The 65,244-nt window shown below is 57.0% G+C and overlaps 6 protein-coding genes across 16 annotated transcripts; all 6 read left to right on the plus strand.

The window, feature by feature from the left end:
* Window positions 1-273: 273 nt before the first annotated feature.
* Window positions 274-12,907, plus strand: MMP25 (matrix metallopeptidase 25). 3 transcript variants are annotated; one of them, XM_070779511.1, is made up of 10 exons: window positions 274-872; window positions 1,317-1,449; window positions 3,097-3,232; window positions 3,340-3,632; window positions 8,205-8,381; window positions 8,466-8,550; window positions 8,716-8,798; window positions 9,177-9,329; window positions 9,415-9,672; window positions 11,334-12,905. In XM_070779511.1, exons 1-10 carry the CDS (start codon window positions 783-785, stop codon window positions 11,426-11,428), a joined length of 1,503 nt encoding a protein of 500 aa, XP_070635612.1. In that variant the 5' UTR covers window positions 274-782; the 3' UTR covers window positions 11,429-12,905. The 3 variants fall into 3 exon arrangements, with proteins under 3 accessions (XP_070635612.1, XP_070635611.1, XP_019843645.2); XM_070779510.1 differs by having other exon boundaries at window positions 279-872; window positions 11,360-12,907; XM_019988086.2 differs by having other exon boundaries at window positions 296-872; window positions 9,836-11,504.
* Window positions 12,908-14,123: 1,216 nt separating this feature from the next.
* On the plus strand, window positions 14,124-18,514 carry LOC109578670 (uncharacterized). The gene is made up of 8 exons (XM_070779512.1): window positions 14,124-14,305; window positions 14,425-14,466; window positions 15,719-15,839; window positions 15,918-15,956; window positions 16,098-16,154; window positions 16,507-16,533; window positions 16,709-16,768; window positions 17,247-18,514. The coding sequence occupies exons 5-8, from the start codon at window positions 16,128-16,130 to the stop codon at window positions 17,562-17,564; spliced, it is 432 nt and encodes a 143-aa protein (XP_070635613.1). The 5' UTR covers window positions 14,124-14,305; window positions 14,425-14,466; window positions 15,719-15,839; window positions 15,918-15,956; window positions 16,098-16,127; the 3' UTR covers window positions 17,565-18,514.
* A 7,617-nt stretch (window positions 18,515-26,131) lies between these two features.
* Window positions 26,132-30,423, plus strand: LOC109578672 (interleukin-32-like). Of its 3 annotated transcripts, none has more exons than XM_070779522.1 (7): window positions 26,132-26,204; window positions 26,328-26,369; window positions 27,846-27,884; window positions 28,025-28,081; window positions 28,434-28,460; window positions 28,634-28,693; window positions 29,156-30,423. In XM_070779522.1, the coding sequence occupies exons 2-7, from the start codon at window positions 26,355-26,357 to the stop codon at window positions 29,495-29,497; spliced, it is 540 nt and encodes a 179-aa protein (XP_070635623.1). In that variant the 5' UTR covers window positions 26,132-26,204; window positions 26,328-26,354; the 3' UTR covers window positions 29,498-30,423. The 3 variants fall into 3 exon arrangements, with proteins under 3 accessions (XP_070635623.1, XP_070635625.1, XP_070635624.1); XM_070779524.1 differs by having other exon boundaries at window positions 26,133-26,204; window positions 29,195-30,423; XM_070779523.1 differs by having other exon boundaries at window positions 26,135-26,204; window positions 29,183-30,423.
* A 6,167-nt stretch (window positions 30,424-36,590) lies between these two features.
* On the plus strand, window positions 36,591-40,933 carry LOC139179688 (interleukin-32-like). 4 transcript variants are annotated; one of them, XM_070779513.1, is made up of 8 exons: window positions 36,591-36,684; window positions 36,809-36,850; window positions 38,330-38,368; window positions 38,509-38,565; window positions 38,919-38,945; window positions 39,121-39,180; window positions 39,665-39,973; window positions 40,124-40,933. In XM_070779513.1, the coding sequence occupies exons 2-8, from the start codon at window positions 36,836-36,838 to the stop codon at window positions 40,199-40,201; spliced, it is 585 nt and encodes a 194-aa protein (XP_070635614.1). In that variant the 5' UTR covers window positions 36,591-36,684; window positions 36,809-36,835; the 3' UTR covers window positions 40,202-40,933. The 4 variants fall into 4 exon arrangements, with proteins under 4 accessions (XP_070635614.1, XP_070635618.1, XP_070635616.1 ...); XM_070779515.1 differs by having other exon boundaries at window positions 36,609-36,684; window positions 36,806-36,850; XM_070779517.1 differs by having other exon boundaries at window positions 36,592-36,684; window positions 39,665-40,933.
* A 6,060-nt stretch (window positions 40,934-46,993) lies between these two features.
* On the plus strand, window positions 46,994-51,339 carry LOC139179689 (interleukin-32-like). 4 transcript variants are annotated; one of them, XM_070779518.1, is made up of 8 exons: window positions 46,994-47,088; window positions 47,213-47,254; window positions 48,736-48,774; window positions 48,915-48,971; window positions 49,325-49,351; window positions 49,527-49,586; window positions 50,071-50,379; window positions 50,530-51,339. In XM_070779518.1, exons 2-8 carry the CDS (start codon window positions 47,240-47,242, stop codon window positions 50,605-50,607), a joined length of 585 nt encoding a protein of 194 aa, XP_070635619.1. In that variant the 5' UTR covers window positions 46,994-47,088; window positions 47,213-47,239; the 3' UTR covers window positions 50,608-51,339. The 4 variants fall into 4 exon arrangements, with proteins under 4 accessions (XP_070635619.1, XP_070635622.1, XP_070635620.1 ...); XM_070779519.1 differs by having other exon boundaries at window positions 47,013-47,088; window positions 47,210-47,254; XM_070779521.1 differs by having other exon boundaries at window positions 47,001-47,088; window positions 50,071-51,339.
* An 828-nt stretch (window positions 51,340-52,167) lies between these two features.
* Window positions 52,168-59,882, plus strand: LOC109578671 (uncharacterized). The gene is made up of 11 exons (XM_070779173.1): window positions 52,168-52,200; window positions 53,227-53,327; window positions 54,113-54,314; window positions 55,599-55,699; window positions 55,819-55,860; window positions 57,084-57,204; window positions 57,283-57,321; window positions 57,463-57,519; window positions 57,872-57,898; window positions 58,074-58,133; window positions 58,612-59,882. The coding sequence occupies exons 1-11, from the start codon at window positions 52,168-52,170 to the stop codon at window positions 58,927-58,929; spliced, it is 1,101 nt and encodes a 366-aa protein (XP_070635274.1). The 3' UTR covers window positions 58,930-59,882.
* The last annotated feature ends 5,362 nt before the right edge of the window (window positions 59,883-65,244 follow it).

Below are 65,244 nucleotides of genomic sequence, written 5' to 3' on the forward strand. Positions count from 1 at the left end.
CCACGTAGTTAGGGGAATTAATTCGGGGACCATAGGCAGCCCCAGGCGCGCACACCCGGGCGGCGGGGGGCGGGGTGGGAGGAGTGCGGGGCTGGCAGGGATGGGCGGGGGGCGTGCCGCGGCCCCTTGGAGGGGGAAGTAGCCCAGCCGCCCGCCGCCCGGAAATCCCCCAGCCGAAGCGCCGGCCGCGCGCCCGGGGGTCTCCGGGAAGGGCGGTGGGGGGAGGGGAGGGCCCCGAGCCGCCCCTCCCCCGGGCCGGGCGGCGCGGATCTGAGAAAGCAGAAGCGAGCGGCCCTCCGGAGAGTCCCATTAGAGCAGGGATCTGGGAAGAGAAACTTGCGGCCCGGCTCTCTGAAGCAGTCGGGGAGGCCTTGGATCCGGTAGGGTCTTTAGCCATCACTGCCGACGTAAGGTCGGCCCCAGCAGTCTTCGCCTTCCCCGCCCCGCCCCCGCCCCGCCCCGCCGGGCTAGCCCTCCTGTCCGGACGACAGGCCGTCGGCGCGGACCGGACCTGTGCTCACCCCCCGGAGGCCGTGCCGCAGACCCGGAGCCCGCTTCCTCTCAACCTTCCCGGCCCTCGGCTGGACGCCCCAGTACCCCCCGCATCGTACCTCCCAAGGTCCCGGATCCCCGCGCGCCACCCTTTCACCCCCTGGCCCACTCCTCGTACGCGGTGCCAGGTCCCTTGAGCCTCTCCGGGCCCCCGACCTCCTCCCCAGATCTCCAGGGCGGTGCGGGGCAGGTCCCCGGGAGCCCAGCCGGCCGCCGGGGAGGAGAGCGCCATGCTCCGGCTCCTGGCCTTGCTGCTCCCGCTGCTGCAGCCGCCCGCGCGCGCCCGGGAGCCCTCCGCGCAGGACGTGAGCCTGGGCGTGGTGAGTGCAGGGGTCCGCCGGCTCAGATCTGCAACAGAGCTGAGAGAGGGGAGCCCGGGGCCTGGACTTCTGGGTTCAGAGAAGGCTGGGGACGCTTTCCAAATGTCCAAAGAGTGACCGAGGATGGAGACTGGGGACCGGAATCCTTGGATTCGTGACCGAGGGTGGAGACTGGGGACCCGAATTCTTGGATTCGTCAGGAGGTTGAGGGCCGGAATTTGGAAATCTGAAAAAGGGTTGGGTTGGGGTGGGGAAGTGGGCACTCTTGGGAACAGATGAACACTAGCAAAGCCGGGGCTGGAGGGCCTGGATCTTGAGGTGGGGAGCAGACGGTTCCCCGGGGCTGGCCATGCCTGGTGAGTGGTGAGGCTTCCAGGATGGTGGTTGGATGGGAGAGTCCCTCCACAAGCCTTTCTGCTTCCCCTGTTCCCACCTCTGGTCTAGGACTGGCTGACCCGCTATGGCTACTTGCCGCCCCCTCACCCCGCCCAGGCCCAGCTGCAGAGCCCTGCAAAACTGCGGGATGCGATCAAGGTCATGCAGAGGTTTGCCGGCCTGCCGGAGACAGGCGTCCTGGGTACGTGGCCTCCACCCCCTCCCCAGCCCTGTCTTGGCCCTGCACCCAGCCTGACCATTGTTGCCCACACCACCAACTGCAGGGTCTAAACATCTGCATGTAGCTGAATCACCAGGGTCTATGAACATGCTGACCTCAGGTCCCAACCCTGGAGGTGCTAAGACATTCCTGTTTCAGTAAATATTTATCAGGAATCTTTTCCCGATGAACTGACATGTGAGGTCATTCCAGGCTCCACTGGTATAGTGGCGAACGAGGTAGATGAGGTCCCCGCTCACGTGGAGCTAACGTTCTAGAGGGAGAGAGGCTCAGACCAATAACAGTGATGAGTGTTCTGAAGAAAATAAAATGTTAATGATCCTCAGGGGCTGGTCCGGGCAGGGCAGGCCCCTCTGAAATAGGTCACGTGAGCTGGGAGGAGCTCATGTGACATGAAGAATTCCTAGGACACAAAGAGGGGGAATGTGGGAGGCGATCTCGCAGGCTGGTGCAAAGGCCCTGTGGCAGACACAAGCTTGTATGCCTGTGATGAAAGGCGGACTGCAGAGCCAAACAAGAGCCAGGAAGGGTGTTTTGGTTTGACTTCAAAAGTGATAAGAATCGCTGAGAGGGTTTGAAGGAGGGAGGCAAGGAGACCTGATTTACAGTTTAGTTTCCTCTGCTTACTGGACTTCCCTGGTAGCTCAGATGATAAAGTGTCTGCCTACAACGCGGGAGACCTGGGTTCGACCCCTGGGTTGGGAAGATCTCCTGGAGAAGGAAATGGCAACCCACTCCAGTATTCTTGCCTGGAAAATCCCATGGACAGAGGAACCTGGTAGGCTACAGTCCATGGGGTCACAAAGAGTCGGACACGACTGAGTGACATTTACTTTACTATTTACTGCTTACTGGTGGAGAATGGAGAGTGGGGAGCACAGAGACCAGTGTTCAGGCAAGGATGTGATGAGAAGCAGTGAATCCAGAATGTGTATTTCAGAGGCAGAGCTGAGAGGCTCCTCCATTGGGTTAAATGAGAGGAAGAGGGAAGCAGAGGGGTCCCGTCCAGATGCGAGGGAGGTAGAACCTTCTGGCCCCAGGATGTGCTCAGTTGCTCCTTGTCACTTCAAACGACAAGATGAGGTTGGACCTTCATGTGGAGCTGAGGGGACTGCTGGGAATGGAGCTGAGCCGGGCGGTGGGATTCCGGGTGACCTGACCTGGGAGGGGCTTGCCACCAGAGACCAGATACCTGGCTGGCCCGGGGACTTTGAACTTGACCTGGATGTGATGGGGACTCGGGAGCTAGCCTGTGAGGTGTGAGTAGCCTCCTAGGGGCTTCCAACCTTTAAGAGAGGCATTCTCCTGGCACCCCCAGGGTTCTTTCTCTGGAGTCCAGCTGCCAGGACTCAGGTAAGCGGGCCACTCAGATCCTGGCCTGAGACTCTTGTGTCCATCCAGGACCAGGTGTGAAGGGTGATCATACCCAGAGGGCAGTGCCATAGTTTGGTACGAGCTGGTGTTCAGAATCAGATAGCCCGGCTCCCAGTGCAAGCTGTGGGGCCTTTGTGAGCAAGTGTCTGTAGCTCTTGGAAACTCAGTTTGCCCATGGAAAATGGTAGCTCGCGCCTGCTGCTGATTCCCCGTCTGCCGCAACCTCTCCTGCAGACCCGCTGACGGTGGCCACGATGCATAAACCCCGCTGCTCGCTGCCCGACGTGCTGGGGGCAGCAGGGCTGGTGAGGCGGCGGCGCCGGTACGCTCTGAGCGGCAGCGTGTGGAAGAAGCGGACACTGACGTGGAGGTCAGTCCTGGTGCCCTGTTGACCACCCTGGGGCTGCCCGCTGGGCCCCAGCTTCTTTTGTCTGCCCTCTCTCCTCAGAGCCCCTCACTCGGCCCCCCTCTTTCCAGGGTCAACTCCTTCCCCCAGGGCTCTGGGCTGAGCCAGGAGACTGTGCGGACCCTCATGCACCACGCCCTGACCACCTGGGGCGCCGAGTCAGACCTCAGGTTCCAGGAGGTGGGTTCGCAGGGGCCCACGGAGCCTGACATCCTCATCGACTTTGCCCGGGCCTATCACCAGGACAGCTACCCCTTCGATGGGCAGGGGGGCACCCTGGCCCATGCCTTCTTCCCGGGGGAGCACCCTATCTCTGGGGACACGCACTTCGACGATGAGGAGACCTGGACTTTTGGGTCAAAAGGTACCATCTCCCCTCTTCTGAGAGGTCCCCTGTCCAGATCTGCCTGTCCTTAAGAATGAAGTTTACATTACGTTTACTGATGGACGCTGTATCAGTTGGGCTTCTCTAGAGAAACAGAACCAGTAGGATGGGTGTGTGCACGTGTGTGTGGAGAAAGTGATTTACTTTAAGGAACTGGCTCACAGAATTGCAGAGGCTGGTGAGCTCCAAAATCTGTAGGGCAGGCCTGCAAATTGGAAATTCAGGAGACTTGATGGTGCAATTTTGAGTCCAGTATTTGCAGAGCAAGGCAGCTGGCAGGCTTTCCATGTTGCCGTCTTTGGGCAGAATTCTTTCTTCTCCAGGAAACCTCAGTTTTGGTTTTTAATGCCTTCAACTGATTAGACGGGCCCCGCCCACACTATGGAGGATAATCTGCTCTACTTACCGTGGCTTATAGATGTTATTCATGCTGATAAAATAACCTCCACAACAACATCTTGACTGGTACTTAATCAGGCATTGGGGCACCCTAGTCTGGCCAAGTTGACACAGAAAATTGCCCATCACAGAGGGGAAGTCCAAGTTGGGGCCAAGGACTCAGAAGGGCAAGAACTCAGGTCTGCCAGTAGCTGAGTCAGAAGAGTAACTGGCAGTTGCTACACAGGGTGTCACAATTACGTGGAATCACAACAGAGGAAGTCCTTAAGCCTGGGGGTGCTCACACAAAGGCTGGCTGAAGGGATGGGGACTTCCTGGAAGCGGTGACTTTGCTTGTTTCACATATGTAGACAGTGCGTGCCAACTAGCGCCCAGGGTCCCACTCTCCTGGAGTACCAGGGTGGGGGTGGGAGGGGACGTATAAAGCACAAGCCAGTGAGCTCGCTGAGGCCAGGGGAGTCAGAGGTGGGGGTACAGGGGTGAGGATCGGTCTGGGATATTCAGGGCTGGAAGGCACACACGTGCTGTTAGGAGCGGACCGCAGAGGATGGAGGGCCAGTCTCATATGATGAGGGGCCTGGGAGGGCATGTGGCAGGGCCTGGACAATGGGATTCCAAAGGCAGTGGGAGCTGTGGGAAGTTCTGCATTCCAGAGATACCACTGGCTGCCCTGGGGGGCAAGATGGAGACAGGGAGGCAGGGAGGTAGCTGGGGGTCCAGGTAAGAGATGGTGGGGGCGATGGGAGTGGGGCTGGAGGGCAGTGGGCAGCTCAGTGGGGAGTCCATCAGGATGGACAGAGATTGGGATCTGATTGGATTCGGCAGCAAAGGGAGTGAGGATGGCCGGATACCAGCCAGGTTTCTGGCTCAAAGGCCCTGGAGGATGGTGTCCCATTAATGCAGGTGAGAAGAGGGCGGGGAGGAGGAGCAGGCTGGGGAGGGCAGGTGAGTTCAGGTCGGGGCCTGTGTCTGCAGCGCCGAGTCGGTGCAGGTGGTGCGTTGATGATCCAGTATCTTGTGCTAGAATTTGGATTCCTCCAACTCAAGTCAGGTTTCCCAGGACTGGCGCGTGAGAGGAAAATTCTTGTGCAAGCAGTTTTGGGGGGCACGTTCCCAGGGGAAAGGGAAGCAGGAGAGACGTCGGGGGAGGGAGGGGGGAGAAGCTAAGCTAGGATGTGGTCTCAGCTGGAGAAGAGCCTGACCCCGCAGGGAACTCTCTGGAGCTCTCTGGAGCGTAAATAGCACCCCAGGGTTGGTTCTGCCTGGAGGCAGGGGGCCCAGCTCTCCCACTTCCCATCCCTGGAACTGCTGGGGGAGGCTGGGCCAGGAGGGAGAGCCATTTGCTGGGGATGGGTCCTCAGGCTCTGCAGACGGACTCAGGTGAGGTGGGGATAGCAGACACAGATCCACCGCAGGGAGGCTGTATAACAGCATTTAAGAACTTGGGGTTGGAGCTGAACTCAATTCAGGGTTCCCCCGCCTGCTGCTGCGTGTGCCAGTTACTTGGCCTCAGAGGGCTCAGTTTCCTCACCTGAGGAATGGCGATCATAGTATGTACTGGTCTCATGGGCTTGCAGATGAAACCAGTAATTCATCTACAGCTCTCAGCACACTGTTCACTGTCGGCCACTATGAGCTGGGTCTCCCAGCACATTTGAGAGTTGGTGGTACCTGGGGGGTCAGGTTCCAGGAGAAGGTAGAATGTGAAGACCAAGTTCAGAGGTGGGGAAGTCTCACAGTTAAGGGGAGGGCAGTAGGTGGAGGGGTTGGGGAAGGATGAAAACAAATGGAGAAAAACTAGGTTGAAAGGTGAGGAGGAAGACAAGTGAAGGAGGAAGTGGGCAGCAGTGAGCGGGGCTTCAAGTCATCCAGTAACTTACTTACGGTTGGATCTCGCCATGTGGGGACAAAGTGACTTTAGTGCCCAATGGCTTGGTGGGTGGAGGGAGAATCCAGACCACAGAGGCATGAGAGGAGCTGAGCAACAGAAGGCTGAGTTCAGACTGCTGAGCAGAGAGCTTGCTGGCGGGGTGCGGGGTGTGGATGGTGGGCAGACAGGTCCAGGGGGTGCCCTAGGATGAGGGAGTCTTGAAGACTCGGGGACAGTGGATGAGACAATAGAGGTGGGGGATGAGTGTATGAATCGCGGATTAACAGATGGATCAATGAACCGATGAACGGACACACGGATGGATGGAGGGACAGATGCATGCATGCATGAAGGCAGAGATGAACGGATGGGTGGGGCTTTGTCCTTGTCCTGGAGGAGGTGAGTGAGGCAAAGATCTCTCCCAGGGCAGGGCAAGAAGCAGGAGATGAGCTGGTGGGGGATGAAGCTCTGTGCCCCATGCACAGAAGCTTACCGATGACACAAGCGGCCCGTCTTGATGAAACAGGAAATTTGTCATCTAAGAGTTGCGGGCTGGGGCTGGGACTGGGTAGCACCTGGAGGGGCTTTGAGTCTGGATTTGAGGCTGAATGGGGGGAGCAAAGGAGCTGCCTGCTGAGGCTGTGGGTGAGGGTGAGGGGAGGTGCAGAGGACCCTCCAGAGATGAGCACCGGGAGTCTCTGCGGCTGGATCTGCATGGTTGTGTAATTTCCCTAGCTAAATAGCGTGACAAGGGTGCAAGGAAGGGGTGTGGCCAGAGGAGAGGCAAGGACACCGGGTGGGGCACGTGGTAAAATACAAAAAAGATCTACCTGATTAAGACACCAAATGTCCTCCGTCCAGTTTCTTAGAAAAAGCTCTCAGCACATATTGAGAAAAGCCACAGTCAACATGGGAATTCATCAGTACTTATGAGTTTGACAGACATCTGAAACCACTGCTGAGAAGCAGGACAGCCCAGCCAGGGTTCCGTCTCTGTCATTTAACTTGACCTCTCTGTGCCTCAGTTTCCTCACCTGTAAAATGAGGATAGGAGGTAGAAGTAACAGGAAAAGCCTTTGCTGCTCTGCTTACGACTCACTCATCTTGTCCTTAGATTCTCACTTAGTGGCCTTGACGGGTGGAGAGAAATTTGCTTTTCAGTTCACCAGGTTACTTCCAATAATTGCACTTTCACCACTGCTCACTCTAGTTAGACATTTCCATGACGGTAGATCAACCTGGGGGTGGCGGGGGGCGCTGCTTGTCTCTTGCTGTCTCTGTGCCTTCTTAGCCTCTCACTGGCTCGGGAATCAATGAGGAGCTGGGATTCAGCCAGCAGCTGGGAGCGTGGAGACAGCTTGGTCCTGGCGCCTGGGCTGGGTCCCCAGGGAAAAGCCTTCTGTGGTCAGAGAGGTTGGGCGCCAGGGCCAGCGGGCTGTGGTTAGAGAGTGCTTGCTAGAGCTTCGAGTTCCGAATTCCGAGAGATGCAGGCTGCAGGGGTGGGGGATGGAGGCTGTGGGAGGGAGAGATGGAGCAGAAATAGAGGACTGGGGGTCCTGGGCACTAGCCGGGTGGGGATGGAAGGAGGAGGAGGGGGGCCATGGAGTCTGACCTACCTTCCCTGTGGGTGGGAGTGAGAATGGTGCAGAGGGGCGGGGCCTCTGGAGCTGCCAGAAGGGAGTTTCCCCAGAGCTGGGGCTCCCTCCAGAGAACCACACACCCAGAGGATCCTGCTTCCTCTAGAATGTTTCCTTTTTTTTTTTTTTTTTTAAAGAATATTCATTTATGCATTTGGCTGTGCCGGGTCTTCCTTGCGGCCCTTGGGATCTTGCAGCCTGCAGGCTCTCAGTTGCAGCCCGTGGAATCTAGTTCCCTGACCTAGACCCCCTGCATTGGGAGCGTGGGGACCAGCGGGGAGGTCTCCCCACATGTTTCTGTATGTTGCCTTGCTGGGGCAGGGGCTCCATCCTTATACAGTTGCTCCTTCCCCTGTCCATGCCGTTTCCTCCTGCTCTTTCCCTAGTCTGCTCTGAGGTCTTTTCAGTCCGTCCCCCCGGTGTGCAGCACTGCCAAACCAGGCTACAGGAGACTATCTTCCGAACAAGTGCACCCACAGAGGAGGGAAAAGATGACTCAGGGAGGGGGTCCGCGCAGAGGAGGCCACGGCCACCTCGGAGGGTCTCCTGGCTGTGTCCACCAGAAGGCCCCTTTCTCCGGGGCTTCCTGGGGGCGCCAGGGTGGGGGTGGAGCCCGGCTCCAGCGCATTCTCCCTTCCTCCCCAGATGGCGAGGGGACGGACCTGTTTGCGGTGGCTGTTCATGAGTTCGGCCACGCCCTGGGCCTGGGCCACTCCTCAGCGCCCGACTCCATCATGAGGCCCTTTTACCAGGGCCCAGTGGGCAACCCCGCCGAGTACCGCCTGTCTCAGGACGACCGCGAAGGCCTGCAGCAGCTCTACGGTACCGCGGGCGGCGGGGTGCTCGCCCCCTGGTGGCCTCTGCAGTAGCCTCAGGGGACCCAGCCCTGTAACCCTTTCTCCACAGGGAGAGCACCCCAAACCCCATATGACAAGCCCACACGGAAGCCCCTGGCTCCTCCTCCCCCGCCCCCTGCCCTGCCCCCGGACAGGTGAGTCCTCTCCAGGTAGAAGGCTTTGGATGCGCTCCCTAACCTCAGGGTCCTCCTCTCCAGATGGGCAGGTGAGAGTCCCTGCTTTGTAGGATGCGGTAAAGGTTAAATAAAAGGAGCGGGACCCCGCCCCTCCTCTCTGCTCACCTCTCTTTTCCTTCCCAGCACCCCCCAACCCCTCCCTGATCGATGTGATGGCAATTTTGACGCCATCGCCAACATCCGAGGCGAAACTTTCTTCTTCAAAGGTAAGTGACTTCCATCTCCCCGGACGCATACAGCTGGCTTCACATCCACTTAGAGTGACCCGCCGCCCGGGCCCCGAGGGTCGCAGGAATGCCGGACTTTCAGTGCCAAAAATGGGAAACTCCTGGCCCAGCCGGTCACCCTAGAGCCACTGCAGCCTTGATTTTTGATGGACCTGCGCCCCCCGCCCCGCCCCGCCCCGCCCCGCCCCGCCCCCAGCGGTGGGAGGGGAAACCCTGAACTGTGTCCAAGCCACACCCTGGCGGGCAAGGTGGGTGCGCGGTAGTAGAGGGGTGTACAGAAGGGGTGACCTCCTGCCATCTCATCTCACGCCTATACGCCCACCCCTTCTTCCAACCCCCAATCGCCCCCCAACCCAGGCCCCTGGTTCTGGCGCCTCCAGCCCTCGGGACAGCTGGTGTCACCCCGGCCCGCCCGGCTCCACCGCTTCTGGGAGGGGCTGCCAACCCAGGTGAAGGTCATTCAGGCCGCCTACGCCCGTCACCCGGACGGCCGGATCCTCTTATTTAGCGGTCAGTGCGGTCCGGGTTTGGGGGCGGGGGCGCTAGCGCGGGGCATGCGCAGCGCGGCTCACCCGGGCCCCCGCCCTGCCCGCAGGCCCGCAGTTCTGGTCGTTCCAGGACCGGCTGCTAGAGGGCGCCGCGCGCCCGCTCACCGAGCTGGGGCTGCCCCCCGGGACGGAGGTGGACGCCGTGTTCTCCTGGCCGCTCAACGGGAAGACCTACCTGATCCGGGGGCGGCAGTACTGGCGGTACGACGAGGCGGCGGCGCGCCCGGACCCCGGCTACCCGCGCGACCTGAGCCTCTGGGAGGGCGCACCGTCGGCCCCCGACGATGTCACTGTCAGCAACACAGGTGGGAGAGCTCGCGCATCCGGGGGGCTGGGCGATGGGGGCCCAGGGGCCGTGGGGTGGTGGGGCCTGCAGACCCCGGCGTGGGCGGAGAAGCGGTGCGGAGAGAGGGGTTTGGAGGGTGGGCAGGCGTGCTACCAGTCCCTGAAACCTCTCCCTCCCCGCAGGTGACACCTACTTCTTCAAGGGCCTCCACTACTGGCGCTTCCCCAAGGGCAGCATCAAAGCCGAGCCAGACTCCCCCCAACCCATGGGTCCCAAGTTCCTGGACTGCCCCGCCCCCACTGTGGGCCCTCGGGCCCCCAGACCCCCCAGAGCGACCCTTAAGGCCGGAGACTGCGACTGTCAGTGCGGAATCAGTCGGGCTGCGGGGCGGCCTTCGGTGCTCCTCCTGCCTCTTCTGTCCCTGCTGGTGGGGGGCCTGGCCTCCCCCTGAAGGGAACCTGCGGCTGCGTGGAAGGGAGCGGATCGCCCACGGGGCCCCTGCGGGTTGTGGCTGTGGGAAGTCTGTCCCAGGGGCTGGGCTCAGCCAGGATGCAGCTGGGGATGCAGGTGGAGCTAAGTCCAGGAGGGCGGAGACACAGGGCCGGCCCTGGCACTGAATGCCCTGAGTGTGGCCTCCTGGGCCTTCCTTCCTCCCCTGACCCTTCCTTCCTCCCCTGCCCCTGGCCATGACCCCGCAGGACTCTCCTTTTCCCGGAACACCTGGCCTTTCCCAGAGCTCAGGGGGCTGAATTCCTGCAGCCCCACCCCGCCTGCCAACAGCAGCTGTCCCAAGTGCTTGGCTCTACAGGACAGCCCCACTCCCCCGTGCTGAGCAGGCTCTCCAGCCTCTGCTCTAACGTTTCTCATCCTGTCCTCCCTCCACGATGTCCCAATCGAAGCACATTGGTGGGGTCCCAAACCCAGCTCTGCGACCACTCCAGAGCATGTGTCCCAAGTCTGGGGTGACATCCGTGGTTCACACGTGGGTGATGCTCCTCAGATGGCCCACCCCTGTGGCCCATCCTTTCTGGTCAGCACGCTGGTACCAGAACCACCCACATTCAGTACGACACCCTCCTGCTCCTAAAACACCTCTCCCACCACTTCACCTGAGCCTCTGCCACCCTCTCCAGAACCCCTTGGCTCCCATCAGCTCGATGCTGGTGTGAGGACAGTGGACTGGTCCCCTCTCAGTCTGGGGTCACTGCCTCCTCAGTGTTCCTGGGTGACAGGTGGGTGGAACCTGGGCCACCTCAATGACCCCCTTCCCCACTGAATTCAGAATCTAAATGAGTGCCTCTGCAACTCTGCTTCTGGAACATTCCACACAGGATGACCCAGGAAGGGAGTTCCCTGGTGGTCCAGTGATTAGAATCTGGTGCTCTCACTGTCATGGCCTGAGTTAAATTTCTAATCCCAGAACTAAAATCCTTCAAGCTGATCGGTGTGGTCTAAGAAAACGAGAGAATGACCTAGGGAACTTGAAAAATGCGGATTCCATGGCTTCACTGTGAATCCTCACTCTGGGTCTGGAGCCAGGAATCTGCATTTGAACAAACTGGGTGGTTGATGTGGGGGTGGGCTGGGGGTGGCCCCGATCTTCAAGGGACCAGGGCCAGCAGCTGCCATCTCAGGTCTCTGTCTTCTGACTTGTGCGTCCCCTCCGTGTTCTCCACCCAGGGGCCAACCTCTTCCTGTGTTTACAGAGCCTACTCACAGCCTGGGTGAGAGAGGTTCACCCCCATGGCTGGAGTCACATACCCACCATTTCTTAATGTGCTACCAGCCTCAGCGGGCCCACAGTGCTGCAAGAGCTGACTCAGGGGCATGGAGCCCAGCGTGGTCATGACCAGGCCAGAAGGAGGATGACAGCCCGGTGTCTTCAACCAGCCAGCCACCTGGGAATTCAAAGGCACCAGAAGCCATCTGGGCCTCTGTCAGGACCCTTTCTAAGTACGAGGAGGAGGAAACTTGTCTTCAAAAAGTTTATCAGCCCTGAAGCAGGACAATAAAAATAACAGGAGAGAAACCCCTTCATTTCCTCGGAGCAGTGATGGAGCCCCAAGGCGAAGTTTGGTGGCAGGAACATGACAGACCCGAATCACTGTTTTCCAGAAGAGGCTGGAATCCAGCATTGACGGGGGACAGGGTGGCTGAGGATGAGCTGGGGGGCAACCAAGAGTTGGTTGGAGGCGCCCAGAGAGGGATGTCCCATGTGACACCTGAGGCTCCTTTCGCTGCGACAATGGACACTTGTCCAGCCTCTCAGACGTCATGAAGTCAGGTTCACAAAAATGCCACATGGTATTGAATTATGTTATTTAAAGAATGGGAAATAAATGAGACAAATTATTAAAATATAAACACTCAAAACTTTCATATTTCAAAGGGCAACACCGGAAAAGTAAAAAGACACTCACAGAATGGGGACAAAAAGTTACAGATGATACATGTGGGAAGGGCATGGAGCCGGAAAACTTATACGACCGTTGTGTGTGCGTGCACGCTCAATGCTGTCTCCATGGCCCCATAGACTGTAGCCCCCCAGGCTCCTCTGTCCATGGGGTTTTCCAGGCAACAATATTGGAGTGGGTTGCCATGTCGTCCTCCCAGGGATCTTCCCTGACCCACAGATTGAACCCGGATCTCTCGCATTGCAGGCAGATTCTTTACCGCTGAGCTACCGGGGAAGCCTGGGGAAATAGTCTAGTGGTACCTCAAAAAGTTAAAAGCAGACTTAGGGATTGCATGGTGGTGGGCCATGGGGATGATGGCATAGGGGTGCAGGATGGTTTCTGGAGATGATAAAAGTGTTCTCAAATTGATGGTGATGATGGTTGAGTAGTACTGTGCATTAAATTAGGCACTTTCCTGGGTGAATTGTATGATATGTGAATTACACCTCACTAAAACTCTATAAAGAAAAGGGTTCAGCCCACAGTGAGACATGAAATGCCTTTCAGGAGGTGGCCTTCCTGAGACAGATGTGGAGGTGCCCAGTGTTGGGTCTCAGGCAGCCAGATCACCCGAGATAAGACCTGGAAATGAGGCGTGCAGCTGAAGCAAGTGAAAGCTGCTCAGCTGTGCCTGACTCTCTGACCCATGGACTATGCAGTCCATGGAATTCTCTGAGCCGTGATACTGGAGTGGGTTCCTTTCTCCAGGGGGATCTTTCTGACCCAGGGATCAAACCCAGGTCTCCCGCATTGCAGGCGGATTCTCTACCCTCAGCCACCAGGGAAGCCCACAGCTGAAGCAAGCGCGGCTCTGTTGTCTCCCTCCCACCCGGCGTTCTGAGCTGGTTCAGGGAAGGATCTGGACCTCCTGGGTGTGGGAAGGGAGTTTCAGACAACTGAACGGGCCCCTAAGGGGCAGGGGGTACCAGCTGGGGTCTGGTGGGCCCAAGAGAGACTTTCCCTGAGGAGCAGGATTCATAGGTTGTCCCCATGGGGTGCACACGGGTGGCCCATCAGGAGCCCGGTTCCTCTTCAAGGATATTAGACACTGAATAGTGTTCCCCTAAATTCACACAGTGAAGTCCTAACCACCAGCGCCTGGAGGGGGGTCTTTACAGGGAATCAAGTGAGCATGAGGCCCTTAGGGTGGGCCCTAATCCATTATGACTGGTGACCTTAGGAAAATGGGGAATTAGGAGACAGATACGTGTCTAGGGAGGGCACCATGTAGACCTGGAGACAGCTGTCTACACGCCTAGGAGAGAAGCCTGGAACACGTGCTTCCCTCAGGGCTCTAGAGCAACCGCTGCCTGCTGACACCTTGATTTCAATTTCGAGGCTTCACTGTGAGAATAAATGTGTGTTGCTGAGACCCGGGTCTGTGGCTCTTTGTTATGGCAGCCCTGGGTCTCTAAGACAGATGCCAGGCCATGGCTGTGAGGGGCTGTGGTCTTAGGGGGGAGGTGGGCCAGGCTGTGAGAGTCAAGCCCTGTGGGGCTGGCCAGGGCCAGGGAGACCCCTGCCATGGTGACTGAGGCCCGGGGTCCCGAGCAGGGCTCAGGAGACCCTGGTCAGCGGGGCCCAGACGGCCAGCAAGGCTCCCTTCTGCCCCTTCTGAAGGACACATCCTGTGGGTGAGGCACACAGGCCCGGCCCTGCCCTGGATGCAGGGGAGAGTCTCCACCTCAGGGCTCCCGCAGGTCCTGTGACTTCCTGAGGGCAGGGCAGCTACAGAAGCTTCTCTGGATATGGAGTGGGGTGCAGTCTGTTCAAGGGCCCTGGTCGGCTCCCCCTGAAGCTTCCTCAAACTATCATCCCAAGTCTGGACTTTACCCCGTCCCTCCGCGTGCTCTAGCCGATGGCGGGGGGTCCCAGCCCAAGCTGGGCTCAGAGATCCCCACCCAGCTCAGGGAGAAGGCCCCTGTCCTGGGACCCTGAGTGTAAGGGACACGCCCTTCCCGCCCCGCCCCTCAGATTCTGGCTCCATGTCTTCCCCTCCTTCTGACTCCCCCCCTTCCTCTTCTGTTTCTGCTTCTATTTCTATCTCAGTTTCTGTCTCAAACACATCCAGCTGACCCTGCCTCCTCCCCAGCAGGGCTCCACCCTCTCTGCCCTTCCCTGGCCAGCTCTTAAGTCGCTGGGGCTCAGCAGGCAGCGGGGTAGTGCTCAGCTGGAGCTCTGGCTGCAGGATCTCAGGTGAGGGGCTCTGGGGAGCCTGGCGTGGGGGTGGGGGAGACCTGCAGGGGGAGGATCCTCCAGGGTGGTGTGCGAGCCTTCTTCTCTGAAGCACTTTCCTCCCACTCTTCCTCCACCAGGTCCCAGCGGCAGGACCCTAAGCCACCATGTGCTTCGCTAAGGTGAGTGACAAGAGATGAGGGGAGAGTGGGCCTGGAGTCTCATTTGCCACCTGTCCCCGCTCCCACCAGCTCAGCCCCAGCCCTGCTGACTGCTCTGTGCGCAGCAACCTCTGTCCCACCCTCCCTGGGCCCTGGGGTGGCCACAGGGGAAGTGAAAGTGTGAGTCCCTCAGTGGTGTCCAACTCTTTGCGAACCCCGGGACTGTAGCCCACCAGGCTCCCCTGTCCATGGGCTTCTCCAGGCAGAGATACTGGAGCGGGTTGCCATTTCCTTCCCACTGAGGAAGCAGAGGGTCAAAACATGGGACCCGTGCCATCAAAGCGCCCCGTCTCACAATAACCCTGGTCGAACGCTCTGCTGTCACCATCCTGAAATTTTGGATAATTGTTGACAAGCACGCTCCAGTTTCCTGTTGCTCTGAGCCTTTTCCTTATGTGGCAGGTCCTGGCTGTGGGGCTGGGGCTCCTGCTGGGAGGTCAGTTTTGCGGGCAGCTCAGTGTGGGGGCCTTTGGGACCGAGGAAGGAGCAATGGACCAGGGAGTGAGTGTAGGAATTAGAGTCGTCATGCTCGTGGGGGAGCCGGACCTGGAGCCTCTGCAGTGTCCGAGGAATCAGCCGTCCTCAGGCTCCTTCTAATGCTTATTCCTATTTATTGAATTTCTTTTGTCTCTGAGCGATCTTAGTTGCAGCGTGTGGGGTCTAGTTCACTGGCCAGGATTTTCAGAGAAAAGCTGAAAGCATTTCTCTCAGGGCGTGGATCAACAGCTGAAGCCACACTGAGATCAGAAACTATTCTTACCTTTGGGGTGGCCTCCGCCCTCTGTCCACTCACCTACCTAGTTCTGAGGGTGACCAGATCCCCAGGGGCTCTGGGCCATGGAACACCGGTGTCTGGGAGTGGTCATCTTGGGGTGAGCCAGGCTGAGCACTCAGGTCCAGTGAGAGGATGCGGGCAGAGAGTGTCCCCACGGACCCGCGAGGAGTTTCCTTGCCCAGTTATGTGTGATGCTGGGCTGACAGGATGGGGCCCCCAGACAAGAGTGTGCAGACAGGAGCCCTGCTCGAGATGTGAGCCGCACTGACTACCCAGGGCCAGGAGGGCAGCGGGGACAGCGCCAGATTCCCGAGTATCCCAAGGGGTCGGTGGGGCACCTCCCACCTCCATGAGTCATCAATTGTCTGGAGGGGAAGGGCTGGGGGCCGGGGGTCTGCAGGGTCAGAGGTCAGGAAGACTGGCCACTGTCACCCTCAGCACCTCAGACAGGAGAGGACAGTGCCAGTTCCTCCCTGGTCAGCTCTCAGCAGGACCACGGAGGGCTAGACATCTGGGAACCAGGTTGACCCGCCTACTCCAGGGCAACCGTCCTCCTTGGGTGAGTGTGTGTGTGTGTATAAAACAGATCTTGGTGGTTACAAGGTCAGAAGCCTGAATTTCACTGTTACCTCCACAGAGAGACCCACGTGTCCTGGCTTCTTTCAGGGTGTTATCGGTAAGAAGCTCATTTCCACGTATAGCTGGGGTTCAGGAGGCCTGGGTTCTGCTGGGTGAAGCTGAGAACATTCTGGCCCACTTGGGACCCAGCAGGGAGAAGAACCGAGATTCTTTTACTCAAGTCCATCTCTGTTCACAGCACAACCTTGTAGATGAATTTTTCGATACAATGGAAAATGAACCAGAAGGAGCACAGGTGGGTCACTGTGCCCCACCTCCGACCCTCCCCAGTTTGAGGGAGGTGGGGTGGGTTCACAGTCATGGTGATGATGAGGGTCACAGCTCAGCACCCAGTCCTTACACTGGACAAATGCACACCTGTGTGGCAGGTGAGTGTACAGGGAGGAGATACGGAGGCCCAGGGATGCTGAGGGCAGCGTCCGGACCACAGGGCAACGAGGGTGGGGCAGGATGCCAGAGCATGGTCCCCAGGTTGAGTGTTAGTTATTGGGGTAACTGGGCAGAGATGAGAACTAGCTGGGCCTTGGGATTCAGGGTGAAAGTGAGAGAGGGTGGGGGTATTTTAAACAGAGGTTTTTTCCCAACAGATGGAGGCAGTCCTAGCAGAGACTAAGGTGAGTTTGGACCTTGCCCCCTGCTAAGGGAAATCCTCAGAGTTGGATCAGCCAGGGTATGGAGTCTGGGGCACTGGCTCCCTTCAGACTCACCTGGATGCATGGGAGGCCACAGTGGGGACCACTGACCTCAGCAGGGAGGCAGGAGTGCAGACTGCACACTTCCTCTCCCCAGGAAAAATTCATCAAGGACGCCTTTAAAGTCATGGATAATCACATTCAAGAGAACAGTCCCGTGAGTTGGAGCCACTGTCTCAGTGCCTTCCTTCCCCTCCCCACTGGTCTCTCTTGTCCTTGGGGCTGCTGCGTGTGCACAGAGCTCCCTGGAGTGGGGGATGAAGTGGGGGCTCCCTGAAATCTCAGGTGGTGCAGCCTTGTGGGCATCAGCCTCCCGACTCAGCATCGGTGGCCAGAGCCCTGGACTTAGCTTCCTGCTATGAGCCCTGTGGGCCTGGCGCTGGGTTCAGCGGTCGACCACGTAGACGCAGGTACAACCAAGGACTGGGGTTCGTTCTTCGAAGGGAACCGAGGGGCAAGGCCCAGTCTCTGGGAGAAGTGCTCGTGTCTGCAGACCTTTTGGCCAGAAGCAGGCAGTTTGGATTCGTGGGCTTCTGAGTCCCAGCATTTCACAAGGGCTGGGAGGCCTCGGTAAGGTCAGGACCAGGGTCTGCCTCGCTCCGGGCGAGTCCCTGAATAGCCCACAATCCCTGCAGGAAACCCTGAAGGAGTCCAGTCCCTTGCTTCAGGAAGCACAGCAAGAAGTACGCTGCAGAATCCAGAGACGCTCCGTCTCCACCTCTCTGGAGGTCCAGAATCCGGAAGAGAGCATCTGGGCCAGAGCCCTGCGGCAGTTCTTGGGCATTCTGCAGAGTTTCCTGTCCGGGTGTCGGGATGCGCTCACCTGGCTGTGGGAGAAGGCCGCGGCCTGCCTACAGGCCGTCTGCAGTGCGGTGGAGGCCCTCTGGGAAGTGCTCACGGATTTCTGCTCCTTTGTTGGGCAGCTCTTATGCAGAAGCCTCATCCAGGTCTAAGAGCCTCACATGGTTCTGGAGGAGCCCCACCTCATTCAGAAGGCCCTGTACGATGCCCTTCCCGGAAACCATCTTCTGAAGCGACCTTTACCCTCCTGCTCACCCTTGACCCATCCTTTAACTGCCCTCCCCTCCTGTCCTGCAGGGACGACACCACAGCATCAGGCCAGGTTTCCCTTCTCCAGGTCTGACCTGTCTGTCAGGGACGGGGATGTTCTGCTGACCCAGGGACGTGGGAGAGGCTTGGAAGCCCAGAGGCCCCAAGGACCAAGGTGCCTTCCGTGGGTCAGCATGCCTCAGTGTCTCTGCCTGTCGCTCCAGACCCTGTCAGATGGGGCGCTGAGCTGATCCTCAGCGAGGGGGACCCCTGAGGGCCGGCTGCGGGTCTCGCAGGAGGAGTCAGTGGTGGACCCTGACCCTGACATTAGCATCTTAGTGCCCTCATCATCCTAAGCGACCCAGCTTGCTGTCAGCTGAGGCCCCAGCAGGGCAGGAGACCTGGAGGAAGGCTCTCCCTGTCTCCTGGGCCTGTGCCTTCCTGTCTGAGGAGGACAGCAGCCTGTCTGGGAGTTCCTTGTGGCAGAGCCCCATTCCGGGCATATCCTTCCCCCTTCACTTCCAGAGGGTCCCTCTGACAGGCCTGACACTGGAAGGCCTACCTCTGGCCTGAGTTCCCTGCTGCAAGGAGCCGCCCACTGCCAGGCCCTGAGCAGCCTTGGCTTCCTGGCCCCGTCCCTGCCTCACCTCCCCATCAGTATGCAAGTCCCTCAGACTTTCCTCTGTTCTCTGATGCCCCTGTGCTAAACCTGCACTTGACTATTTCCTTTTTTTCTTTTTACATAATGACTTACATCTGATATTCTACTTCTCACGATGGTGATTATAGCCGTTGATAGAAGTAGTATGGATGTTTTGTTTAACATTAAATTTCTTCCCCGTTTCAACATCAATATGAGTTTGTTTTTATTTTTGTTGTTGTTGTTTTTAGATTAAATCTTTTCTCCATTTCAATGTAAGTTACATGAAATACATTTTCTAAACACTTTCCCTCCCAAGGAAATGTTTCAGTTTTTGACCAATGATATGTGATTTGTGCATGGACAATATAAACTCGGGAGGTAACAGAACAAAATCCAATAAAAATATGGAGGAAAGAGTCCTCCAATGTACAGGAGGGAGTGATGTGAATGGAATAGGTGCAATTTCCAGGGATTCTGGGCACAAGTTTCCTTCTTCCTATGCAGAATTCTGAAACAATGAAATATTACTTATGTAAATATCAGTCATCTCACTTCTTGGACCTTTTAACCAGCACATGCATGTTATAGACAGCAGTTTTCAGTGGGTGATTTGCTGTAAAGAAGACGTTTTGTACTCCATTTAGCATAGGATAGCCATTTGAAACCATTAGGAGGTATTTCATGGGATCCGAGGAACTCTGGTCCTTTATGTCTCAGCTCAGAAAGAATTCAGGGAGAGGTGAAAGGAGCCTGGCAGCCTACAGTCCACGGGGTGGCACAGAGTCGGACACAACTGAGGACCTAAGGCTGTCACTGACCTGTCAGACCCCGTCTCATCCACAGGATGCTGCTCTGCATCTCCTCACCTGCGCAATAGTCCTTGGCTGCTGGCCAAGCTCCTCTCTCTCCCACCCGGGTCTCTGCACATGCTGCTCCTTTTGCCTGGGATGCCCTCCTTTTTCTCCGGGGCAGCTTTGCCCCTCTATTTCAAGCCAGGTCCCCTAAGGCCCCACCACATTCCCTGGCACATGGGTGGGGCTCAGGAAATAATCACGCCTTGATATGCTGTGAGTGCTGTCGCCCTGTCGTGTTCGCCTCTGCAGCCCCACGGACTGTGGCCCACCAGGTCCCTCATCCATGGGATTTCCCAGGCAAGGACAGTAGAGTGCGTGTCATTTCCTTGTCCAAGGGATCTTCCAAGCCCAGGCATTGAACCCAGGTCGCTTCCATCTCCCGCATTGGCAGTCAGATCCCTTACCACTAGTGCCCCCCACGCTGTGAGTTCTCCCAGTTCCTCAGTCTCTTATTGACCTGTCCTCTCTCCTGGAAGCGTTCCTCCTAGGAGTCTTGCAGGAGTCTTAAACCTAAACCTGTGACATGTGGGGACTCCCGTAGCCCTGTCTTCTTCCCAACACCTAAATGACTGAACCTCCCAGCCCCCGGCTCAGAGCTTTCCCTTCCAGCTGTGCCCAAGAAACACCTCTACTTTCCAAATCCAGTTGCCCTTCAAGGATATCAGAAGTCTCACTGTGTCTCCAAATTCCCATGCTGAAGTCCTCTGAATGCCACGTCATCTGGAGGTGGTCTTTACAAGGGATCAAGAGAAACGTGGTCCTTGGAGTGGGCCCTAATCCATTATGACTGTTAACCTTATGAAAATGGGGGATTAGGAGACACTTAAACGTCTGGAGAGGACACCCTGTCGACGTGGAGATGGCTATCTAAAGCCTAGGAGAGCCCTGGAACACAGGCTTCCCTCAGGGCGCTCAGAGGAACCGTACCTGCTGACACCTTGACCTCAACATCTAAGCTGCCCTGTGAAAGAATAAATGTGTGTTGTTGATACACGAGTTTGTGGTTCTTTGTTATGGTGGCCCTGGGCCTTGAAGACTTAAGAGAAGGCCATGGAGGTGCTGGGCTGAGAGAGGCTGTTGCCTCAGCAAGGAGGCTGGCCAGGCTGCGAGCGACAAGCCCTGTGGGGCAGGCCAGGGCAGGGAGACACCTGCCACTTTGCTTTGGATCAAGGGGACCCCAGAGGGCTCAGCGCCCAGACGGCCTTCATTCTCTCCTGAAGGCCCCAGTCTGTGTGCCAGGCAGCCCAGGCCACTCCTGTCAACAACTGTGCCAAGCTGTTTGGGTCTTTAGGGATGGGCCCCACCGTCCACCCCGGGACGCTGAACCCCAGCCTGCCTCTGTGGGCCCTCTGTGATTTTTGTCACCCTGTCCTCCTTCTGTGACATCCCAAGCAACCCACTTTGCTGGGGAACCCCACATCAGCCCTGAGACCACCCCTGGTCACCGTGCCCCAGGTCCTGGGTGACATCACTGCTCACACATAGATGATGCTCCACAGGCAGACCCCATGCACCTTCTTTCTGGTCAGCACCCTGGAACCAGAACTGCCCACTTTCAGGGGGACACCCTCCTGCACCTGGAACACCTCTCCCCTCTTCCACACCTGAGCCCCTGCCGTCCACTCGGGAGCTGCTTGGCTCCCATCAGCTCATGCTGGTGGGAAGACAGTGGACTGTCCCCCTCTCAGTCTGGGGTCACTGCTTCGTCATCGTTCCTGGGTGATGTGTGGGTCTGACCTGGGCCACCTATTGACCGCCCCCCACCCCAGCTCATCACAGAATTCAGGATCTAAATCAGTGCCGGATTCTCTTCTTTTGTGGAGAAGGCTATGGCACCCCACTCCAGTACTCTTGCCTGTAAAATCCCATGGACCGAGGAGCCTGGTAGGCTGCAGTCCATGGGGTGGCAAAGAGTCCGACACGACTGAGGGACTTCACTTTTACTTTCCACTTTCCTGCATTGGAGAGGGAAATGGCAACCCACTCCAGTGTTCTTACCTGGAGAATCCCAGGGATGGGGGAGCCTGGTGGGCTGCCGTCTATGGAGTCGCACAGAGTCGGACAGGACTGAAGCGACTTAGCAGCAGTAGCAGGGTCCCGGTGGTGGCGGGCTAGCGCGGGGCACGCGCAGCGCGGCCTACCCGGCCCCCGCCCCGCTCGCAGGCCCGCAGTTCTCGTCGTTCCAGGACCGGCTGCAAGAGGGCTCCGCACGCCCGCTCACCGAGCCGGGGCTGCCCCCCGGGGCGGAGGTGGACGCCGTGTCTCCTGGCGGCTCAACGAGAAGACCTACCTGATCCGGGGGCGGCAGTACTGGCGGTAGGAGGAGGCGGCGGCGCGCCCGGACCCCGGCTACCCGCGCGATCAGAGCCTCTGGGAGGGCGCGCTGCCGGCCCCCGACGATGTCACCGTCAGCAACAGGGGTGGGAGAGCTCGCGCACCCGGGGGGCCGGGCCTTGGGGGCCCAGTGGCCGTGGGGTGGTGGGGCCTGCAGAGCCCGGCGTGGGCGGAGAAGCGGTGCGGAGAGAGGGGTTTGGAGGGTGGGCAGGCGTGCACCAGCCCCTCAAACCTCTCCCTCCCCGCAGGTGACACCTACTTCTTCAAGGGCCTCCACTACTGGCGCTTCCCCAAGGGCAGCATCAGAGCCGAGCCAGACTCCCCCCAACCCATGGGTCCCAAGTTCCTGGACTGCCCCGCCCCCACTGTGGGCCCTCGGGCCCCCAGACCCCCCAGAGCGACCCTTAAGCCAGAGACTGCGACTGTCAATGTGGGATCAGTCCGGCTGCGGGGCGTCCTTCAGTGCCCCTCCTGCCTCTTCTGTCCCTGCTGGTGGGGGGCCTGGCCTCCCCCTGAAGGGAACCTGCGGCTGTATGGAAGGGATCGGATCTCCCACCGGGCCCCCTCGGGTGGTGGCTGTGGGAAGTCTGTCCCAGGGGTGGGTCTCAGCCAGGATGCAGCTGGGGATGCAGGTGGACCTAAATCCAGGAGGGCAGAGACACAGGGCCAGCCCTGGCACTGAATGTCCTGACTGCCGCCTCCTGGGCCTTCCTTCCTCCCCTGTCCCTGGCCATGACCCCGCAGGACTCTCCTTTTCCCGGAACACCTGGCCTTTCCCGGAGCTCAGGTGGCTGAATTCCTGCAGCCCGCCCCGCCTGCCAACAGCAGCTGTCCCAAGTGCTTGGCTCTTTACAGGACAGCCCCACTCCCCCTTGCTGAGCAGGCTCTCCAGCCTCTGGTCTAAGGTTTCTCATCCTGTCATCCCCTCACGAAGTGCCAATCGAAGCACATTGGTGGGGTCCCAAACCCAGCTCTGTGACCACCCCTGAGCATGTCCCAAGTCCGGGGTGACATCCATGGTTCACATGGGTGTCACATGAGCATCACGTGGGTGATTCTCCTGAGACGGCCCCTGTGGCCCATCCTTGGTTCTAATCAGCACGCTGGTAACCAGCACTGCCCACATTCAGTACGACACCCTCCTGCTCCTAAAACACCTCTCCCACCTCCTCACCTGAGCCTCTGCCACCCCCTCCAGAACCGCTTGGCTCCCATCAGCTCGATGTTGGTGGGAAGAAAGTGGACTGGTCCACTCTCAGTCTGGGGTCACTGTCTCCTCAGTGCCCCTGGGTGACAAGTGGATGGAACCTGGCCACCGCAATGACCTCCCTCCCCACTGAATTCAGGATCTAAATGAATGCCTCTGGAACTCTGCTTCTGGAATAGTCCACACAAGATAATCCAGGAAGGGAGTTCCCTGGTGGTCCAGTGGTTAGAATCTGGTGCTCTCATTGTCGTGGCCTGAGTTAAATTTCTAGTCCCAGAACTCAAATCCTTCAAGCCGATCGGTGTGGTCCAAGAAAAAGAGAGAATGACCTAGGGAACTTGAAAAATGCAGATTCCATGGCTTCACTGTGAATCCTCACTCTGGGTCTGGGGCCAGGAATCTGCATTTGAACAAACTGGGTGGTTGATGTGGGGGTGGGCTGGGGGTGGCCCCGATCTGCAAGGGACCAGGGCCAGCAGCTGCCATCTCAGGTCTCTGTCTTCTGACTTGTGCGTCCCCTCCGTGTTCTCCACCCAGGAGCCAACCTCTTCCTGTGTTTACAGATTCCACTCACGGCCTGGGTGAGAGAGGTTCACCCCCATGGCTGGAGTCACATACCCACCATTTCTTATGTGCCACCAGCCTCAGCGGGCCCACAGTGCAGCCCAGAGGTGACCCAGGGGCATGGAGCCCAGCGTGGTCACAACCAGGCCAGAGGGAGGATGACAGCCCGGTGTCTTCAACCAGCCAGGGATCTGGATGTTTAAAGGCACCAGAAGCCATCTGGGCCTCTGTCAGGACCCTTTCTAAGTATGAGGAGGAGGAAACTTGTCTTCAAAAAGTTTATCAGCCCTGAAGCAGGACAATAAAAATAACAGGAGAGAAAACCCTTCATTTGCTCGGAGCAGTGATGGAGCCCCAAGGCGAAGTTTGGTGGCAGGAACGTGACAGACCCGAATCACTGTTTTCCAGAAGAGGCTGGAATCCAGCATTGATGGGGGACAGGGTGGCTGAGGATGAGCTGGGGGGCAACCAAGAGTTGGTTGGAGGTGCCCAGAGAGGGATGTCCCATGTGACACCTGAGGCTCCTTTCGCTGTGACAATGGACACTTGTCCAGCCTCTCAGACGTCATGAAGTCAGGGTCGCAAACATGCCACATGGTATTGAATTATGTTTTTTAAAGAATGGGAAGGAAATGATACAAAGTTTTAAAATATAAACACTTAAAACTTTTGTATTTCAAAGGGCAACACGAGAAAAGTAAAAAGACAACCCACAGAATGGGGACCAAAAGTTGCAAATGATTCATGTGGTCAGGGCATGGAGCCGGAAAACATTTACTACTCTTGTGTGTGGTTGTGCATGCTCAATGCTGTCTCTGTGGCCCCATAGACTGTAGCCCCCCAGGCTCCTCTGTCCATGGGGTTTTCCAGGCAAGAGTATTGGAGAGGGTTGCCATGTCCTCCTCCCAAGGATCTTCCCTGACCCACAGATTGAACCTGGTTTTCAGCATTGCAGTCAGATTCTTTACCGCTGAGCTACCGGGGAAGCCTGGGGAAAGAGGCTACTGGTACCTCAACAAGTTAAAAACAGACTTAGGAATTGCCTGATGCTGGACCGTGGAGGATGATGGCTTAGGGTGCAGAATGGTTTCTGGAGATGATAAAAGTGTTCTGAAATTGATGGTGGTGATGGTTGAGTAGTACTGTGCATTAAATTAGGCCCTTTCCTGGGTGAATTGTATGATATGTGAATTACATCTCACTAAAACTCTATAAAGAAAAGCGTTCAGTCCTCAGTGAGACATGAAATGCCTTTCTGGAGGTGGCCTTCCTGAGACAGATGTGGCGGTGCCCAGTGTCACATCACCGGAGATCAAACCTGGAAATGAGGCGGGCAAATGAAGCAAGTGAAAGCCGCTCAGCTGTGTGACTCTTTGCAACCCTATGGACTATGCAGTCCATGGAATTCTCTGGGCCATGATAGTGGAGTGGGTTCCTTTCTCCAGGGGGATCTTTCCGACCCAGGGATTGAACCCAGGTCTCCTGCATTGCAGGCAGATTCCCTACCCTCTGAGCCACCAGGGAAGCCTGCAGCCAAAGCAAGAGCCACTCTATTGTCTCCCTCCCACCCTGGAGTTCTGAGCTGGCTCAGGGAAGGATCTGGACTTCCTGGGTGTGGGAAGGGACTTTCAGACAACTGAACTGGCTCCTAAGGGGCAGGGGGTGCCGGCTGGGGTCTGGTGCACTCAAGAGAGACTTTCCCTGAGGAGCAGGATTCATAGGTTGTCCCCGTGGGGTGCACACGGGTGGCCCATCAGGAGCCTGGTTCCTCTTTAAGGATATTAGACACTGAATAGTGTTCCCCTAAATTCACACAGTGAAGTCCTAACCAGCAGCGCCTGGAGGGGGTTCTTTACAGGGAATCAAGTGAGCATGAGGTCTTTAGGGTGGGCCCTAATCCATTATGACTGGTGACCTTAGGAAAATGGGGAATTAGGAGACATATACATGTGTAGGGAGGGCACCATGCAGACCTGGAGACAGCTGTCTACACATCTAGGAGAGAAGCCTGGAACACATGCTTCCCTCAGGGCTCTCAGAGCAACCGCTGCCTGCTGACGCCTTGATTTCAATTTCGAGGCTCCACTGTGAGAGTAAATGTGTGTTGCTGAGACCGGGGTCTGTAGCTCTTTGTTATGGCAGCCCTGGGTCTCTAAGACAGATGCTAGGCCATGGCTGTGAGGGGTTGTGGTCTCAGGGGGAGGTGGGCCATGCTGGGAGAGTCAAGCCCTGTGGGGCTGGCCAGGGCCAGGGAGACCCCTGCCATGGTGACTGAGGACCGGGGGCCCGAGCAGGGCTCAGGAGACCCTGGTGAGCGGGGCCCAGACAGCCAGCAAGGTTCCCTTCTGCCCCTTCTGAGGGACACATCCTGTGGGTGAGGCACACAGGCCCGGCCCTGCCCTGGATGCCAGGGCCCCGGGGAGAGTCTCCACCTCAGGGCCCCTGCAGGTCTTGTGCCTTCCTGAGGGTAGGGCAGCTCCAGAATGTGGAGTGGAGTGGGGTGCAGTCTGTTCGAGGGCCCTGGTCAGCTCCCCCCAAATCTTCCTCAAACTATTGTCTCAAGTCTGGACTTTACCCTGTCCCTCCCTGTGCTCGACCCGATGGTGAAGGGAGGTGGCCCAAGCTGGGCTCAGAGATCCCAACCCAGGTCAGAGAGGAAGGGCCCTGACCCCTGGACCCTGAGTGTAAGGCACACGCCCTCCCCACCCCGCCCCTCAGACCTCTGGCCCCTTGTCATCCCTTCCTTCGGACTCCTGCCCTCCCCCCTCTGTTTCTGCTTCTATTTCTATCTCAGTTTCTGTCTCAAACACACCCAGCTGCCCCTGCCCCCTCCCCAGCAGGGCTCCACCCTCTCTGCCCCTCCCTGGCCAGCTCTTAAGTTGCTGGGGCTCAGCGGGCAGTGGGGCAGTGCTCAGCTGGAGCTCTGGCTGCAGGATCTCAGGTGAGGGACTCTGGGGACCCCGGCATGGGGATGGGGGAGACCTGCAGGCGGAGGACCCTCCAGGGTGGTGGGCGAGCCCGCTTCTCTGAAGCACTTTCCACCCCCCACCTCTTCCTCCATCAGGTCCCTTCGGGAGGACCCTAAGCCACCATGTGCTTCGCTAAGGTGAGTGACGACAAGAGATGTGGGGAGAGTGGGCCTGGAGTCTCCTTTGCCGTCTGTCCCCGCTCCCACCAGCTCAGCCCCAGCCCTGCTGACTGCTCTGTGCACAGCAGCCTCTGTCCCAACCTCCCTGGGTCCTGGGGTGGCCACAGGGGAAAATGAAAGTGTGAGTCGCTCAGTGATGTCCAACTCTTTGGGAACCTGGGGACTGTAGCCCACCAGGCTCCCCTGTCCATGGGCTTCTCCAGGCAGATACTGGAGCGGGTTGCCATTTCCTTCCCACTGGGGAAGCAGAGGGTCAAAACATGGGACCCGGGCCATCAAAGCACCCCATCTCACAATGACCCTGGTCAAACACTCTGCTGTCACCATCCTGAAATTTTGGATAATTGTTGACAAGCACGCTCCAGTTTCCTGTTGCTCTGAGCCCTTTCCTTATGTGGCAGGTCCTGATGTGGGGTTGAGGCTCCTGCTGGGAGGTTGGTTTGGGGGGCAGCTCAGTGTGGGGGCCTTTGGGACCGAGGAAGGAGCAATGGACCAGGGAGTGAGTGTAGGAATTAGAGTCGTCATGCTCGTGGGGGAGCCAGACGTGGAGCGTCTGCAGTCTCCTAGGAATCAGCTATCCTCGGGCTCCTTCTAATGCTTATTCCTATTTATTGAATTTCTTTTGTCTCTGAGCGATCTTAGTTGCAGCATGTGGGGTCTAGTTGGCTGGCCAGCATTTTCAGAGAAAAGCTGAAAACATTTCTCTCAGGGCCTGGATCAGTAGCCGAGCCACACTGAGCTCAGAGTCTACTCTTTCCCTTTGGAGTGCCCTCCGCCCTCTGTACAACTCCCTCATCTCAGTTCTGACGGTGACAAGATGCTCAGGAGCTCCAGGCCATGGAACACCAGTATCTGGCAGTGGTCAGCGTGGCTGGCCGAGGTTGAGCGGCCAAGCCCAGTGAGAGGATGCGGGCAGAGAGTGTCCCCACGGCCCCGTGAGGTGTTTCCTTGCCCAGTTGTGTGTGATGCTGGGCTGACAGGATGGGCCCCCCGGACAAGGGTGTGCAGACGGAGCTCTGCATGCGCTGTGAGCCCCACTGACCACCCAGGGCCAGGAGGGCAGTGGGGACCCACCAGATGCCCGCCGTTAGGTGGAGTCTCCCAGGGGTCGGTGGGGCGCCTCCCACCTCCATGACTCATCAAGGGTCTGGAGTGGAAGGTCCTGGGGGCCGGGGGTCTTCAGGGTCAGAGGTCTGAAGACTGGCCACTGTCACCCTCAGAGCCTCAGACCCGAGAGGACAGTGCCAGGTCCTCCCTGGTCAGCTCTCAGCAGGACCACGGAGGGCTAGGCATCTGGGAAACAGGTTGACCTGCCTACTCCAGGGCAAGGGTCCTCCTTTGGTCAGTGTCCGTGTGTGTGTGTGTGTGTGTGTGTGTAGAACAGGTCTCGGTGGTTACAAGGACAGAACCTGAGTTTCACTGTTACCTCCACAGGGAGTCCCATATGACCAGGCTTCTCTGAGGTCCATAATGGTAAGAGGCTCATCCCCATGAATAGCTAGGGTCTCGGGAGGCCTGGGTCTTCGAGGTGAAGCCGAGTCGATCTGGCCCACTTGAGACCCAGCAGGGAGAAGGACGGAGATTCTTTTACTCAAGTCCATCTCTGTTCACAGCACAAACGGGTGGATGATTTCTGTGATAAGATGGGAAATGAACCAGAAGAAGCACAGGTGGGTCAGTGTGCCCCACCCTCAACCCTCCCCAGTTTGAGGGCGGTAGGTGGGTTCACAGTCACAGTGATGATGAGGGTCACAGCTCAGCACCCAGTCCTTACACTGGACAAACGCATACCTGTGTGGCAGGGGAGTGCACAGGGAGGGGATACGGAGGCCCAGGGATGCTGAGGGCGGCGTCCAGACCACAGGGCAACAGGGCAGGGCAGGGATGCCAGAGCATGGCCCTCGGGTTGAGGGTTAGTTATTGGGGTAACTGGGCAGAGAAGAGAACTTGTGGGGCTTGGGATTCAGGGTGAAAGTGAGAGAGGGTGGGGGTGTTTTAAATACAATATTTTTTCCCCACCAGATGGAGGCAGCCCTAGATGAGACGGAGGTGAGTTTGGACCTTGCCCCATGCTCAGCGTAGTCCTCAGAGTTGGATCAGCCAGGGTATGGGGTCTGGGGCCCTGGCTCCCGTCAGACTCACCTGGATGCACGGGAGGCCAGTGGGGACCACTGACCTCAGCAGGGAGGCAGGAGTGCAGACTGCACACTTCCTCTCCCCAGGAGGGACTCAGCGAGGACATCTGTGAATTCATAGAAGATCACATTCAAGAGAACCTTCCCGTGAGTTGGAGCCACTGTCTCAGCGCCTTCCTTCCTTCCCCTCCCCACTGGTCTCTCTTGTCCTTGGGGCTGCTGTGTGTGCCCAGAGCTCCCTGGAGTGGGGGATGAAGGGGGGGTCCCTGAAATCTCAGGTGGTGCAGCCTTGCGGGCATCAGCCTCCCCACTCAGCACATGGTGGCCAGAGCCCTGGACTGAGCTTCCTGCTATGAGCCCCGTGGGCCTGGTGCTGGGTTCAGAGGCCAACCACCTGCAGGCAGGTACAACCAAGCACCAGGGTTCGTTCTTCAAGGGGAACCGAGGGGCCAGGCCCAGTCTCTGGGAGAAGTGCTCATGTCTGCTGAGCTGTTGGCCTGAAGGCAGGCAGTTTGGGTTGGGCTGGGCTGGGCTTCTGAGCCCCAGACTCTTACAAGGGCTGGGAGGCCTCGGTCAGGTCAGGACCAGGGTCTGCCTCTCCCAGGGCAGGTCCTTGAAAGGCCCCCATCCATGCAGGAATCCCTGCAGGAGTCCAGTCCCTTGCTTCAGGAAGCACGGCAAGGAGTACGCCGCAGAATCCAGAGACCTTCAGTCTCTGCCCGTCTGGAGGTCCAGAATCCGGAAGAGAGCATCTGGGCCAGAGCCCTGGGGAGGTTCCAAGTAATTCTGCAGAGTCTCCAGCAGCGGTGTTGGGATGCGCTCACCTGGCTGCGGGAGAAGGCGGTGACCTTCCTGGAGGCCATCTGCAGTGTGGTGAAGGCCGTCTTGGGAGTGCTGACGGATTTCTGCTCCTCTGTGGGGCAGCTCTTCGGAAACCTCATCCAGGTCTAGGAGCCGCAGGTGGTTCTGGAGGAACTCCTCCTCATCTAGGAGGCCCTGCACCATCCCCTTCCCAGAAACCATCTTGTGAAGCGACCTTTGCACTCCTGCTCACCCTTGACCCATCCTTTAACTGCCCTCACCTCCTGTCTTGCAGAGACGACACCACAGCATCAGGCCAGGTTTCCCTTCTCCAGGTCTGACCTGTCTGTCAGGGACGGGGATGCTCTGCTGACCCAGGGATGTGGGAGAGGCTTGGAAGCCCGGAGGCGCCAAGGACCAAGGTGCCTTCCGTGGGTCAGCATGCCTCTGTGCCTCTGCCTGTCGCTCCAAACCATGTCAGATGGGGCGCTGAGCTGATCCTCAGCGAGGGGGACCCCTGAGGGCCGGCTGTGGGTCTCGCAGGAGGAGTCAGTGGTGGACCCTGACCCTGACGTTAGCGTCTTAGTGCCCTCATCATCCTAAGTGACCCAGCTTGCTGTCAGCTGAGGCCCCAGCAGGGCAGGAGACCTGGAGGAAGGCTCTCCCTGTCTCCTGGGCCTGCGCCTTCCTGTCTGAGGAGGACAGCAGCCTGTCTGGGAGTTCCTTGTGGCAGAGCTCCATTCCGGCCACACCCTTCCCCCTTCACTTCCAGGGGGTCCCTCTGACAGGCCTGACTCTGGAAGGCCTACCTCTGGCCTGAGTTCCCTGCTTCAAGGAGGCGCCCACTGCCAGGCCCTGAGCAGCCTTGGCTTCCTGGCCCCGTCCCTGGCTCACCTCCCCATCAGTATGCAAGTCTCCTGTGCTAAACCAGCTCTTGACTATTTCCTTTATTTCTTTTTACATAATGACCTTACATCTGATATACTACTTCTCACGATAGTGAGGTTCCTCAGTTGGTATAAGGAATAAGGTTTTTTTTTGTTTAACATTAAATTTCTTCCCTGTTTCAACGTCAATATGAGTTTGTTTTTTGTTGTTGTTTTTAGATTAAATCTTTTCTCCATTTCAATGTAAGTTACATGAAATACATTTTCTAAACATTCCCCCTCCCAAAGAAATGTTTCAGTTTTTGACCAATGATATGTGATTTGTGCATGGACAATATAAACTCAGGAGGTAACAGAACAAAATCCAATAAAAATATGGAGGAAAGAGTCCTCCAAGGTGCAGGAGGGAGTGATGTGAATGGAATAGGTGCAATTTCCAGGGATTCTGGGCACAAGTTTCTTCCTTCCTATGGAGAATTCTGAAACAATGAAATATTACTTATGTGAATATCAGTCATCTCACTTCTTGGACCTTTTAACCAGCACATGCAAGTTATAGACAGCAGTTTTCAGTGGGTTATTTGCTGTAAAGCAGATGTTTTGTACTCCATTTAGCATAGGATAGCCATTTGAAACCCTTAGGTGGTATTTCATGGGATAACAAAGGTCCATCTAGTCAAGGCTATGGTTTTTCCTGTGGTCATGTATGGATGTGAGAGTTGGACTGTGAAGAAGGCTGAGTGCCGAAGAATTGATGCTTTTGAACTGTGGTGTTGGAGAAGACTCTTGAGAGTCCCTTGGACTGCAGGGAGATCCAACCAGTCCATTCTGAAGGAGATCACGCCTGGGATTTCTTTGGAAGGAATGATGCTAAAGCTGAAATTCCAGTACTTTGGCCACCTCATGCGAGGAGTTGACTCATTGGAAAAGACTCTGATGCTGGGAGGGATTGGGGGCAGGAGGAGAAGGGGACGACAGAGGATGAGATGGCTGGATGGTATCACTGACTCGATCGACGTGAGTCTGAGTGCACTCTGGGAGTTGGTGATGGACAGGGAGGCCTGCTTTCTGCGATTGATGGGGTCGGAAAGAGTCGGACACGACTGAGCGACTGATCTGATCTGATCTGATCTGGTGAACTCTGGTCTTTTATGCTTCAGCTCAGAAAGAATTCAGGGAGAGGCGAAAGGAGCCTGGCAGCCTTCAGTTCACGAGTGGCACAGTCAGACACAACTGAGGACCTAAGGCTCTCACTGACCTGTCAGACCCCGTCTCATCTGCAGGACGCTGCTCTGCATCTCCTCGCCTGCGCAATAGTCCTTGGCTGGGGGCCAAGCTCCTCTCTCTCCTGTTGGGGTCTCTGCACATGCTGCTCCTTTTGCCTGGGATGCCCTCCTTTTTCTCCGGGGCAGCCCTGCCCCTCTATTTCAAGCCAGGTCTCCTAACGCCCCACCACATTCCCTGGCACGTGGGTGGGCTCAGGAAATAATCACGCCTTGATATGCTGTGAGTGCTGTCGCTCTGTCGTGTTCGCCTCTGCAGCCCCACGGACTGTGGCCCACCAGGTCCCTCATCCATGGGATTTCCTAGGCAAGGATACTGGAGTAGGGTGTCATTTCCTTTTCCAGGGATCTTCCGAGCCCTGGCATTGAACCCAGGTCCCTTGCATCTCCTTCATTAGCAGTCAGATACCTTACCATTAATGACCCCCATGCTGTGGGTTCTCCCAGTTCCTCAGTCTCTTAGCTGACCTGTCCTCTCTCCTGGAAACATTCTTCCCAGGAGTCTTGCAGGAGTCTTAAACCTAAACCTGTGACATGTGGGGACTCCCGTATCCCTGTCTTCCTCCCAACACCTAAACGACTGAACCTTCCAGCCCCAGGCTCAGAGCTTTCCCTTCCAGCTGTGCCCAAGAAACACCTCTACTTTCCAAATCCAGTTGTCCTTCAAGGATATCAGAAGTCACACTGTGTCTCCAGATTCCTATGCCGAAGTCCTCTGAATGCCACGTCATCTGGAGGTGGTCTTTACAAGGGATCAAGGTGAACGTGGTCCTTGGGGTGGGCCCTAATTCATTATGACTGGTGACCTTATGAAAATGGGGGATTAGGAGACACATACATGTCTGGAGAGGATTCCGTGTCAATGTAGAGATGGCTATCTAAAGCCTAGGAGAGACCTGGAACACAGGCTTCCCTCAGGGCTCTCAGAGGAACCATACCTGCTGACACCTTGACCTCCACTTCTAGGCTCCCCTGTGAGAGAATAAATGTGTGTTGTTGATATATGGGTCTGTGGTTCTTTGTTATGGTGGTCCTGGGCCTGGAAGACTTATGAGAAGGCCATGGAGGTGCTGGGCTGAGAGAGGCTGTTGCCTCAGCAAGGAGGCTGGCCAGGCTGGGAGCGACAAGCCCTGTGGGGCAGGCCAGGGCAGGGAGACACCTGCCACTTCGCCTTGGATCAAGGGGACCCCAGAGGGCTCAGCGCCCAGACGGCCTTCATTCTCTCCTGAAGGCCCCAGTCTGTGTGCCAGGCAGCCCAGGCCACTCCTGTCAACAACTGTGCCAAGCTGTTTGGGTCTTTAGGGACAGGCCCCACCGTCCATCCCGGGATGCTGAACCCCAGCCCTGCCTCTCTGGGCCCTCTGTGATGTTTGTCACCCTGTCCTCCTTCTGTGACATCCCAAGCAACCCACATTGCTGGGGACCCCACATCAGCCCTGAGACCACCCCTGGTCACCGTGCCCCAAGTCCTGGGTGACATCACTGCTCACACATAGATGATGCTCCACAGTTGGCCCCGTGCACCTTCTTTCCGGTCAGCACCCTGGAACCAGAATTGCCACTTTCAGGGGGACACCCTCCTGCACCTGGACCCCTCCCTGCTCCTCCACACCTGAGCCCCTGCCGTGCTCTCAGGAGCTGCTTGGCTCCCATCAGCTCATGCTGGTGGGAAGACAGTGGACTGGCCCCCTCTCAGTCTGGGGTCACGACTTCCTCATCGTTCCTGGGTGATGAGTGGGTGGAACCTGAGCCACCTCATTGACCTCTGCCCACCCCAGACTCGTCACAGAATTCAGGATCTAAAAACCAGTGACTCTGCAAATCTGCTTCGGGAATATTCCACACAGGATGACTCAAGAAGGGAATTGCCTGGTGGTCCACTGGTTAGAATCAGGTGCTTTCACTGTCATGGCCTGGGTTAAATTTCTAGTCCCAGAAGTAAGATCCCTCAAGTCGCTTGATCTTGCCGGAAAAAAAAAAAAAAAAACACACACACAGAGAGAGAGCATGACCCTGGAGACTGAAAATGCAGATTCCATGTCCTCATCTGAATCTACACTCTGAGGTCTGGGGACAGGAATCTGCATTTTAACAAACTGGGTGGTGGGGCGGGGCGTGGTCTTCCTGGGCAAGGGAGCTGGGCCAGCACCTGCATCTCTTTGTCTTGTGGCTTTTCTGTGTCTCTGCCAAGTTCTCTAACCTCTTCCTGTGTTTACTGAGCCCAGCTCATCGGCTGGGTTAGAGAGGTTCACCCCCCATGGGTGGAGTCACATACCCACCATTTCTTAATGTGCCACCAGCCTCAGCGGGCCCACAGTGCTGCAAGAGCTGACCCAGGGACATGGAGCCCAGCGTGGTCATGACCAGGCCAGAAGGAGGATGACAGCCCGGTGTCTTCAACCAGCCAGCCACCTGGGAATTCAAAGGCACCAGAAGCCATCTGGGCCTCTGTCAGGACCCTTTCTAAGTACGAGGAGGAGGAAACTTGTCTTCAAAAAGCTTGTCAGCCCCAAAGCAGGACAGTAAAAATAACAGGAGAGAAAACCCTCATTTCCTTGAAGCAGTGATGGAGCCAGGCTGAAGTTTGGTGGCAGGAACGTGACAGACCCGAATCACTGTTTTCCAGAAGAGGCTGGAATCCAGCATTGACGGGGGACAGGGTGGCTGAGGATGAGCTGGGGGGCAACCAAGAGTTGGTTGGAGGCGCCCAGAGAGGGATGTCCCATGTGATATCTGAGGCTCCTTTCGCTGAGACAATGGATACTTCTCCAGCCTCTCACTTCATGACGTCTGCTTCACAAAATGCCACATCGCACTGAATTATGTTTTTTAAAGAATGGGAAGTAAATGATATAAATTATTAAAATATAAGCACTTAAAACTTTTGTATTTCAAAGGGAAACACCGGAAAAGTAAGAAGACAACCGATAGAATGGGGAAGAAAATTTGCAAATGATTCATGTGGTAAGGGCATGGAGCCAGAAAACATTTACTACTCTTGCGTGTGGTCGTGCATGCTCAATGCTGTCTCCGTGGCCCCATAGACTGTAGCCCCCTAGGCTCCTCTGTCCATGTGGTTTTCCAGGCAAGAGTATTAGAGTGGGTTGCCATGTCTTCCTCCCAGGGATCTTCCCTGACCCACGGATTGAAGCTGGTTTTCAGCATTGCAGGCAGATTCTTTACTGCTGAGCTACCAGGAAAGCCTGGGGAAATAGTCTAGTGGTACCCCAAAAAGTTAAAAACAGACTTAGGGATTGCCTGGTGGTGGGCCCTGGAGGCTTAAGGGTGCAGTATGGTTTCTGGAGATGATAAAAGTATTGTGAAATTGATGGTGGTGGTGGTTGAGTAGTACTGTGCATTAAATTAGGCCCTTTCCTGGGTGAATTGTATGATATGTGAATTACATCTCACTAAAACTCTATAAAGAAAAGGGTTCAGCCCAACGTGAGACATGAAATGCCTTTCAGGAGGTGGCCTTCCTGAGACAGATGTGGAGGTGCCCATTGTCACGTCTCAGGCAGCCAGATCACTGGAAATACGACCTGGAAATGAGGCGTGCAGCTGAAGCAAGTGAAAGCCGCTCACCCGTGTGACTCTTTGCGACCCATGGACTATGCAGTCCATGGAACTCTCCGGGCCATGATAGAGGAGTGGGTTCCTTTCTCCAGGGGGATCTTTCCGACCCAGGGATCGAACCTATGTCTCCTGCATTGCAGGCAGATTCTCTACTCTCTGAGCCACCAGGGAAGCCTGCAGCTGAAGCAAGAGCAGCTCTATTGGCTCCCTCCCACCCTGGAGTTCTGAGGTGGCTCAGGGAAGAATCTGGACTTCCTGGGTGTAGGAAGGGAGTTTCAGACAACTGAACGGACCTAAGGGGCAGGCGGTGCCGGCTGGGGTCTTGTGCACTCAAGAGAGACTTTCCCTGAGGAGCACGATTCATAGGTTGTCCCCGTGGGGTGCACACAGATGGCCCATCAGGAGGCCGGTTCCTCTTCAAGGATATTAGACACTGAATAGTGTTCCCCTAAATATACACAGTGAAGTCCTAACCACCAGCACCTGGAGGGGAGTCTTTACAGGGAATCAAGTGAGCATGAGGTCCTTAGGGTGGGCCCTAATCCATTATGACTGGTGACCTTAGGAAAATGGGGAATTAGGAGACAGATACTTGTCTAGGGAGGGCGCCATGCAGACCTGGAGACATCTGTCTACAGGCCTAGGAGAGAAGCCTGGAACACATGCTTCCCTCAGGGCTCGCAGAGCAACCGCTGCCTGCTGACGCCTTGATTTCAATTTCGAGGCTCCACTGTGAGAATAAATATGTGTTGCTGAGACCCGGGTCTGTGGCTCTTTGTTGTGGCAGCCCTGGGTCTCTAAGACAGATGCCAGGCCATGGCTGTGAGGGGCTGTGGTCTTAGGGGGAGGTGGGCCAGGCTGTGAGAGTCAAGCCCTGTGGGGCTGGCCAGGGTCTTGGAGACCCCTGCCATGGTGACTGAGGCCCGGGGGCCCGAGCAGGGCTCAGGAGACCCTGGTCAGTGGGGCCCAGACGGCCAGCAAGGCTCCCTTCTGCCCCTTCTGAGGGACACATCCTGTGGGTGAGGCACACAGGCCCGGCCCTGCCCTGGATGCCAGGGCCCCGGGGAGAGTCTCCACCTCAGGGCCCCTGCAGGTCCTGTGACTTCCTGAGGGCAGGGCAGCTACAGAAGCTTCTCTGGATGTGGAGTGGGGTGCAGTCTGTTCGAGGGCCCTGGTCGGCTCCCCCCGAATCTTCCTCAAACTATCGTCCCAAGTCTGGACTTTACCCCGTCCCTCCCCATGCTCCAGCCGATGGTGGGGGAATGTGGCCCAAGCTGGGCTCAGAGATCCCCACCCAGCTCAGGGAGAAGGGGCCTGTCCTGGGACCCTGAGAGTAAGAGACATGCCCTCCCCGCCCCGGCCCTCAGACCTCTGGCTCCATGTCTTCCCCTCCTTCTGACTCCCCGCTTTCCCCTTTTTTTTCTGCTTCTATTTCTGACTCAGTTTCTGTCTCAAACACTCCCAGCTGCCCCTATTCCCTCCCCCAGCAAGGCTCCACCCTCTCTGCCCCTCCCTGGCCGGCTCTTACGTCGCTGGGGCTCAGCAGGCAGCGGGGTAGTGCTCAGCTGGAGCTCTGACTGCAGGATCTCAGGTGAGGGGCTCTGGGGACCCCGGCATGGGGATGGGGGAGACCTGCAGCCGGAGGACCCTCCAGGGTGGTGGGCGAGCCCGCTTCTCTGAAGCACTTTCCACCCCCCAACCTCTTCCTCCAGCAGGTCCCAGCGGGAGGACCCTAAGCCACCATGTGCTTCGCAAAGGTAGTGACGAAAAGAGATGAGGGGAGAGTGGTCCTGGAGTATCATTTGCCGCCCGATCTGGCTCCCACCAGCTCAGCCCCAGCCCTGCTGACTGCTTTCTGCACAACAGCCTCTGTTCCACCCTCCCTGGGCCCTAGGGTGGCCGCAGGGGAAAGTGAAAGTGTTAGTCGCTCAGTGGTGTCCAACTCTTTGCGAACCCGGGGACTATAGCCCACCAGGCTCCCCTGTCCATGGGCTTCTCCAGGCAGAGATACTGGAGCGGGTTGCCATTTCCTTCCCACTGGGGAAGCAGAGGGTCAAAACATGGGACCCGGGCCATCAAAGCGCCCCGTCTCACAATGACCCTGGTCGAACGCTCTGCTGTCACCATCCTGAAATTCTGGATAATTGTTGACAAGCAGGCACCAGTTTCCTGTTGCTCTGAGCCCTTTCCTTATGTAGCAGGTCCTGGCTGTGGGGCTGGGGCTCCTGCTGGGAGTTCGGTTTGGGGGGCAGCTCAGTGTGGGGGCCTTTGGGACCGAGGAAGGAGCAATGGACCAGGGAGTGAGTGTAGGAATTAGAGTCGTCATGCTCGTGGGGGAGCCAGACGTGGAGCGTCTGCAGTCTCCTAGGAATCAGCTATCCTCGGGCTCCTTCTAATGCTTATTCCTATTTATTGAATTTCTTTTGTCTCTGAGCGATCTTAGTTGCAGCATGTGGCCAGCATTTTCAGAGAAAAGCTGAAAACATTTCTCTCAGGGCCTGGATGAGTAGCCGAGCCACACTGAGCTCAGAGTCTACTCTTTCCCTTTGGAGTGCCCTCCGCCCTCTGTACAACTCCCTCATCTCAGTTCTGACGGTGACAAGATGCTCAGGAGCTCCAGGCCATGGAACACCAGTATCTGGCAGTGGTCAGCGTGGCTGGCCGAGGTTGAGCGGCCAGGCCCAGTGAGACGATGCGGGCAGAGAGTGTCCCCACGGCCCCTCGAGGTGTTTCCTTGCCCAGTTGTGTGTGATGCTGGGCTGACAGGATGGGCCCCCTGGACAAGGGTGTGCAGACGGAGCCCTGCATGCGCTGTGAGCCCCACTGACCACCCAGGGCCAGGAGGGCAGTGGGGACCCACCAGATGCCCGCCGTTAGGTGGAGTCTCCCAGGGGTCGGTGGGGCGCCTCCCACCTCCATGACTCATCAAGGGTCTGGAGTGGAAGGTCCTGGGGGCCGGGGGTCTGCAGGGTCAGAGGTCTGAAGACTGGCCACTGTCACCCTCAGAGCCTCAGACCCGAGAGGACAGTGCCAGGTCCTCCCTGGTCAGCTCTCAGCAGGACCACGGAGGGCTAGGCATCTGGGAAATAGGTTGACCTGCCTACTCCAGGGCAAGGGTCCTCCTTTGGTCAGTGTCCGTGTGTGTGTGTGTGTGTGTGTGTGTGTGTGTGTGTGTGTGTAGGACAGGTCTCGGTGGTTACAAGGACAGAATCTGAGTTTCACTGTTACCTCCACAGGGAGTCCCATATGACCAGGCTTCTCTGAGGTCCATAATGGTAAGAGGCTCATCCCCATGAATAGCTAGGGTCTCGGGAGGCCTGGGTCTGCGAGGTGAAGCCGAGTCGATCTGGCCCACTTGAGACCCAGCAGGGAGAAGGACGGAGATTCTTTTACTCAAGTCCATCTCTGTTCACAGCACAAACGGGTGGATGATTTCTGTGATAAGATGGGAAATGAACCAGAAGAAGCACAGGTGGGTCAGTGTGCCCCACCCTCAACCCTCCCCAGTTTGAGGGCGGTAGGTGGGTTCACAGTCACAGTGATGATGAGGGTCACAGCTCAGCACCCAGTCCTTACACTGGACAAACGCATACCTGTGTGGCAGGTGAGTGCACAGGGAGGGGATACGGAGGCCCAGGGATGCTGAGGGCGGCGTCCAGACCACAGGGCAACAGGGCAAGGCAGGGATGCCAGAGTATGGCCCTCGGGTTGAGGGTTAGTTATTGGGGTGACTGGGCCGAGATGAGTACTAGCTGGGGCTTGGGATTCAGGGTGAAAGTGAGAGAGGGTGGGGGTGTTTTAAATACAATATTTTTTCCCCACCAGATGGAGGCAGCCCTAGATGAGACGGAGGTGAGTTTGGACCTTGCCCCCTGCTAAGGGTAGTCCTCAGAGTTGCATCAGCCAGGGTATGGGGTCTGGGGCCCTGGCTCCCTTCAGACTCACCTGGATGCACGGGAGGCCACAGTGGGGACCCCAGACGTCAGCAGGGAGGCAGGAGTGCAGACTGCACGCTTCCTCTCCCCAGGAGGAGCTCAGCGAGGACATCAGTGAATTTATAGAAGATCACATTCAACAGAACCTTCCAGTGAGTCACAGCCACTATCTCAGCGCCTTCCTTCCCCTCCCCACTGGTCTCTCTTGTCCTTGGGGCTGCTATGTGCGCACAGAGCTCCCTGGAGTGGGGGATGAAGGGGGTGGTCCCTGAAATCTCAGATGGTGCAGCCTTGCGGGCATCACCCTCCCCACTCAGCACACGGTGGCCAGAGCCCTGACTCAGCTTCCTGCTCTAAGACCCGTGGGTCTCGTGCTGGGTTCAGAGGCCAACCACCTGCAGGCAGATACAACCAAGCACCAGAGTTCATTCTTCAAGGCGAACCAAGGAGCAGACCCAGTCTCTGGGAGAAGTCCTTGTGTCTGCAAAGCTCTTGGTCTGCAGGCAGGCGGTTTGGGTTGGGCTGGGCTGTACTTTTGAGTTACAGCGTCTCCCAAGGTCTGGGAGGCCTCAGTCAGGTCAGGACCAGGGTCTGCCTCACCCAGGGCGGGTCCCTGAAAGGCCCCCATCCATGCAGGAATCCCTGAAGGAGTCCAGTCCCTTGCTTCAGGAAGCAAGGCAAGAAGTACGCCGCAGAATCCAGAGACCCTCAGGCTCTGCCTGTCTGGAGGTCTTGAATCTGGAAGAGAGCATCTGGGCCAGAGCCCTGCGGCGGTTCCAAGGCATTCTGCAGAGTATCCAGCAGCGGTGTTGGGATGTGCTCACCTGGCTTTGGGAGAAGGTGGGGGCGTTCCTGGAGGCCGTCTGGAGTGCAGTGAAGGCCGTCTGCGGAATGCTGATGGATATGTACTCCTCTGTGGGGCAGCTCTTCGGAAACCTCATCCAGGTATAGGAGCCCCAGTGATTCTGGAGGAACTCCACCTCATCCAGAAGGCCCTGCACGATCCCCTTCCCGGAAACCATCTTCTAAAGCGACCTTTACCCTCCTGCTCACCCTTGACCCATCCTTTAACTGCCCTCCCCTCCTGTCCTGCAGGGACGACACCACAGCATCAGGCCAGGTTTTCCATCTCCAGGTCTGACCTGTCTGTCAGGGACGGGGATGCTCTGCTGACCTAGGGATGTGGGAGAGGCTTGGAAGCCCGGAGGCGCCAAGGACCAAGGTGCCTTCCGTGGGTCAGCATGCCTCTGTGCCTCTGCCTGTCGCTCCAAACCATGTCAGATGGGGCGCTGAGCTGATCCTCAGCGAGGGGGACCCCTGAGGGCCGGCTGCGGGTCTCGCAGGAGGAGTCAGCGGTGGACCCTGACCCTGACATTAGCATCTTAGTGCCCTCATCATCCTAAACGACCCAGCTTGCTGTCAGCACAGGCCCCAGCAGGGCAGGAGACCTGGAGGAAGGCTCTCCCTGTCTCCTGGGCCTGCGCCTCCCTGTCTGAGGAGGACAGCAGCCTGTCTGGGAGTTCCTTGTGGCAGAGCTCCATTCCGGCCACACCCTTCCCCCTTCACTTCCAGGGGGTCCCTCTGACAGGCCTGACTCTGGAAGGCCTACCTCTGGCCTGAGTTCCCTGCTTCAAGGAGCCGCCCACTGCCAGGCCCTGAGCAGCCTTGGCTTCCTGGCCCCGTCCCTGCCTCACCTCCCCATCAGTATGCAAGTCTCTCAGGCTTTCCCCTGTGTTCTCCGGTGCCCCTGTGCTAAACCTGCACTTGACTATTTCCTTTTTTTCTTTTTACATAATGACCTTACATCTGATATACTACTTCTCACGATGATGAGGTTACTCAGCTGATAGAAGTAGTACGGTATTCTGTGTTTAACATTAAATTTCTTCCCCGTTTCAAAGTCAATATGAGTTTGTTTTTTGTTGTTGTTGTTTTTAGATTAAATCTTTTCTCCATTTCAATGTAAGTCACATGAAATACATTTTCTAAACATTTTCCCTCCCAAAGAAATGTTTGTTTTTGACCAATGATATGTGCTTTGTGCATGGACAATATAAACTCGGGAGGTAACAGAACAAAATCCAATAACAATATGGAGGAAAGAGTCCTCCAAGGTGCAGGAGGGAGTGATGTGAATGGAATAGGTGCAATTTCCAGGGATTCTGGGCACAAGTTTCTTCCTTCCTATGGAGAATTCTGAACAGATGAAATATTACTTATGTGAATATCAGTCATCTCACTTCTTGGACCTTTTAACCAGCACATGCATGTTATAGGCAGCAGTTTTCAGTGGGTTATTTGCTGTAAAGCAGATGTTTTGTACTCCATTTAGCATAGGATAGGCATTTGAAACCGTTAGGTGGTATTTCATGGGATCCGAGGAACTCTGGTCCTTTATGTCTCAGCTCAGAAAGAATTCAGCGACAGGCAAAAGGAGCCTGGCAGCCTACAGTCCATGGGGTGGCACAGAGTCGGACACAACTGAGGACCTAAGGCTCTCAGTGACCTGTCAGACCGAGTCTCATCCGCAGGACGCTGCTCTGCATCTCCTCGGCTGCACAATAGTCCTTGGCTGCCGGCCAAGCTCCTTGCTGTACGGCCTGGGTCTCTGCACATGCTGCTCCTTTTGCCTGGGATGCCCTCCTTTTTCTCCGGGGCAGCCCTACCCCTCTGTTTCAAGCCAGTTCCCCTCAAGGCCCCACCACATTCCCTGGCACATAGAAAATGTGGCACATGGCTCAGGAAATAATCACGCCTTGCTACGCTGTGAGTGCTGTCGCTCTGTCGTGTTCGCCTCTGCAGCCCCACGGACTGTGGCCCACCAGGTCCCTCATCCATGGGATTTCCCAGGCAAGGACAGTGGAGTGCGTGTCATTTCCTTCTCCAAGGGATCTTCCGAGCCCAGGCATTGAACCCAGGTCGCTTGCATCTCCCTCATTAGCAGTCAGATCCCTTACCATTAGTGCCTCCCATGCTGTGGGTTCTCCCAATTCCTCAGTCTCTTAGTTGACCTGTCCTCTCTCCTGGAAACGTTCCTCCCAGGAGTCTTTCAGGAGTCTTAAACCTACACCTGTGACATGTGGGGACTCCCGTAGCCCTGTCTTCCTCCCAACACCTAAACGACTGAACCTCCCCACCCCTGGCTCAGAGCTTTCCCTTCTAGCTGTGCCCAAGAAACAGCTCTACTTTCCAAATCCAGTTGCCCTTCAAGGATATCAGATGTCACAATGTGTCTCCAGATTCCTATGCTGAAGTCCTCTGAATGCCAAGTCATCTGGAGGTGGTCTTTATAAGGAATCACGGTAAACAAGGACCTTGCTGCTGCTGTTGCTGCTAAGTCGCTTCAGTCATGTCCGACTCTGTGCGACCCCAGAGACGGCAGCCCACCAGGCTCCCCCATCCCTGGGGTTCTCCAGGCAAGAACACTGGAGTGGGCTGCCATTTCCTTCTCCAACGCATGAAAGTGGAAAGTGAAAGTGAAGTCGCTCAGTCGTGTCCAACTCCTAGCGACTCCATGGACTGCAGCCTTCCACGCTCCTCCGTCCATGGGATTTTCCAGGCAAGAGTACTGGACTGGGATGCCATCGCCTTCTCCGATGAGGTCCTTGGGATGGGCCCTAATCCATTATGACTGGTGACCTTATGAAAATGGGGGATTAAGAGATACATACATGTCCGGAGAGGATGCCGTGTCGACGTGGAGATGGCTATCTACAAGCCTAGGAGAGACCTGGAACACAGGCTTCCTCAGGGCTCTCAGAGGAACCATACCTACTGATCCCTTGGCCTCAACTTCTAGGCTCCCGTGTGAGAGAATAAAGCAGTTCCTCTTGGGAACTGCTTGGCTCCCATCAGCTCATGCTGGTGGGAAGACAGTGTGTTGCTGATACATGGGTCTGTGGTTCTTTGTTATGGTGGTCCTGGGCCTGGAAGACTTATGAGAAGGCCATGGAGGTGCTGGGCTGAGAGAGGCTGTTGCCTCAGCAAGGAGGCTGGCCAGGCTGGGAGCGACAAGCCCTGTGGGGCAGGCCAGGGCAGGGAGACACCTGCCACTTCGCCTTGGATCAAGGGGACCCCAGAGGGCTCAGCGCCCAGACGGCCTTCATTCTCTCCTGAAGGCCCCAGTCTGTGTGCCAGGCAGCCCAGGCCACTCCTGTCAACAACTGTGCCAAGCTGTTTGGGTCTTTAGGGACAGGCCCCACCGTCCATCCCGGGATGCTGAACCCCAGCCCTGCCTCTCTGGGCCCTCTGTGATGTTTGTCACCCTGTCCTCCTTCTGTGACATCCCAAGCAACCCACATTGCTGGGGACCCCACATCAGCCCTGAGACCACCCCTGGTCACCGTGCCCCAAGTCCTGGGTGACATCACTGCTCACACATAGATGATGCTCCACAGTTGGCCCCGTGCACCTTCTTTCCGGTCAGCACCCTGGAACCAGAACTACCCACTTTCAGGGGACACCCTCCTGCACCTGGACCCCTCCCTGCTCCTCCACACCTGAGCCTCTGCCGTCCTCTCGGGAGCTGCTTGGCTCCCATCAGCTCATGCTGATGGGAAGACAGTGGACTGGCCCCCTCTCAGTCTGGGGTCACGGCTTCCTCATCGTTCCTGGGTGATGAGTGGGTGGAACCTGAGCCACCTCATTGACCTCTGCCCACCCCAGACTCGTCACAGAATTCAGGATCTAAAACCCAGTGACTCTGCAAATCCATTTCTGGAATATTCCACACAGGATGACCCAAGAAGGGAGTTGCCTGGTGGTCCACTGGTTAGAATCAGGTGCTTTCACTGTCATGGCCTGAGTTAAATTTCTTGTCCCAGAAGTAAGATCCCTCAAGTCGCTTGATCTTGCCGGAAAAAAAAAAAAAAAGAAAAAAAACACACAGAGAGAGAGAGCATGACCCTGGAGACTGAAAATGCAGATTCCATGTCCTCATCTGAATCTACACTCTGAGGTCTGGGGACAGGAATCTGCATTTTAACAAACTGGGTGGTGGGGCGGGGCGTGGTCTTCCTGGGCAAGGGAGCTGGGCCAGCACCTGCATCTCTTTGTCTTGTGGCTTTTCTGTGTCTCTGCCAAGTTCTCTAACCTCTTCCTGTGTTTACTGAGCCCAGCTCATCGGCTGGGTTAGAGAGGTTCACCCCCCATGGGTGGAGTCACAGACCCACCATTTGTTAATGTGCCACCCAGCCTCAGCGGGCCCACAGTGCTGCAAGAGCTGACCCAGGGACATGGAGCCCAGCGTGGTCATGACCAGGCCAGAAGGAGGATGACAGCCCGGTGTCTTCAACCAGCCAGCCACCTGGGAATTCAAAGGCACCAGAAGCCATCTGGGCCTCTGTCAGGACCCTTTCTAAGTACGAGGAGGAGGAAACTTGTCTTCAAAAAGCTTGTCAGCCCCAAAGCAGGACAGTAAAAATAACAGGAGAGAAAACCCTCATTTCCTTGAAGCAGTGATGGAGCCAGGCTGAAGTTTGGTGGCAGGAACGTGACAGACCCGAATCACTGTTTTCCAGAAGAGGCTGGAATCCAGCATTGACGGGGGACAGGGTGGCTGAGGATGAGCTGGGGGGCAACCAAGAGTTGGTTGGAGGCGCCCAGAGAGGGATGTCCCATGTGATATCTGAGGCTCCTTTCGCTGAGACAATGGATACTTCTCCAGCCTCTCACTTCATGACGTCTGCTTCACAAAATGCCACATCGCACTGAATTATGTTTTTTAAAGAATGGGAAGTAAATGATATAAATTATTAAAATATAAGCACTTAAAACTTTTGTATTTCAAAGGGAAACACCGGAAAAGTAAGAAGACAACCGATAGAATGGGGAAGAAAATTTGCAAATGATTCATGTGGTAAGGGCATGGAGCCAGAAAACATTTACTACTCTTGCGTGTGGTCGTGCATGCTCAATGCTGTCTCCGTGGCCCCATAGACTGTAGCCCCCTAGGCTCCTCTGTCCATGTGGTTTTCCAGGCAAGAGTATTAGAGTGGGTTGCCATGTCTTCCTCCCAGGGATCTTCCCTGACCCACGGATTGAAGCTGGTTTTCAGCATTGCAGGCAGATTCTTTACTGCTGAGCTACCAGGAAAGCCTGGGGAAATAGTCTAGTGGTACCCCAAAAAGTTAAAAACAGACTTAGGGATTGCCTGGTGGTGGGCCCTGGAGGCTTAAGGGTGCAGTATGGTTTCTGGAGATGATAAAAGTATTGTGAAATTGATGGTGGTGGTGGTTGAGTAGTACTGTGCATTAAATTAGGCCCTTTCCTGGGTGAATTGTATGATATGTGAATTACATCTCACTAAAACTCTATAAAGAAAAGGGTTCAGCCCAACGTGAGACATGAAATGCCTTTCAGGAGGTGGCCTTCCTGAGACAGATGTGGAGGTGCCCATTGTCACGTCTCAGGCAGCCAGATCACTGGAAATACGACCTGGAAATGAGGCGTGCAGCTGAAGCAAGTGAAAGCCGCTCACCCGTGTGACTCTTTGCGACCCATGGACTATGCAGTCCATGGAACTCTCCGGGCCATGATAGAGGAGTGGGTTCCTTTCTCCAGGGGGATCTTTCCGACCCAGGGATCGAACCTATGTCTCCTGCATTGCAGGCAGATTCTCTACTCTCTGAGCCACCAGGGAAGCCTGCAGCTGAAGCAAGAGCAGCTCTATTGGCTCCCTCCCACCCTGGAGTTCTGAGGTGGCTCAGGGAAGAATCTGGACTTCCTGGGTGTAGGAAGGGAGTTTCAGACAACTGAACGGACCTAAGGGGCAGGCGGTGCCGGCTGGGGTCTTGTGCACTCAAGAGAGACTTTCCCTGAGGAGCACGATTCATAGGTTGTCCCCGTGGGGTGCACACAGATGGCCCATCAGGAGGCCGGTTCCTCTTCAAGGATATTAGACACTGAATAGTGTTCCCCTAAATATACACAGTGAAGTCCTAACCACCAGCACCTGGAGGGGAGTCTTTACAGGGAATCAAGTGAGCATGAGGTCCTTAGGGTGGGCCCTAATCCATTATGACTGGTGACCTTAGGAAAATGGGGAATTAGGAGACAGATACTTGTCTAGGGAGGGCGCCATGCAGACCTGGAGACATCTGTCTACAGGCCTAGGAGAGAAGCCTGGAACACATGCTTCCCTCAGGGCTCGCAGAGCAACCGCTGCCTGCTGACGCCTTGATTTCAATTTCGAGGCTCCACTGTGAGAATAAATATGTGTTGCTGAGACCCGGGTCTGTGGCTCTTTGTTGTGGCAGCCCTGGGTCTCTAAGACAGATGCCAGGCCATGGCTGTGAGGGGCTGTGGTCTTAGGGGGAGGTGGGCCAGGCTGTGAGAGTCAAGCCCTGTGGGGCTGGCCAGGGTCTTGGAGACCCCTGCCATGGTGACTGAGGCCCGGGGGCCCGAGCAGGGCTCAGGAGACCCTGGTCAGTGGGGCCCAGACGGCCAGCAAGGCTCCCTTCTGCCCCTTCTGAGGGACACATCCTGTGGGTGAGGCACACAGGCCCGGCCCTGCCCTGGATGCCAGGGCCCCGGGGAGAGTCTCCACCTCAGGGCCCCTGCAGGTCCTGTGACTTCCTGAGGGCAGGGCAGCTACAGAAGCTTCTCTGGATGTGGAGTGGGGTGCAGTCTGTTCGAGGGCCCTGGTCGGCTCCCCCCGAATCTTCCTCAAACTATCGTCCCAAGTCTGGACTTTACCCCGTCCCTCCCCATGCTCCAGCCGATGGTGGGGGAATGTGGCCCAAGCTGGGCTCAGAGATCCCCACCCAGCTCAGGGAGAAGGGGCCTGTCCTGGGACCCTGAGAGTAAGAGACATGCCCTCCCCGCCCCGGCCCTCAGACCTCTGGCTCCATGTCTTCCCCTCCTTCTGACTCCCCGCTTTCCCCTTTTTTTTCTGCTTCTATTTCTGACTCAGTTTCTGTCTCAAACACTCCCAGCTGCCCCTATTCCCTCCCCCAGCAAGGCTCCACCCTCTCTGCCCCTCCCTGGCCGGCTCTTACGTCGCTGGGGCTCAGCAGGCAGCGGGGTAGTGCTCAGCTGGAGCTCTGACTGCAGGATCTCAGGTGAGGGGCTCTGGGGACCCCGGCATGGGGATGGGGGAGACCTGCAGCCGGAGGACCCTCCAGGGTGGTGGGCGAGCCCGCTTCTCTGAAGCACTTTCCACCCCCCAACCTCTTCCTCCAGCAGGTCCCAGCGGGAGGACCCTAAGCCACCATGTGCTTCGCAAAGGTAGTGACGAAAAGAGATGAGGGGAGAGTGGTCCTGGAGTATCATTTGCCGCCCGATCTGGCTCCCACCAGCTCAGCCCCAGCCCTGCTGACTGCTTTCTGCACAACAGCCTCTGTTCCACCCTCCCTGGGCCCTAGGGTGGCCGCAGGGGAAAGTGAAAGTGTTAGTCGCTCAGTGGTGTCCAACTCTTTGCGAACCCGGGGACTATAGCCCACCAGGCTCCCCTGTCCATGGGCTTCTCCAGGCAGAGATACTGGAGCGGGTTGCCATTTCCTTCCCACTGGGGAAGCAGAGGGTCAAAACATGGGACCCGGGCCATCAAAGCGCCCCGTCTCACAATGACCCTGGTCGAACGCTCTGCTGTCACCATCCTGAAATTCTGGATAATTGTTGACAAGCAGGCACCAGTTTCCTGTTGCTCTGAGCCCTTTCCTTATGTAGCAGGTCCTGGCTGTGGGGCTGGGGCTCCTGCTGGGAGTTCGGTTTGGGGGGCAGCTCAGTGTGGGGGCCTTTGGGACCGAGGAAGGAGCAATGGACCAGGGAGTGAGTGTAGGAATTAGAGTCGTCATGCTCGTGGGGGAGCCAGACGTGGAGCGTCTGCAGTCTCCTAGGAATCAGCTATCCTCGGGCTCCTTCTAATGCTTATTCCTATTTATTGAATTTCTTTTGTCTCTGAGCGATCTTAGTTGCAGCATGTGGCCAGCATTTTCAGAGAAAAGCTGAAAACATTTCTCTCAGGGCCTGGATGAGTAGCCGAGCCACACTGAGCTCAGAGTCTACTCTTTCCCTTTGGAGTGCCCTCCGCCCTCTGTACAACTCCCTCATCTCAGTTCTGACGGTGACAAGATGCTCAGGAGCTCCAGGCCATGGAACACCAGTATCTGGCAGTGGTCAGCGTGGCTGGCCGAGGTTGAGCGGCCAGGCCCAGTGAGACGATGCGGGCAGAGAGTGTCCCCACGGCCCCTCGAGGTGTTTCCTTGCCCAGTTGTGTGTGATGCTGGGCTGACAGGATGGGCCCCCTGGACAAGGGTGTGCAGACGGAGCCCTGCATGCGCTGTGAGCCCCACTGACCACCCAGGGCCAGGAGGGCAGTGGGGACCCACCAGATGCCCGCCGTTAGGTGGAGTCTCCCAGGGGTCGGTGGGGCGCCTCCCACCTCCATGACTCATCAAGGGTCTGGAGTGGAAGGTCCTGGGGGCCGGGGGTCTGCAGGGTCAGAGGTCTGAAGACTGGCCACTGTCACCCTCAGAGCCTCAGACCCGAGAGGACAGTGCCAGGTCCTCCCTGGTCAGCTCTCAGCAGGACCACGGAGGGCTAGGCATCTGGGAAATAGGTTGACCTGCCTACTCCAGGGCAAGGGTCCTCCTTTGGTCAGTGTCCGTGTGTGTGTGTGTGTGTGTGTGTGTGTGTGTGTGTGTGTGTGTAGGACAGGTCTCGGTGGTTACAAGGACAGAATCTGAGTTTCACTGTTACCTCCACAGGGAGTCCCATATGACCAGGCTTCTCTGAGGTCCATAATGGTAAGAGGCTCATCCCCATGAATAGCTAGGGTCTCGGGAGGCCTGGGTCTGCGAGGTGAAGCCGAGTCGATCTGGCCCACTTGAGACCCAGCAGGGAGAAGGACGGAGATTCTTTTACTCAAGTCCATCTCTGTTCACAGCACAAACGGGTGGATGATTTCTGTGATAAGATGGGAAATGAACCAGAAGAAGCACAGGTGGGTCAGTGTGCCCCACCCTCAACCCTCCCCAGTTTGAGGGCGGTAGGTGGGTTCACAGTCACAGTGATGATGAGGGTCACAGCTCAGCACCCAGTCCTTACACTGGACAAACGCATACCTGTGTGGCAGGTGAGTGCACAGGGAGGGGATACGGAGGCCCAGGGATGCTGAGGGCGGCGTCCAGACCACAGGGCAACAGGGCAAGGCAGGGATGCCAGAGTATGGCCCTCGGGTTGAGGGTTAGTTATTGGGGTGACTGGGCCGAGATGAGTACTAGCTGGGGCTTGGGATTCAGGGTGAAAGTGAGAGAGGGTGGGGGTGTTTTAAATACAATATTTTTTCCCCACCAGATGGAGGCAGCCCTAGATGAGACGGAGGTGAGTTTGGACCTTGCCCCCTGCTAAGGGTAGTCCTCAGAGTTGCATCAGCCAGGGTATGGGGTCTGGGGCCCTGGCTCCCTTCAGACTCACCTGGATGCACGGGAGGCCACAGTGGGGACCCCAGACGTCAGCAGGGAGGCAGGAGTGCAGACTGCACGCTTCCTCTCCCCAGGAGGAGCTCAGCGAGGACATCAGTGAATTTATAGAAGATCACATTCAACAGAACCTTCCAGTGAGTCACAGCCACTATCTCAGCGCCTTCCTTCCCCTCCCCACTGGTCTCTCTTGTCCTTGGGGCTGCTATGTGCGCACAGAGCTCCCTGGAGTGGGGGATGAAGGGGGTGGTCCCTGAAATCTCAGATGGTGCAGCCTTGCGGGCATCACCCTCCCCACTCAGCACACGGTGGCCAGAGCCCTGACTCAGCTTCCTGCTCTAAGACCCGTGGGTCTCGTGCTGGGTTCAGAGGCCAACCACCTGCAGGCAGATACAACCAAGCACCAGAGTTCATTCTTCAAGGCGAACCAAGGAGCAGACCCAGTCTCTGGGAGAAGTCCTTGTGTCTGCAAAGCTCTTGGTCTGCAGGCAGGCGGTTTGGGTTGGGCTGGGCTGTACTTTTGAGTTACAGCGTCTCCCAAGGTCTGGGAGGCCTCAGTCAGGTCAGGACCAGGGTCTGCCTCACCCAGGGCGGGTCCCTGAAAGGCCCCCATCCATGCAGGAATCCCTGAAGGAGTCCAGTCCCTTGCTTCAGGAAGCAAGGCAAGAAGTACGCCGCAGAATCCAGAGACCCTCAGGCTCTGCCTGTCTGGAGGTCTTGAATCTGGAAGAGAGCATCTGGGCCAGAGCCCTGCGGCGGTTCCAAGGCATTCTGCAGAGTATCCAGCAGCGGTGTTGGGATGTGCTCACCTGGCTTTGGGAGAAGGTGGGGGCGTTCCTGGAGGCCGTCTGGAGTGCAGTGAAGGCCGTCTGCGGAATGCTGATGGATATGTACTCCTCTGTGGGGCAGCTCTTCGGAAACCTCATCCAGGTATAGGAGCCCCAGTGATTCTGGAGGAACTCCACCTCATCCAGAAGGCCCTGCACGATCCCCTTCCCGGAAACCATCTTCTAAAGCGACCTTTACCCTCCTGCTCACCCTTGACCCATCCTTTAACTGCCCTCCCCTCCTGTCCTGCAGGGACGACACCACAGCATCAGGCCAGGTTTTCCATCTCCAGGTCTGACCTGTCTGTCAGGGACGGGGATGCTCTGCTGACCTAGGGATGTGGGAGAGGCTTGGAAGCCCGGAGGCGCCAAGGACCAAGGTGCCTTCCGTGGGTCAGCATGCCTCTGTGCCTCTGCCTGTCGCTCCAAACCATGTCAGATGGGGCGCTGAGCTGATCCTCAGCGAGGGGGACCCCTGAGGGCCGGCTGCGGGTCTCGCAGGAGGAGTCAGCGGTGGACCCTGACCCTGACATTAGCATCTTAGTGCCCTCATCATCCTAAACGACCCAGCTTGCTGTCAGCACAGGCCCCAGCAGGGCAGGAGACCTGGAGGAAGGCTCTCCCTGTCTCCTGGGCCTGCGCCTCCCTGTCTGAGGAGGACAGCAGCCTGTCTGGGAGTTCCTTGTGGCAGAGCTCCATTCCGGCCACACCCTTCCCCCTTCACTTCCAGGGGGTCCCTCTGACAGGCCTGACTCTGGAAGGCCTACCTCTGGCCTGAGTTCCCTGCTTCAAGGAGCCGCCCACTGCCAGGCCCTGAGCAGCCTTGGCTTCCTGGCCCCGTCCCTGCCTCACCTCCCCATCAGTATGCAAGTCTCTCAGGCTTTCCCCTGTGTTCTCCGGTGCCCCTGTGCTAAACCTGCACTTGACTATTTCCTTTTTTTCTTTTTACATAATGACCTTACATCTGATATTCTACTTCTCACGATGGTGAGGTTACTCAGCTGATAGAAGTAGTACGGTATTCTGTGTTTAACATTAAATTTCTTCCCCGTTTCAAAGTCAATATGAGTTTGTTTTTTGTTGTTGTTGTTTTTAGATTAAATCTTTTCTCCATTTCAATGTAAGTCACATGAAATACATTTTCTAAACATTTTCCCTCCCAAAGAAATGTTTGTTTTTGACCAATGATATGTGCTTTGTGCATGGACAATATAAACTCGGGAGGTAACAGAACAAAATCCAATAAAAATATGGAGGAAAGAGTCCTCCAAGGTGCAGGAGGGAGTGATGTGAATGGAATAGGTGCAATTTCCAGGGATTCTGGGCACAAGTTTCTTCCTTCCTATGGAGAATTCTGAACAGATGAAATATTACTTATGTGAATATCAGTCATCTCACTTCTTGGACCTTTTAACCAGCACATGCATGTTATAGGCAGCAGTTTTCAGTGGGTTATTTGCTGTAAAGCAGATGTTTTGTACTCCATTTAGCATAGGATAGGCATTTGAAACCGTTAGGTGGTATTTCATGGGATCCGAGGAACTCTGGTCCTTTATGTCTCAGCTCAGAAAGAATTCAGCGACAGGCAAAAGGAGCCTGGCAGCCTACAGTCCACGGGGTGGCACAGAGTCGGACACAACTGAGGACCTAAGGCTCTCAGTGACCTGTCAGACCGAGTCTCATCCGCAGGACGCTGCTCTGCATCTCCTCGGCTGCACAATAGTCCTTGGCTGCCGGCCAAGCTCCTTGCTCTACGGCCTGGGTCTCTACACATGCTGCTCCTTTTGCCTGGGATGCCCTCCTTTTTCTCCGGGGCAGCCCTACCCCTCTGTTTCAAGCCAGTTCCCCTCAAGGCCCCACCACATTCCCTGGCACATGGAAAATGCGGCACATGGCTCAGGAAATAATCATGCCTTGCTACGCTGTGAGTGCTGTCGCCCTGTCGTGTTTGCCTCTGCAGCCCCACGGACTGTGGCCCACCAGGTCCCTCATCCATGGGATTTCCCAGGCAAGGACAGTGCAGTGCGTGTCATTTCCTTCTCCAAGGGATCTTCCGAGCCCAGGCATTGAACCCAGGTCGCTTGCATCTCCCTCATTAGCAGTCAGATCCCTTACCACTAGTGCCCCCACGCTGTGAGTTCTCCCACTTCCTCAGTCTCTTAGCTGACCTGTGCTGTCTCCTGGAAACGTTCCTCCTAGGAGTCTTGCAGGAGTCTTAAACCTAAACCTGTGACATGTGGGGACTCCCGTAGCCCTGTCTTCCTCCCAACACCTAAACGACTGAACATCCCAGCCCCCGGCTCAGAGCTTTCCCTTCCAGCTGTGCCCAAGAAACACCTCTACTTTCCAAATCCAGTTGCCCTTCAAGGATATCAGAAGTCGCACTGTGTCTCCAAATTCCCATGCCGAAGTCCTCTGAATGCCACGTCATCTGGAGGTGGTCTTTACAAGGGATCAAGAGAAACCTGGTCCTTGGGGTGGGCCCTAATCCATTATGACTGGTGACCTTAGGAAAATGGGGGATTAGGAGACACATACATGTCTGGAGAGGATTCCGTGTTGATGTGGAGATGGTTATCTAAAGCCTAGGAGAGACCTGGAACACAGGCTTCCCTCAGGGCTCTCAGAGGAACCATACCTGCTGACACCTTGGCCTCAACTTCTAGGCTCCCGTGTGAGAGAATAAATGTGTGTTGTTGATACACGGGTCTGTGGTTCTTTGTTATGGTGGCCCTGGGGCTGGAAGACTTACGAGAAGGCCATGGAGGTGCTGGGCTGAGAGAGGCTGTTGCCTCAGCAAGGAGGCTGGCCAGGCTGTGAGGGACAAGCCCTGTGGGGCAGGCCAGGGGAGGGAGACACCTGCCACTTCGCTTTGGATCGAGGGGACCCCAGAGGTCTCAGCGCCCAGACGGCCTTCATTCCCTTCTGAAGGCCCCAGTCTGTGTGCCAGGCAGCCCAGGCCACTCCTGTCAACAACTGTGCCAAGCTGTTTGGGTCTTTAGGGATGGGCCCCACCGTCCACCCCGGGACGCTGAACCCCAGCCTGCCTCTGTGGGCCCTCTGTGATTTTTGTCACCCTGTCCTCCTTCTGTGACATCCCAAGCAACCCACTTTGCTGGGGACCCCACATCAGCCCTGAGACCACCCCTGGTCGCCGTGCCCCAGGTCCTGGGTGACATCACTGCTCACACATAGATGATGCTCCACAGTCGGCCCCGTGCACCTTCTTTCCGGTCAGCACCCTGGAACCAGAACTGCCCACTTTCAGGGGGACACCCTCCTGCACCTGGAACACCTCTCTGCTCCTCCACACCTGAGCCCCTGCCGTCCTCTCGGGAGCTTCCTGGCTCCCATCAGCTCATGCTGGCGGGAAGACAGTGGACTGGTCCCCCGACTGGTCCCCTCTCAGTCTGGGGTCACTGCTTCGTCAACGTTCCTGGGTGATGAGTGGGTGGGACGTGGGCCATCTATTGACCTCCCCCCATCCCAGCTCATCACAGAATTCAGGATCTAAATCAGTGCCCGATTCTCTTCTTTTGTGGAGAAGGCGGTGGCACCCCACTCCAGTACTCTTGCCTGGAAAATCCCATGGTCGGAGGAGCCTGGAAGGCTGTAGTCCATGGGGTCGCAAGGAGTCGGACACGACTTAGCGACTTCACTTTCACTTTCCACTTTTATGCATTGGAAAAGGAAATGGCAACCCACTCCAGTGTTCTTGCCTGGAGAATCCCAGGGATGGGGGAGCCTGGTGGGTTGCCGTCTATGGAGTCGCACAGAGTCGGACACGCCTGAAGCGACTTGGCAGCAGTAGAAGGGTCCTGGTGGTGGGGGGCTAGCGCGGGGCACGCGCAGCGCGGCCTACCCGGCCCCCGCCCCGCCCGCAGGCCCGCAGTTCTGGTCGTTCCAGGACCGGCTGCTAGAGGGCGCCGCAAGCCCGCTCACCGAGCTGGGGCTGCCCCCCGGGACGGAGGTGGACGCCGTGTTCTCCTGGCGGCTCAACGGGAAGACCTCCCTGATCCGGGGGCGGCAGTACTGGCGGTAGGACGAGGCTGTGGCGCGCCCGGACCCCGGCTACCCGCGCGATCTGAGCCTCTGGGAGGGCGGGCTGCCGGCTCCCGACGATGTCACCGTCAGCAACAGGGGCAGGGGGTGCCGGCTGGGGTCTGGTGGGCCCAAGAGAGACTTTCCCTGAGGAGCAGGATTCATAGGTTGTCCCCATGGGGTGCACACGGGTGGCCCATCAGGAGCCCGGTTCCTCTTCAAGGATATTAGACACTAAATCGTGTTCCCCTAAATTCACACAGTGAAGTCCTAACCACCAGCGCCTGGAGGGGGGTCTTTACAGGGAATCAAGTGAGCATGAGGCCCTTAGGGTGGGTCCTAATCCATTATGACTGGTGACCTTAGGAAAATGGGGAATTAGGAGACAGATACGTGTCTAGGGAGGGCACCATGTAGACCTGGAGACAGCTGTCAACAGGCCTAGGAGAGAAGCCTGGAACACTTGCTTCCCTCAGGGCTCGCAGAGCAACCGCTGCCTGCTGACGCCTTGATTTCAATTTCGAGGCTTCACTGTGAGAATAAATGTGTGTTGCTGAGACCCGGGTCTGTGGCTCTTTGTTATGGCAGCCCTGGGTCTCTAAGACCGATGCCAGGCCATGGCTGTGAGGGGCTGTGGTCTTAGGGGGAGGTGGGCCAGGCTGTGAGAGTCAAGCCCTGTGGGGCTGGCCAGGGCCAGGGAGACCCCTGCCATGGTGACTGAGGCCCGGGGGCCCGAGCAGGGCTCAGGAGACCCTGGTCAGCGGGGCCCAGACGGCCAGCAAGGCTCCCTTCTGCCCCTTCTGAAGGACACATCCTGTGGGTGAGGCACACAGGCCCGGCCCTTCCCTGGATGCAGGGGAGAGTCTCCACCTCAGGGCTCCCGCAGGTCCTGTGACTTCCTGAGGGCAGGGCAGCTACAGAAGCTTCTCTGGATGTGGAGTGGGGTGCAGTCTGTTCAAGGGCCCTGGTCGGCTCCCCCTGAAGCTTCCTCAAACTATCATCCCAAGTCTGGACTTTACCCCGTCCCTCCGCGTGCTCTAGCCGATGGCGGGGGGTCCCAGCCCAAGCTGGGCTCAGAGATCCCCACCCAGCTCAGGGAGAAGGCCCCTGTCCTGGGACCCTGAGTGTAAGGGACACGCCCTTCCCGCCCCGCCCCTCAGATTCTGGCTCCATGTCTTCCCCTCCTTCTGACTCCCCCCCTTCCTCTTCTGTTTCTGCTTCTATTTCTATCTCAGTTTCTGTCTCAAACACACCCAGCTGACCCTGCCTCCTCCCCAGCAGGGCTCCACCCTCTCTGCCCTTCCCTGGCCAGCTCTTAAGTCGCTGGGGCTCAGCAGGCAGCGGGGTAGTGCTCAGCTGGAGCTCTGGCTGCAGGATCTCAGGTGAGGGGCTCTGGGGAGCCTGGCGTGGGGGTCGGGGAGACCTGCAGGCGGAGGACCCTCCAGGGTGGTGGGCGAGCCCTCTTCTCTGAAGCACTTTCCTCCCACTCTTCCTCCACCAGGTCCCAGCGGCAGGACCCTGAGCCACCATGTGCTTCACTAAGGTGAGTGACAAGAGATGAGGGGAGAGTGGTCCTGGAGTCTCCTTTGCCACCTGTCCCCGCTCCCACCAGCTCAGCCCCAGCCCTGCTGACTGCTCTGTGCGCAGCAACCTCTGTCCCACCCTCCCTGGGCCCTGGGGTGGCCACAGGGGAAGTGAAAGTGTGAGTCCCTCAGTGGTGTCCAACTCTTTGCGAACCCCGGGACTGTAGCCCACCAGGCTCCCCTGTCCATGGGCTTCTCCAGGCAGAGATACTGGAGCGGGTTGCCATTTCCTTCCCACTGAGGAAGCAGAGGGTCAAAACATGGGACCCGTGCCACAAAGCACCTCGTCTCACAATAACCCTGGTCGAACGCTCTGCTGTCACCATCCTGAAATTTTGGATAATTGTTGACAAGCACGCTCCAATTTCCTGTTGCTCTGAGCCCTTTCCTTATGTGGCAGGTCCTGGCTGTGGGGCTGGGGCTCCTGCTGGGAGGTCAGTTTTGCAGGCAGCTCAGTGTGGGGGCCTTTGGGACCGAGGAAGGAGCAATGGACCAGGGAGTGAGTGTAGGAATTAGAGTCGTCATGCTCGTGGGGGAGCCGGACCTGGAGCCTCTGCAGTGTCCGAGGAATCAGCCGTCCTCAGGCTCCTTCTAATGCTTATTCCTATTTATTGAATTTCTTTTGTCTCTGAGCGATCTTAGTTGCAGCGTGTGGGGTCTAGTTCACTGGCCAGGATTTTCAGAGAAAAGCTGAAAGCATTTCTCTCAGGGCGTGGATCAACAGCTGAAGCCACACTGAGATCAGAAACTATTCTTACCCTTTGGGGTGGCCTCCGCCCTCTGTCCACTCACCTACCTAGTTCTGAGGGTGACCAGATCCCCAGGGGCTCTGGGCCATGGAACACCGGTGTCTGGGAGTGGTCATCTTGGGGTGAGCCAGGCTGAGCACTCAGGTCCAGTGAGAGGATGTGGGCAGAGAGTGTCCCCACGGACCCGCGAGGAGTTTCCTTGCCCAGTCATGTGTGATGCTGGGCTGACAGGATGGGGCCCCCAGACAAGGGTGTGCAGACGGGAGCCCTGCTTGCGCTGTGAGCCGCACTGACTACCCAGGGCCAGGAGGGCAGCGGGGACAGCGCCAGATTCCCGAGTATCCTCCATTGAGTCATCAATTGTCTGGAGGGGAAGGGCTGGGGGGCGGTCTGCAGGGTCAGAAGTCAGGAAGACTGGCCACTGTCACCCTCAGCACCTCAGACAGGAGAGGACAGCACCAGTTCCTCCCTGGTCAGCTCTCAGCAGGACCACGGAGGGCTAGACATCTGGGAACCAGGTTGACCCGCCTACTCCAGGGCAACCGTCCTCCTTGGGTGAGTGTGTGTGTGTGTATAAAACAGATCTTGGTGGTTACAAGGTCAGAAGCCTGAATTTCACTGTTACCTCCACAGAGAGACCCACGTGTCCTGGCTTCTTTCAGGGTGTTAATGGTAAGAAGCTCATTTCCACGTATAGCTGGGGTTCGGGAGGCCTGGGTTCTGCTGGGTGAAGCTGAGAACATTCTGGCCCACTTGGGACCCAGCAGGGAGAAGAACCGAGATTCTTTTACTCAAGTCCATCTCTGTTCACAGCACAACCTTGTAGATGAATTTTTCGATACAATGGAAAATGAACCAGAAGGAGCACAGGTGGGTCACTGTGCCCCACCCCCGACCCTCCCCAGTTTGAGGGAGGTGGTGTGGGTTCACAGTCATGGTGATGATGAGGGTCACAGCTCAGCACCCAGTCCTTACACTGGACAAACGCACACCTGTGTGGCAGGTGAGTGCACAGGGAGGAGATACGGAGGCCCAGGGATGCTGAGGGCAGCGTCCAGACCACAGGGCAACGAGGGTGGGCAGGATGCCAGAGCATGGTCCCCAGGTTGAGTGTTAGTTATTGGGGTAACTGGGCAGAGATGAGTACTAGCTGGGCCTTGGGATTCAGGGTGAAAGTGAGAGAGGGTGGGGGTATTTTAAACAGAGCGTTTTTTCCCAACAGATGGAGGCAGTCCTAGCAGAGACTAAGGTGAGTTTGGACCTTGCCCCCTGCTAAGGGTAGTCCTCAGAGTTGGATCAGCCAGGGTATGGAGTCTGGGGCACTGGCTCCCTTCAGACTCACCTGGATGCACGGGAGGCCACACTGGGGACCACTGACCTCAGCAGCGAGGCAGGAGTGCAGACTGCACACTTCCTCTCCCCAGGAGAAATTCATCAAGGACGCCTTTAAAGTCATGGATAATCACATTCAAGAGAACAGTCCCGTGAGTTGGAGCCACTGTCTCAGTGCCTTCCTTCCCCTCCCCACTGGTCTCTCTTGTCCTTGGGGCTGCTGCGTGTGCACAGAGCTCCCTGGAGTGGGGGATGAAGGGGGGGGTCCCTGAAATCTCAGGTGGTGCAGCCTTTCGAGCATCAGCCTCCCGACTCAGCATCGGTGGCCAGAGCCCTGGACTTAGCTTCCTGCTATGAGCCCCGTGGGCCTGGTGCTGGGTTCAGTGGTTGATCACGTAGACGCAGGTACAACCAAGCACTGGGGTTCGTTCTTCGAAGGGAACCGAGGGGCAAGGCCCAGTCTCTGGGAGAAGTGCTCGTGTCTGCAGACCTTTTGGCCAGAAGCAGGCAGTTTGGATTCGTGGGCTTCTGAGTCCCAGCATTTCACAAGGGCTGGGAGGCCTCGGTAAGGTCAGGACCAGGGTCTGCCTCGCTCCGGGCGAGTCCCTGAATAGCCCACAATCCCTGCAGGAAACCCTGAAGGAGTCCAGTCCCTTGCTTCAGGAAGCACGGCAAGAAGTACGCTGCAGAATCCAGAGACGCTCCGTCTCCACCTCTCTGGAGGTCCAGAATCCGGAAGAGAGCATCTGGGCCAGAGCCCTGCGGCAGTTCTTGGGCATTCTGCAGAGTTTCCTGTCCGGGTGTCGGGATGCGCTCACCTGGCTGTGGGAGAAGGCCGCGGCCTGCCTACAGGCCATCTGCAGTGCGGTGGAGGCCCTCTGGGAAGTGCTCACGGATTTCTCTTCCTTTGTTGGGCAGCTCTTATGCAGAAGCCTCATCCAGGTCTAAGAGCCTCACGTGGTTCTGGAGGAGCCCCACCTCATCCAGAAGGCCCTGTACGATGCCCTTCCCAGAAACCATCTTCTGAAGCGACCTTTACCCTCCTGCTCACCCTTGACCCATCCTTTAACTGCCCTCACCTCCTGTCCTGCAGGGACGACACCACAGCATCAGGCCAGGTTTCCCTTCTCCAGGTCTGACCTGTCTGTCAGGGACAGGGATGATCTGCTGACCCAGGGATGTGGGAGAGGCTTCGAAACTCAGAGGCCCCAAGGACCAAGGTGCCTTCCGTGGGTCAGCATGCCTCTGTGTCTCTGCGTGTCGCTCCAAACCATGTCAGATGGGGCGCTGAGCTGATCCTCAGCGAGGGGGACCCCTGAGGGCCGGCTGTGGGTCTCGCAGGAGGAGTCAGTGGTGGACCCTGACCCTGACGCTAGCATCTTAGTGCCCTCATCATCCTAAGCGACCCAGCTTGCTGTCAGCTGAGGCCCCAGCAGGGCAGGAGACCTGGAGGAAGGCTCTCCCTGTCTCCTGGGCCTGCGCCTTCCTGTCTGAGGAGGACAGCAGCCTGTCTGGGAGTTCCTTGTGGCAGAGCCCCATTCTGGCCCCACCCTTCCCCCTTCACTTCCAGGGGGTCCCTCTGACAGGCCTGACTCTGGAAGGTCTACATCTGGCCTGAGTTCCCTGCTGCAAGGAGCTGCCCACTGCCGGGCCCTGAGCAGCCTTGTCTTCCTGGCCCCGTCCCTGCCTCACCTCCCCATCAGTATGCAAGTCTCTCAGACTTTCCCCTGCGTTCTCCCGTGCCCCTGTGCTAAACCTGCACTTGACTATTTCCTTTTTTTTCTTTTTACATAATGACCTTACATCTGATATTCTACTTCTCACGATGGTGATTATAGCCATTGATAGAGTAGTACGGATGTTTTGTTTAACATTAAATTTCTTCCCCGTTTCAACATCAATATGAGTTTGTTTTTATTTTTGTTGTTGTTGTTTTTAGATTAAATCTTTTCTCCATTTCAATGTAAGTTACATGAAATACATTCTCTAAACACTTTCCCTCCCAAGGAAATGTTTCAGTTTTTGACCAATGATATGTGATTTGTGCATGGACAATATAAACTCAGGAGGTAACAGAACAAAATCCAATAAAAATATGGAGGAAAGAGTCCTCCAAGGTGCAGGAGGGAGTGATGTGAATGGAATAGGTGCAATTTCCAGGGATTCTGGGCACAAGTTTCTTCCTTCCTATGGAGAATTCTGAAACAATGAAATATTACTTATGTGAATATCAGTCATCTCACTTCTTGGACCTTTTAACCAGCACATGCAAGTTATAGACAGCAGTTTTCAGTGGGTTATTTGCTGTAAAGCTGATGTTTTGTACTCCATTTAGCATAGGATAGCCATTTGAAACCCTTAGGTGGTATTTCATGGGATAACAAACGTTCGTCTAGTCAAGGCTATGGTTTTTCCTGTGGTCATGTATGGATGTGAGAGTTGGACTGTGAAGAAGGCTAAGCACCAAAGAATTGATGCTTTTGAACTGTAGTGTTGGAGAAGACTCTTGAGAGTCCCTTGGACTGCAAGGAGATCCAACCAGTCCATTCTGAAGGAGATCAGCCCTGGGATTTCTTTGGAAGGAATGATGCTAAAGCTGAAACTCCAGTACTTTGGCCACCTCATGCCAGGAGTTGACTCATTGGAAAACACTCTGATGCTGGGAGGGATTGGGGGCAAGAGGACAAGGGGACAACAGAGGACGAGATGGCTGGATGGCATCACTGACTCGATCGACATGAGTCTGAGTGAACTCCGGGAGTTGGTGATGGACAGGGAGGCCTGGCGTGCTGCGATTCATGGGGTCGCAAAGAGTCGGACACGACAGAGCGACTGATCTGATCTGATCTGATCTGGTGAACTCTGGTCCTTTATGTTTCAGCTCAGAAAGAATTCAGGGAGAGGTGAAAGGAGCCTGGCAGCCTACAGTTCACCAGTGGCACAGTCAGACACAACTGAGGACCTAAGGCTCTCACTGACCTGTCAGACCCCGTCTCATCTGCAGGACGCTGCTCTGCATCTCCTCGCCTGCGCAATAGTCCTTGGCTGCTGGCCAAGCTCCTCTCTCTCCCACCGGGGTCTCTGCACATGCTGCTCCTTTTGCCTGGGATGCCCTCCTTTTTCTCCGGGGCAGCCCTGCCCCTCTATTTCAAGCCAAGTCCCCTAAGGCCCCACCACATTCCCTGGCACATGGGTGGGCTCAGGAAATAATCACGCCTTGATATGCTGTGAGTGCTGTCGCTCTGTCGTGTTCGCCTCTGCAGCCCCACGGACTGTGGCCCACCAGGTCCCTCATCCATGGGATTTCCCAGGCAAGGACAGTGGAGTGCGTGTCATTTCCTTGTCCAAGGGATCTTCCGAGCCCAGGCATTGAACCCAGGTCGCTTCCATCTCCTTCATTAGCAGTCAGATACCTTACCATTAATGCCCCCCACGCTGTGGGTTCTCCCAGTTCCTCAGTCTCTTAGCTGACCTGTCCTCTCTCTTGGAAATGTTCTTCCCAGGAGTCTTGCAGGAGTCTTAAACCTAAACCTGCGACATGTGGGGACTCCCGTAGCCCTGTCTTCCTCCCAACACCTAAACGACTGAACATCCCAGCCCCCGGCTCAGAGCTTTCCCTTCCAGCTGTGCCCAAGAAACACCTCTACTTTCCAAATCCAGTTGCCCTTCAAGGATATCAGAAGTCGCACTGTGTCCCCAGATTCCTATGCCGAAGTCCTCTGAATGCCACGTCATCTGGAGGTGGTCTTTACAAGGGATCAAGAGAAACCTGGTCCTTGGGGTGGGCCCTAATCCATTATGACTGGTGACCTTAGGAAAATGGGGGATTAGGAGATACATGCATATCTGGAGAGGATCCCGTGTTGATGTGGAGATGGCTATCTACAAGCCTAGGAGAGACCTGGAACACAGGCTTCCCTCAGGGCTCTCAGAGGGACCATACCTGCTGACACCTTGGCCTCAACTTCTAGGCTCCCGTGTGAGAGAATAAATGTGTGTTGTTGATACACGGGTCTGTGGTTCTTTGTTATGGTGGCCCTGGGGCTGGAAGACTTACGAGAAGGCCATGGAGGTGCTGGGCTGAGAGAGGCTGTTGCCTCAGCAAGGAGGCTGGCCAGGCTGTGAGGGACAAGCCCTGTGGGGCAGGCCAGGGGAGGGAGACACCTGCCACTTCGCTTTGGATCGAGGGGACCCCAGAGGTCTCAGCGCCCAGACGGCCTTCATTCCCTTCTGAAGGCCCCAGTCTGTGTGCCAGGCAGCCCAGGCCGCTCCTGTCAACAACTGTGCCAAGCTGTTTGGGTCTTTAGGGATGGGCCCCACCGTCCACCCCGGGACGCTGAACCCCAGCCTGCCTCTGTGGGCCCTCTGTGATTTTTGTCACCCTGTCCTCCTTCTGTGACATCCCAAGCAACCCACATTGCTGGGGACCCCACATCAGCCCTGAGACCACCCCTGGTCACCGTGCCCCAGGTCCTGGGTGACATCACTGCTCACACATAGATGATGCTCCACAGTCGGCCCCGTGCACCTTCTTTCCGGTCAGCACCCTGGAACCAGAACTGCCCACTTTCAGGGGGACACCCTCCTGCACCTGGAACACCTCTCTGCTCCTCCACACCTGAGCCCCTGCCGTCCTCTCGGGAGCTTCCTGGCTCCCATCAGCTCATGCTGGCGGGAAGACAGTGGACTGGTCCCCCGACTGGTCCCCTCTCAGTCTGGGGTCACTGCTTCGTCAACGTTCCTGGGTGATGAGTGGGTGGGACGTGGGCCATCTATTGACCTCCCCCCACCCCAGCTCATCACAGAATTAAGGATCTAAATCAGTGCCCGATTCTCTTCTTTTGTGGAGAAGGCGGTGGCACCCCACTCCAGTACTCTTGCCTGGAAAATCCCATGGTCGGAGGAGCCTGGAAGGCTGTAGTCCATGGGGTCGCAAGGAGTCGGACACGACTTAGCGACTTCACTTTCACTTTCCACTTTTATGCATTGGAAAAGGAAATGGCAACCCACTCCAGTGTTCTTGCCTGGAGAATCCCAGGGATGGGGGAGCCTGGTGGGTTGCCGTCTATGGAGTCGCACAGAGTCGGACACGCCTGAAGCGACTTGGCAGCAGTAGAAGGGTCCTGGTGGTGGGGGGCTAGCGCGGGGCACGCGCAGCGCGGCCTACCCGGCCCCCGCCCCGCCCGCAGGCCCGCAGTTCTGGTCGTTCCAGGACCGGCTGCTAGAGGCCGCCGCACGCCCGCTCACCGAGCTGGGGCTGCCCCCCGGGACGGAGGTGGACGCCGCGTTCTCCTGGCGGCTCAACGGGAAGACCTGCCTGATCCGGGGGCGGCAGTACTGGCGGTAGGACGAGGCTGTGGCGCGCCCGGACCCCGGCTACCCGCGCGATCTGAGCCTCTGGGAGGGCGCGCTGCCGGCTCCCGACGATGTCACCGTCAGCAACAGGGGTGGGAGAGATCGCGGACTCGGTGGGCGAGGCCTTGGGGGCCCAGTGGCCGTGGGGTGGTGGGACTTGCAGAGCCCGGGGTCGGGGGAGAAGCCGTGCGGAGAGAGGGGTTTGGAGGGTGGTCAGGCGTAGACCAGCCCTCAAACCTCTCCCTCCCCGCAGGTGACACCTACTTCTTCAAGGGCCTCCACTACTGGCGCTTCCCCAAGGGCAGCATCAGAGCCGAGCCAGACTCCCCCCAACCCATGGGTCCCAAGTTCCTGGACTGCCCCGCCCCCACTGTGGGCCCTCGGGCCCCCAGAACCCCCAGAGCGACCCTTAAGCCCGGAGACTGCGACTGTCAGTGCGGGATCAGTCAGGCTGCAGGACGGTCTTCGGTGCCCCTCCTGCCTCTTCTGTCCCTGCTGTTGGGGGGCCTGGCCTCCCCCTGAAGGGAACCTGCGGCTGCGTGGAAGGGAGCTGATTGCCCACGGGGGATCCCGCGGGTTGTGGCTGTGGGAAGTCCGTCCCAGGGGCGGGGCTCAGCCAGGATGCAGCTGGGGATGCAGGTGGAGCTAAGTCCAGGAGGCGGAGACACAGGGCCGGCCCTGACACTGAATGCCCTGAGTGCTGCCTCCTGGGCCTTCCTTCCTCCCCTGCCCCTGGCCATGACCCCGCAGGACTCTCCTTTTCCCGGAACACCTGGCCTTTCCCGGAGCTCAGGCGGCTGAATTCCTGCAGCCCACCCCACCTGCCAACAGCAGCTGTCCCAAGTGCTTGGCTCTTTACAGGACAGCCCCACTCCCCCTTGCTGAGCCGGCTCTCCAGCCTCTGGTCTAAGGTTTCTCATCCTGTCATCCCCTCATGAAGTGCCAATCGAAGCACATTGGTGGGGTCCCAAACCCAGCTCTGTGACCACCCCTGAGCATGTCCCAAGTCCGGGGTGACATCCATGGCTCACATGGGTGTCACATGAGCATCACGTGGGTGATTCTCCTGAGACGGCCCCTGTGGCCCATCCTTGGTTCTAATCAGCACGCTGGTAACCAGCACCGCCCACATTCAGTACGACACCCTCCTGCTCCTAAAACACCTCTCCCATCTCCTCACCTGAGCCTCTGCCACCCCCTCCAGAACCGCTTGGCTCCCATCAGCTCGATGTTGGTGGGAAGAAAGTGGACTGGTCCCCTCTCAGTCTGGGGTCACTGTCTCCTCAGTGCCCCTGGGTGACAAGTGGATGGAACCTGGCCACCGCAATGACCTCCCTCCCCACTGAATTCAGGATCTAAATGAATGCCTCTGGAACTCTGCTTCTGGAATAGTCCACACAAGATAATCCAGGAAGGGAGTTCCCTGGTGGTCCAGTGGTTAGAATCTGGTGCTCTCATTGTCGTGGCCTGAGTTAAATTTCTAGTCCCAGAACTCAAATCCTTCAAGCCGATCGGTGTGGTCCAAGAAAAAGAGAGAATGACCTAGGGAACTTGAAAAATGCAGATTCCATGGCTTCACTGTGAATCCTCACTCTGGGTCTGGGGCCAGGAATCTGCATTTGAACAAACTGGGTGGTTGATGTGGGGGTGGGCTGGGGGTGGCCCCGATCTTCAAGGGACCAGGGCCAGCAGCTGCCGTCTCAGGTCTCTGTCTTCTGACTTGTGCGTCCCCTCCGTGTTCTCCACCCAGGAGCCAACCTCTTTCTGTGTTTACAGATTCCACTCACGGCCTGGGTGAGAGAGGTTCACCCCCATGGCTGGAGTCACATACCCACCATTTCTTAATGTGCCACCAGCCTCAGCGGGCCCACAGTGCAGCCCAGAGCTGACCCAGGGGCATGGAGCCCA

This window comes from Bos indicus, chromosome 25, assembly GCF_029378745.1.
Source record: "Bos indicus isolate NIAB-ARS_2022 breed Sahiwal x Tharparkar chromosome 25, NIAB-ARS_B.indTharparkar_mat_pri_1.0, whole genome shotgun sequence".
Lineage (NCBI taxonomy): Eukaryota > Metazoa > Chordata > Mammalia > Artiodactyla > Bovidae > Bos > Bos indicus.

What these genes read in the sequence shown, in the direction of transcription:
- MMP25 (XM_019988086.2), top strand. Translation starts at nt 783, where the DNA reads ATGCTCCGGCTCCTGGCCTTGCTGCTCCCGCTGCTGCAGCCGCCCGCG. An exon ending in AGGACGTGAGCCTGGGCGTG is followed by an intron (nt 873 to 1,316) that starts GTGAGTGCAGGG and finishes CCTCTGGTCTAG; the next exon opens with GACTGGCTGACCCGCTATGG. An exon ending in GCCGGAGACAGGCGTCCTGG is followed by an intron (nt 1,450 to 3,096) that starts GTACGTGGCCTC and finishes CCTCTCCTGCAG; the next exon opens with ACCCGCTGACGGTGGCCACG.
- LOC109578670 (XM_070779512.1), top strand. Translation starts at nt 16,128, where the DNA reads ATGGAAAATGAACCAGAAGGAGCACAG. An exon ending in ATGAACCAGAAGGAGCACAG is followed by an intron (nt 16,155 to 16,506) that starts GTGGGTCACTGT and finishes TTTTCCCAACAG; the next exon opens with ATGGAGGCAGTCCTAGCAGA. An exon ending in CAGTCCTAGCAGAGACTAAG is followed by an intron (nt 16,534 to 16,708) that starts GTGAGTTTGGAC and finishes TCCTCTCCCCAG; the next exon opens with GAAAAATTCATCAAGGACGC.
- LOC109578672 (XM_070779522.1), top strand. An exon ending in ATGAACCAGAAGAAGCACAG is followed by an intron (nt 28,082 to 28,433) that starts GTGGGTCAGTGT and finishes TTTCCCCACCAG; the next exon opens with ATGGAGGCAGCCCTAGATGA. An exon ending in ACATTCAAGAGAACCTTCCC is followed by an intron (nt 28,694 to 29,155) that starts GTGAGTTGGAGC and finishes CTCCCAGGGCAG; the next exon opens with GTCCTTGAAAGGCCCCCATC.
- LOC139179688 (XM_070779513.1), top strand. An exon ending in ATGAACCAGAAGAAGCACAG is followed by an intron (nt 38,566 to 38,918) that starts GTGGGTCAGTGT and finishes TTTCCCCACCAG; the next exon opens with ATGGAGGCAGCCCTAGATGA. An exon ending in ACATTCAACAGAACCTTCCA is followed by an intron (nt 39,181 to 39,664) that starts GTGAGTCACAGC and finishes CCATCCATGCAG; the next exon opens with GAATCCCTGAAGGAGTCCAG.
- LOC139179689 (XM_070779518.1), top strand. An exon ending in CTTCTCTGAGGTCCATAATG is followed by an intron (nt 48,775 to 48,914) that starts GTAAGAGGCTCA and finishes CTCTGTTCACAG; the next exon opens with CACAAACGGGTGGATGATTT. An exon ending in ACATTCAACAGAACCTTCCA is followed by an intron (nt 49,587 to 50,070) that starts GTGAGTCACAGC and finishes CCATCCATGCAG; the next exon opens with GAATCCCTGAAGGAGTCCAG.
- LOC109578671 (XM_070779173.1), top strand. Translation starts at nt 52,168, where the DNA reads ATGGCTCAGGAAATAATCATGCCTTGCTACGCT. An exon ending in CTGAACCCCAGCCTGCCTCT is followed by an intron (nt 53,328 to 54,112) that starts GTGGGCCCTCTG and finishes GTGGGGGGCTAG; the next exon opens with CGCGGGGCACGCGCAGCGCG. An exon ending in CGGGGGCGGCAGTACTGGCG is followed by an intron (nt 54,315 to 55,598) that starts GTAGGACGAGGC and finishes CCTCCCCAGCAG; the next exon opens with GGCTCCACCCTCTCTGCCCT.